We start from the raw sequence: 72,089 nt of genomic DNA on the forward strand, positions 1-72,089 counted from the left end.
CCATACGAAGCGTGGAATTGTGTGGCTGAAACCAGAAGCTCCCATGCCTATTTTAGAACACATTTAGACCCTGCAACACAAACCATACAACCAGCAGCAGCCTCCAAACACACCACGCCTCACTTCGACTACAATTTAACTACAACGACTTCAATTTAGATTGTTTCTTTTGCTGAGCATCCCCATAGTTTTTTTTCATACTTACAACAGTATAAAAGGTACATAATACACTCTATAACAATCCCATAAAGTCCAAATTTAAAGGAGAAACCTTACCTTACCCGAAATTAGCCAAAACTAGCCAAAATCGCACCTCGAAAACCTCTTTAGCGCGCGGAAACTGTGTGGACTGGTTGCTGTCCGTTTTGGCTGCACCAAGCTGTAATTTTATACTTCTAATAACTCCATATTATTTTGGTATACACTGAATAATTAATTTACGGAAAGAAATCGGAACGTACCAATTTTTTTTCCTCCTAGCCATTGCGATTTTCTCTCTTGTTCTAGGGTTTGTTTTCTGATTTTTACTGCAGTTTTAAGACCCAAAACTGAAGTATAGTCATAATATACATACATATATGTGGTCCTAAGGGGTGACATATGTCATCCCCTAAGGGGTACATATGTCCAGCCCCTATTGGCCCACTGTGCCCATGCAAGCAAGGTGGGGCTGCCACGTGGTAGTGTGGCCCACCTCCCCCAAGCAAGTGGGTCACCTACTTGACCAAAAGCAGGTGGGTCACCTGCTTTCTTGAGGTGCTGCCACATGTCACCCCCTTATTGGCTGCCACGTGTCGTCTTTTCCCCTTCCTCGTGGGTTTGTAATCTCGTCCTATTTTAAGAGCCTATGTAATCCATGCTACGCAAGCTTGGTATGTACTCAAATAGATTACGTATATAAGGCCTCTAAATTAGTGGCCTATGTAGGTAATTCAAGTCCTACGACTCACTACTCGGCCTCCAATTCCTTCCGGATTCTTGTGACTCTATTTCCAACCTTCTCTACTATGGGGTATCACATTTTCCCTTGTTTAGAATCGTTTGATAGTGTCGTAGCTTATTCGGCTCTCATGATAGTATCTCAGGAACTTAAGAGACATTCCAAGTTTAAAAGTGTGGGTTGTAACATCCTTCCCCCCTTTAGAACATTCATCCCTAAATATTACATAAAACTTCTCTTAAAAGTTCATACATATTGTAAGGAGATTCCTTTCTATTGCGATAACATATATTTTCATCCATGTAATTAATATACGAGTTCCAAGAGTGGGGGTTATCTGTAGACATCGAGAATAGGTACGAATACATGTATTTCATGTCCTTAATATTGATTATATCTTACTAGTTCTCCCTCGAACCATCTTACATTTTTCCTTAATCGATTCTAAATGTGGCCATCACATTGCTATTACCGACTTTTTTTTTATCAAGTAATCCCTTGATCTTACTCTTAATATGCCAACGTTCATAGGCCGCACAACTATTCTTATGCAATTTGCATGAAATGCGTTCCATTTTAGTCATAATCTTTTCTACTCTTGGCTTACTCTATTCTATATGTGCCATTGCACTAACACGCACTTACAATCTCGTTTTGTCATTCTTGTTTCGTTGCCTTTTTCACTTCCCAAGGGGTCACCCATCCCAGTACTACTATTACACCCCATACTTTGGTACCTTAGAATGCTTCTTAAGCTTCTCAAGTTTCTGGAAAGGCTCTTAAGTTTCTTAAAAATCATTATGTGAGTCGTATAGTTTATAATGCTATCAAATAACTCCAAGGAAAGGAGAACAAAATGCTTTATAATAAGGAAGATTGGAAATAAGGTTATAAAAAATTCGAAAGGTGTTGGAGGCCAAGAAATAAGTCGTAGGACTCGATTGACTCACGTAAACTACCAACTTGGAGGTCTTACGTACTTAAGCTACTCGAGTGCGTGTTGAGACTAAGTAGCAAGAAATACATAGGCTCTTAAAGTGCGACATTACGAACCCACGGAAGAAAAATAAGGAAATGACGCACCTACTTGAAGCAAGTAGGTGACTCACCTACTTGACACATGGCAGCACGTGATAGGTACACATGGCATCACATGAAAGTGACATGTGGCAGCAGGTGACACACCATGGGGTGGACTCCACCTGCCACGTGGTAACCATGGATTGGTTGCATAATTGAGGTGGCTGCCTAAGGGTGTGACACATGTCACCCTTAAGGGATGACATGTGTCACTCTCCAAAAAGATATATATCTATGTATGGATGACTATTAAGTCATTTTTAGCCAAAAACTTGAACAAAAATAGAGAGAAAAACGTGGAGAAGAAAGCAAAGGCAGCCATGATTTGGAGAAACACTAAGTTGGTAATACGAGTATAACTCCTTGTGTAAGGCTTCTTTTTGAGTAATTCAAGATGTTTTGGAAAGCTATTTTGTAGGGATACAACTTTCATTTAGCCACTAAAACCCAGTTTTGCTTTTCTCTGCTCGAAAAAGGGTGATGAAATATGGGGGAGGTGCTGCCCAGATTTTATTTTGGAAATCCTACACGGACAGCTGTGAGTATTTTAGGCATATATTTTTATACAAAATTGTTGTAGGGGTAATTCAAAATTTTTTGCGACCTTGATACACATGTCTATAACTTTCATTGAGGCCACAAATCCTGTTTCCCTCAATTACTCCTCCAAAACTAAGCGACAATATAAGACAGTGGGCTGTCCAGATTTTACGTTTTGGATAGTTTTGGCGAGTTTGACAAGTTTAACATAAGGTAAGGCCTTTCCTTATAAATTGGAGTTTATGGTGTTGTTATAGAGGGTATTGTACATTATGTAAGTGGATGGAAATGTGAAAATATGATAAATATGCTTGACGTCTGAAATAAACCAAATTGGAATCGCTATAGTTAAATTGTAGTCGAAATGAGGCGTTGTGCGTGTGGGGGCTGTTGCAGGTGTGTGATGGTTTGTTGCAGGTCCTAAAGGTATTCTAAAAGAGGTGTGGGAGCTGCTGGTTGCAGCTACATGGTCCTCCGCTTCATACGGTTAAAGGTTTTGCAAAACGGAAACTAGAAACCTTATTTTGGTATCGTCGTTTCGAGTGAGTCGTTTCGAGTTTATGTGGTATAAGATTGATGTGAATTGTATATATATATGCTGCAGGTTATTGTTGTTGGTTGGCTGTAGCTATTATGAGTATAATTGGAATTCGGATAGGGCACATTATAGGGGAGATGCTTCCCGATTTTTGTTAACTCTTTAACTAACTAAGAAACTAGTCGAGAAGGCGAGCAAGGAGATGAGTTCTATAAATATTTGTGTGTAACCTAAGGTGATGAAAAGACTAAGGTTGTTGATACTTGTATTGCTTCCATTTTACTTAGCTTTAAAAGACGACAAGACAAATGGGATAAGAAGTAACCCGTAACAGGTATGTAAAGCTAACATTTCCTTCTTTTGGCATGTTTTGGCATACGTATGTAAGGCTTATACTTTATTTTATTATTTCTTTGGCATAAGTATGTAAATCTTATTCCTTCTCTTAGCATGATTTGACATAATTATATAAAGCTAATCTCCCTTTTTGGCATGGTTTTTACGAAACAAGTATATGATTTCCATATGATTCCCAGAAGTTTTATTTTGATATAGTCCAATCGGGCTATAGTCGACAGTTATGTAAATAGGGGTCCAGGTCGGACCCCAGTCGTGGCCCACGGGGTTGGGTCGTGATAGCTACTCTCACCCAAGCATGCTTAACTTCAGAGTTTTGACAAAATCTGGTGCATTAGTGCGGGTATGATCGCGTCCATCCCGGGGTCTCATTTGAAATTTAAGCATTCCCATTTATATACGATAGCGTCAGTTGATTTTTTTTTACGCTTATACTTCTCTTGTCCACTTCCCCCCTTTTAGGGTGTACCCATGTCACCCTCTATTTATTTTCAGCTATTCACACATGAATGATTCTACTTCAACATATTTAACGTGCTGCACCATATCTATATTTTCTGTTAAATTATCCCCACGTTAGGTTGCCTTTATAGAAAACCCTAGCAAAACCATAGGGTGCTTTAATATTCATAATATATCATATAAAATCTCATCTAATGGTTGATACTCGAGTAATATCCGTAATGTAGAAGTGCATTCAAAGCCACATTTCATTCATCCTAATCAATAATTAGCTCGTTCTCATAATTTGTTCAAATTCTCCACTCGGGAGCACTTATACTTTGATGATCTGTGTTTCGAGCTTCATCATAACACTAGCCCGATTCTAGTGGATACCACTTATTCTTTTAATAACCTCATAATGCAACAGTTGTTCTGTAAATTGACATTTCCTCTCCTTGTAGGATCTCACTAATCTCCAAAATAGAATCACATATACCCAATACTTATTTATGCCTCATGAGCTTTCATCTTTGTCGTGTGCTTAAGGCTCACTTCTAATCCTGCTTAAACCATATCAACTTCGTTGTAGTAGTGGACTTATCTTGTCACTTTTTATCGTACTATACCTTCAGTTCGTAACTATCTATTTCCCTTGTCGTTCGATACTCATACTTAATTAATCACATTTATCTTGAGTGCCTCCCTTGGTAATCCTTTCACTCCCTCTTGTCTACGTCCATTTGTTTTTGTGTACAAGGCGTTCCATGTTACTCCTATATCCTCTAGAAAACATTAATTTTACATGACCTTCCTCTCTCGTTTTCAAAACATCTCTTGTTTATCTCTATCTGCTCTTAGTATACCTTTCATTTATGGTATTCATCCTGTCTTGTCACTCATTTTCACTTTCGCTACCCTTTGACCTTTTATTCTGAACTCTCCTTATAAAGTTGTGTAAGTCCTTCTTATTCATTCACTATTTGCCCTTCTATTCTTCCTAAATCACCTCGTATCCTTCAATTACTTCTTTACTAGGCTTTCCTTACTCTCATAACGATCTTTGTTATATTCACATAGTATCTTATTCGCATTCAATCCCATAGTATAACACTGTTTAACCTTCTTCACGATTCTTACTATGGGTTACTTACCCTTCTTGGTTAGTCTTATCCTTAATGTCTCACAAGCTGTCTTATTAATACTTCACATCCATCACCATTATTTGTCCCTTGTACTCTCGTCTTTATCATATTGTTACTTCTTTCAACTATAACTCGTCATAGTTTATCCCTATGTATCAATTCAGGCGATGCCTTAATATATCGTCTTATCCAGATCTATCAGTCTTTTCTAAATCATCTTCGTTGGATCAGAAGTCATTTTATCATACCAGTATCGACCTCCTAGTGTCTATTGCCACCAATTTAGCAATTAACTTATTTTTCGGGGTCAGCTGTACTCATAGTTTAATCAAACCTCATCATTGTTATGGGCACGACTTTCCAAGACATACTACAGTCCGATATCTCCTTCTCTTCTTATTTTTAGGGAATATTGGGTAGAGTTTCCTCTGTCTTTCTTACTATCTCAACACCTGCACGCAGAAAATGCCAACAGTGCCTCACAAGGCACGCATGTATATATTCAGATCATATCAGATTGCAGCCACACAAGGTGCACATATATAGTCATATTATATCATCTCGCAGCTACATAGGGCGCCCACAATTAACAGTATAGAAATGGACTTACCTCTTATGTCCACTCGAGCTGCACCTGTTACACTTTCTTGTTTACCTTTCCTTTCACTTTTCAATTGTATATGTCAATCACATTTTAAAACCTTACCTAATATATGCCTTTTGTGCTTTTGCTTACCTGCGTGCTGTGTAACTTTTGATATCGTTAGTTACTTGCTTCTATCGATGTGGTCCTCCTGCTAAAATCACAGGTTAGTATGAGGAATTTTATTCCCTATGACTCGGTTCTATCGCATGATCTTAGATATGAAAGAAAGTAACATCCTAAATGTCCTGTAGCCTCCTGTCTATAGATATGGTGCACAACACACCGATAAACAAGACTCTACTAGACACGGTCTGTAAACATTCCAAGGACGAACTACTCTGATACCACTTCTGTCATGACCCAACCCCATAGGCTGTGACTAGGGTCCGACCTGGACCGCTGTATACGTACCTATCAGCTACACTTAAGTTGAACCGTGTGTGATGTGACACTATACCCAAAAACCTCAATAGTTGAAAACTTTTACATGACATGTAGCCTCTTTCATTCGTATCATATCATGAAAGGGCACGCAAGTCGACGAGGCTGCCATAACATAAAAACATTTACAACCTGTCGTATAGGCACAGTCGAAATAAACTTATGAACAACCCACATATACATATGTCTACAGACCTCTAAGAATAGTAACAGCAATATATGGTGGGATAGGGCCCCCGCCGTACCCCTGGACAATTAAATACATACATATTACATAACTAGTATCAAAAGTTAGGCTCTGAAATAGTGGAGCGCTCCCAATATTGCTGAGTGGAAACCCTAAGCTGGCGGATCTCCAAACTGAACATTTGTACCTGCGGGCATGAAACGCAGCCCCCAAAAGAATGGGGGGTCAGTACGATATATGTACTGAGTATATAAAGCATAACAATACATAAATGAGCTGACAACTGAAGTAGGGATGCAGGAAACAAATATAACAGTTAACGAATTTATCTACCTGCATCTTATGACATGAGGGCATGTATACCTTCCTTACATACCATACCTGGCCCGTTATGGGACTTGGTGCTACAAGTGTGTCACTATATTTCCACATGCAAACCTACAGACTGTATCCGGACCTTCAGTGAGGGACTCAGTGAAGATGTCATTTCATTGTGTATCATGCCCGACCCTTCATGGGATGCGGTGAATAATCGTTTCATTATATATCATGCCCGGCCCTTCATGGGACGCGGTGAATAATCATTTCATCATATATTATGCCCGGCCCTTCATGAGACTCGGTGAATTATCATTTTATCGTTTATCATGCCCAGCCCTTCATGGGACGCGGTGAATTTATCATGGCCGGCCCTTCATGGGACGCGGTAAATTTATCATGATCGGACCTTCATGGGACGCGGTGAGTTTATCATGCCCGGCCCTTCATGGGATGCGGTGAGTTTATCATGCCCGGCCCTTCATGGGATGCGGTGAGTTTATCATGACCGGCCCTTCATGGGATGCAGTGAGTTTATCTTGCCCGGCCCGTCATGGGATGCGGTGAGTTATATATTAACAGCCTGCATGAGTTGAGTAACGAGGAACTATATGCAATTATCTCATCATCTAAGACTTGGTATAACAATCGTCATGGACTATCATTTGAGGATCAAAATGATTACCATCTTATGTATCCTCTAAATGCCATTAGGGGTCATATCGACGGAGTCTCAAGAGTCCTAGACTTTTATTGAGGTAATACCGAATGGCTTATGCAATTAGAGATACTTGTCATTATAGAGTTCTTAGGCACGTGAGCTCATACATTTAATTAGTGTTCATCATATAGGAACTCGAGGGTAGTAGTTCAACTACTTCAAGAACTTTGATATTAAGAAATGAATAGGAGTTATAGTTCATGCTTCTCATGCATCCAATTACTATTTCATGTATAGAAGGCTCAGGGGTGATAGCTCAGCTACCTTAAGCGCCTTAGCATTTAGAAGTGAACATTAGTCAAGAGGCTCTACATATATTACCTTTTATCCTATATAAGCCTTAAAAAGGCAATAGCTCAACTATTACAGAAGTTCTACCATCACGAAGTGGATAAGAATTATGAACTGTACTCGGAGCTTTACGAATGGAATTATTCCCATGTTTCATATACCAATCATTTATAATGTATTTCTAATACATGCCTAGAAGAAAAGAGAGACAGGCTGTACATACTTACGCCAAGAGAAAGCTTTACATACCGCTTACGGTTCTTTATCTCGTTCGTCTCATCGTCCTCTAAACCTAGGTAATATAAAAGCAACATTAATATTAATAACCCTTGGCTTTCCAGCATTTTAGGTTACATATGAGTATTCATAGAACTCAACTCTTCGCTCACCTCCTCGATTAGTTCCTTAACTAGTTAAGGCGTTAACGAAAATCGGACAACACCTCTCCTATAATGTACCCTATTCAAATTCCCAATCACATTCCTAATACCTACAGCCAACCAAAAACATAACAGCAACTCGTATATATAGAAAAATTTTCAACATTATACATTGCAACCTCCGTACGACTCGCTCGAAATTACGTTATCCAAAATAGGGTTTCTAGTTTCTATTTTGCGAAACCTTTAATGGTACGAAGCGTGGAATCGTGTGGATGCAACCAGAATCTCCCACACCTATTTTAGAACACATTTAGACCCTGCAACACAAACCACACAACCAGCAGCAGCCTCCAAACACACCACGCCTCACTTCGACTATAATTTAACTACGACGACTTTAATTTAGATTGTTTCTTTCGCTGAGCATCCCCACGATTTTTTTCATACTTACAGCAGTATAAAAGGTACATAATACACTCCATAACAATCCCATAAAGTCCAAATTTAAAGGAGAAACCTTACCTTATCCAAAATTGGCCAAAACTAGCCAAAATCGCGCCTCGGAAACCTCTTTAGCGCGCTGAAACTGTGTGGACTGGTTATTGTCCATTTTGGCTGCACCAAGCCGTGATTTTATAATTTTAATGCCTCTATATCATCATGGTATATGTTGTATAATTAATTTATGGAACAAAATCGGAACGTAACTATTTTTTTCCTTCTAGCCGTTGGGATTTTCTATCTTGTTCTAGGGTTTGTTTTCTGATTTTTGCTGCAGTTTTAAGACCCAAAGCTGAAGTATAGTCATAATATACATACATATATGTGGTTCCAAGGGGTGACACGTGTCATCCCCTAAGGGGGACATGTATCCAGCCCCTATTGAGCCATCGTGCTCATGCAAGCAAGGTGGGGCTGCCACGTGGTAGTTGGGCCCACCTCCCCCAAGCAGGTGGGTCACCTACTTGACCCCAAACTGGTGGGTCACCTGCTTGCTTGAGGTGCTGCCACGTGTCACCCCCTTATTGGCTGCCACGTATAGTTTTTTCCTTCTCGTAGGTTCGTAGTCTCATCCTATTTTAAGAGCCTATGTAATCCATGCTACGTAAGCTTGGTATGTACTCAAATAGCTTACATATATAAGGCCTCTAATTTAGTAGCTTATGTAGGAAAATCAAGTCCTACGACTCACTACTCGGCCTCCAATTCCTTCCGGATTCTTGTGACTCTATTTCAAACCTTCTCTACTATGGGGTATCACATTCTCCCTTCCTTAGAATTGTTTGATAGTGTCGTAGCGTATCCGGCTCTCATGATAATGTTTCAGGAACTTAAGAGACATTCCAAGTTTAAAAGTGTGGGGTGTAACATTAGTCAACCCAGAAAAAATCACCAAGAACTCATAGTGGCTATACCGAGTCCTAAATATGGTCTTGGGGATATCCGTTGCCCTAATCCTTAGCTGATGATAATCGGACCTCAAGTCAATCTTAGAAAATGTTGTGACATCCTAAAGTGGATCAAATAGGTCATTAATGTGAGGCATGGAGTAACGATTCTTCACCATCACCTTGTTAAGCTACCTGTAGTCAATGCGTATCTGCATAGTCCCGTCCTGTTTCTTCACAAACAAAATGGGAGCACCCCATGACGATACACTATATCGAATGAACCCTTTACCTAAAAAGTCCTTAAGTTTCACACTGAGCTCCTTGAGCTCTGCGGGGGCCATTCGATAAGGTGGAATAGAAATAGGATGGGTGACCAGCTTCAAGTCTATGGCAAAATCAATATCACACTTTGGGAGAAGGCCAGAAAGGTATACGGGAAACACATCTGCAAACTCTTGAACCATAGGAACTGAATCGAATGAATGGCTCTCTATGCTATAATCTTGCACATAGTCCAAGTAAGCTAAACAACTGGAAGCAACCAATCGCTAAGCCTAAATAAAGGAGATAATCCTAGTCCGTGTGCGACTATAATAACCTTGTTAAAACACCAAAGGGATACCAGGCATGGCTAAGGTAACATTCTTAGTATATCAATCATAGACCACATGGTTAGGGGTTAACGAGTCCATGCCCAGAATCATATTAAAGTCTAACATATCTAGCAATATAAGATCATCTCAAGCATCATATCCCTGGATAGTCACTAAGAAAGATTGAAACATATGATGCGATAGTAAGGACTCACCCACTAGGGTTTAAACACACAAAGGCTCTACCAAAGGCTCAAACTCATACCAAATTGGGAAGCATAATAGATGGATACATATGAAAATTAGAACCTCGGATCAAATAAAGCTGAGGTTGGCTAATGGAATAAAAAGAGCATACCTAGGGGCACATCTTTTGATGCCTCAACCTCTACCCTTGCTTGAGCTATATATAAATGGCCCTGGGCACCTCTACTCTATGCGTCTGATCTACTTCTTAACCTCCCTCCTCGAGATCCACTTCTAGCACCCTGTCGGCCGCACCGACGGTCTTGATACTGATCACTGCATCTAATTGGAAGGGGTACAACTGACACTGGTCTAGTTGTAAGAGTAGCTGGTATAACTATCCTATGACGGGGAAATCTCTGGACCAGTGATCAAGCTCACCACATTTATAACAACAAACATTTTTATTTTGCAGCCACGTAACTGTACCAATCACGGTATAATGAGGTTACTACCTGACTAATGTCTAGATAGATTTCAAAATATGCACAATAAAAAGAAAATATTGAGAACTCAATTTAAGCAAAGACACTATAAATGCTTAAGATAATATAAAACAATAACATTTTTAGAGTTCAAATAGAGTAGGTATGAGTTTAAAAGGAATGAACACATCTAACGATGGGGCACATCCATTTTCAGTCATGTGACTGTATCAACCACGGCGTAAGAAGGTTGATATTTGACTAATACATGATTACATTAAAGTTATACACTAAAATAGCAAGATAATTTTGAAACAATTTTTTGTAAAGACACGTCATATGGTTTATTTGAAAAAAATATGAAACTAAACAACTAAAAAAAAATAGTCAACATATCAATAATTTCTTATAGCACAAGACGGTACAAATCTAGCAATTGAATCTAGTGTAATAGAAGATACAAAAATCAAAATGGATCTATACCTAAAGAATAACACCATACACAGTAGAAACACACATAAAATAGAGACAGTATTTTATACACAGTTTATACATACTAATATTTATACAGAAAAGTGTGAAGAATCAACAAAGCAATAAGAAAGAGCTAAGGAAGGAAACAAAAGTTGATTCTTATTACTGTGCATCACTTTATATAGTACATGACGTTAAATTATTTTATTCTCATGTGTCTTCTCAGAGGTTTAATCTATTTTTTTAACTTTTATTTGATATTTTAAGATCACTTTTTTATCAGAGATAAGCATACACACAAATAGTAAAACGTTACCTGATAATTAGGAAATTATTACTGCAACTCTTAAGTTTTGTTACTCGTATTTCTCCCCATTTTAAGGATTAAGATTCAATGAAGTATTCACAAAATTTCTCCTGGGGCCTACTGGTCAACGAAGTGGGTTGAGAACTATTAGGTATCTCGGATTCAAATTTCAAAAGAATCGAAAACACTAGTTGATTTTTTCCCATTTATCATGTCCTTAATGGATAGAGTTTAATGTATCCCATGAAATTAATCAAGGTGAGCTAAATTGGATCGGATATCACGATTGTAAAAAAACTGATTTTAGATGGCCTAATTAGTAAGTTTAAAGGGATGTTATTCTCATTCCATACAAGTATTCAACTCATCATCGCAAATCTTTGTATGTGCATGACCTTACGACCCCTGTTTATGAGATCATCATATCATTCAAGTGGAATGTTTCAACCATCAGTTTATGTTAAAGCTGTTTGATCTTTTCAATTATTACTACATATATTTCTATTTGTCGTAGTAGTTACTTTGGTTTTGGGCTGCAGGTAGTAAATGAGGCTATGGAGTTGAACAAAGAACTAATGTTCAGATTACTATATGGTTCTTTGCACTCTACCAAGTAGTGAATTTCTGAATTCTTCTAACTTGAATAGCATCTCAACTAAATAGACATTTGCTCACTCCTGCTTGTTCCTCCTTCTTGCATATATGTATGTCAATCATTTGTAAGTTGGGGAATAATTGTTATACTCTTAATCCATCATATTTTGTCTGTGCGCTTTAGATAACTCTTACCTAAACTCTTTTTTCTTGGTAGGAGGGAGATAATTTCAATACTAAATCAAGTTATTTGCGAACTTTTACAAGAAGTTTTATTTATAAACAGAGTTTATATACCCTAATATTTATACAGAAAAGTAAGAAGAAACAGCAAAACAACAAAAAAGAGCTAAGGGAGGCAAACAAAACTTGATTTTTATCGATCAAAATTTTGGTAGAACTACCTAGTATAGAAGTTTTGCACTAACAACATTTAAGAGGACTGGGGAAAGAAGCAAATACTAACACACCCAAATGAAACTTAGCCAACGGATACAAAAAATTAAAGAGATAATATTAAAGAGTTTTACCTAGAATGAATACTGGAGAGGGAAGAAGATTTTTGGTGAGCAGGCGGTGAAATGAAAACTTGAAAGATAAAAGTAGATAGTGAAGAATGAGGTATTCGTTCAAGCCAAACCAAAAAGATACTTAACTATAACGAGAATGTAAAAAGACAAACATACCCTCAGATTTAAATGTAAAGCCATGAAGCACACATGAAATGTAGCCTTTTGTTATGACCCGCCACTTGATCTTGAAGAAGGTAGAAGAATCTAGAGTCTTGGAGAGGTTAGTGGAAGACTCTAGATCCTTATAGAAACTTGTAGAGAAGTCTTGAAAGACTTAGAATTCTCTAGAGTGTGTAGAGAATTCTAGAGAGGGACTTCTTTATAAATATGGAGGGACTTGTATAACAATTTTTATTTACACTTGAGCCCCTTAGGAGTAGTATAAATAGAGGGGGCATTCATTTGTAGAAAACCATCAAGCAATCAAGCATTCTTCCAAAGCAATACAAAAGCCTTCTTCATAAAAGCTCTCTTGTCTTTCTTACTATTTAGCATTCCCTTAGCGATCTAGTCTTAAAGGCTTACTTGAGCTTACAAGATCGTGAAAGATTCGTGAGTAAGTTGTCAAGTGCCGCACGGAAGTCTTAGTGGAAGTCTAAGTCCGTGACAATGTGGTATCAGAGCGAGGTTCTACTAAGGGATATGGCAAGTGAGGGAGACATCAACGCCACTACCGCCACCAACGTCAAGCAAGATGTTGGAAGGAAGCACCGCAAGGGAAAGAAAAACTCTAAGAGAAATGAGGAGGTGCCGCTTGAGCCTACACCAAGCGAGGCCCTAACATCCTACTCACCCTCGGCCACTGAGGTGAGTGACGATGAGCGAGGCGAGGAGCCCGTGGACGTCACACCCGGCATGGAGTGGATTGCAAGGGTGGATGCTGCCCTGCAAGCAGTGGAGATATTAGGCAAGCGCTTGAACAAGGTCGACGGCAAGTTCAAGTCTCTAGAGGAGTTCACCCTTGAGGAGAACGACAACATCCGGAAGGAGTTGGAGGTGCGCAAGGCTGCCGAGTACGAGGTGAAGGAGGTGATCACTTCCTTAGAGTGTCGGCTCATGGACGCGCTAAGCACGATGGAGACCATGAAGGCCGAGATAGCAGCACTCAAAGGAGACATAGATGCCGGGAGATGCATGACGTCCAGTGCGGACCGGGAGGCTAAGATTGAGGCTCCCAAGCCACCAATGTTCAAAGGTGCCCGTGATGCACAAGAGGTGGAGAACTTCCTTTGGCACTTGGAGAATTACTTCAAGTGTAACAAAGTGAAGAGCGACGAGACAAGGATCAACACGACCGTGCTATACCTCTCGGAGATGGCCATGTTATGGTGGAAACGCAAGGAGTCCGAGATCGGGAAGGGTCTATGCACCATCAACACCTGGGAGCAGTTCCGGGATGAGTTCAAGAAGGCCTTCTTCCCCAACAATGTCATCTATGAGGCCAAACGCAAGTTTCGGGAGCTAAAGCATACGGGTAGCATACGTGCCTATGTGAAGGAGTTCACTACCCTTACGCTTCAAATCCCCAACCTTACAGATGAAGATATGCTCTTCCACTTCATGGATGGGCTGCAGAGTTGGGCCAAGATGGAGTTGGAGCGCCGTCAAGTCAGCACCATCGATGAGGCCATCACCCAAGCCAAAGCCTTGACGGACTTTAAGCATGACTGGCATGACAGAGGCAAGGGCAAAGAAATAAGGAGTAGTCATGCCAAAGGTGGGGGAGATCGTGGCAAAGGCAAAGAGCAACATCCTCCACCCAAGAGCCATGATTCCAACAAGTCCGACGGTAGGAGGTTCGGGCGACAGGGCTACGCCGAGAGAAAAGAGCAGACCACGAAGGGCAGCGGCTGCTACATATGTGGAGGTCCTCACGGCTATGCTAGGTGTCCGGAGATGAAGAACCTTGGTGCCATACTGCGGGAGCGAAAGGACAAGGAAGTGGACCAAGGACAGGGCTCGGACACGACTCAGCTAGGCATGATCGGGCTATGTGGAGCCATCGCGAAGCAAGCTGAGAAGGCAGGAGACTACTCTGCCCAATATGTTGACATATCCATCAACGGACGACCAGCTCGTGCCATGGTGGATTCTGGAGCAGAAGCCAACATCATGACCAAGACGGCGGCAGCAAGGTTGGGGCTAAGTTATGGGCCAAGCAACTCCCGTGTGCGGAGTCGCTCATGGAGTGGACATCACGTTGGGCAAGTGGCAAGGTAAGACAAGCTTCACTGTCGCCCCCTTAGATATCTTTGATATCATCCTTGGACAGGAGTTCTTCCAACGGTACCACACGATGATCGATCCCTACCTCCAACAACTCTTGGTGATGGAGCGAGAGGGACCCTGCATGGTACCTCTAGTCAAGATGCCAAAGAAGGAAGGACAAGCCCACCTGTCGGCCATGCAGCTTGTGAAGGGCCTAAAGAAAGGGGAGCCGACGTTCGTAGCCACCATTGCGAGCTTGGATGAAGGCAATAGTGCTAAGGAGACATTACCACCTTGCATAGAGAAGGTGCTTGAAGAAAACAAAGACGTGATGCCCGAAGAGTTGCCAAGACACCTACTTCCAAGGCGCGAGGTAGACCACAGGATCGAGCTGGAACCAAGAGCAAGGCCGCCCGCATACCCACCATACCGCATGGCTCCACCCGAGTTAGAGGAGCTGAGGAAGCAGTTAAAGGAGCTCCTCGAGGCCGGTCATATCCGTCCATCCAAGGCACCTTATGGCGCGCCGGTATTGTTTCAGAAGAAGAAGGATGGCTCGTTGCGCCTATGCATAGACTATCGGGCGCTCAATAAGGTGACCGTGAAGAACAAGTATCCCATCCCGCTCATTGCCGACTTGTTTGATAGACTTGGACAAGCCAAGTACTTCACCAAGGTGGATTTAAGGAAAGGCTACTACCAGGTACGCATAGCTGAGGGAGATGAACCGAAGACCACATGTGTAACGAGGTACGGAGCTTACGAGTGGTTGGTGATGCCCTTCGGCCTAACCAACGCACCCGCCACCTTTTGCACATTAATGAAAAAAATCTTCCACCCCTACTTAGATCAGTTCGTGGTAGTCTACTTGGATGACATAGTCATCTATAGCAACACCTTGGATGAGCACGTGGAGCATCTAAAGAAAGTATTCTAAGTCTTGCGCGAGAATGAGCTTTTCATCAAGTGGGAGAAGTGCGAGTTCGCCCAACATGAGGTGCACTTCTTGGGACATGTTATCAGCCAGGGAGAGCTACGGATGGACGAAGTAAAAGTTTGGGCAATCAAAGAGTGGGAGGCGTCCACAAAGGTAACCGAACTTAGATCTTTTCTTGGACTTGCTAACTATTACCGCAGGTTCATAAGCTCCTACTCCGCTAAAGTCGCTCCACTTACTGAGCTATTGAAGAAGAATAGGTCGTGGGTTTGGAGCGAGGAGTGCAAGGAGGCCTTTGAAGACCTCAAGGCTGCCGTGACAGAGGAGCCGGTCCTAGCGTTGCCTGACTTCTCCAAGACATTCGAAGTGCATACGGACGCCTCTGACTATGCCATTGGAGGAGTATTGATGAAGAGAGGCACCCTATCGCCTTCGAGAGCCGCAAGCTGAACGAGACAGAACGGCGGTACACCGTGCAGGAGAAGGAGATGACAGCCATCGTCCATTGCCTACGCACGTGGAGACACTACTTACTTGGCTCCAAGTTCTTAGTCAAGACCGACAACGTGGCCACTAGCTACTTCCAATCACAATAGAAACTCACCCCAAAGCAAGCTAGGTGGCAAGATTTCTTAGCCGAATTTGACTACGAGCTGGAGTACAAGCCGGGCAAAGGCAATGTTGTGGCCGATGCTCTTAGCAGGAAGTTCGAACTAACAGCCATCACCACAGCACATTGTGACATCCAGGATGCAATCAAGGACGGTCTGCAGCATGATCCAGAGGCAAAGCGACTTATGGAGTTAGCCGCCCAAGGCAAGACGAGACGCTTCTGGGTAGAAGATGGACTCCTGCTTACCGCCGGACGAAGGGTCTATGTGTCGAAATTCGGAACTATCAGGCGACGGATCATGAAGGAAAGCCATGACACCTTGTGGGCCGGACACCCAGGGCAGCGTCGCACGAGGGCATTGATTGAGGCGATTTACTACTGGCCACACATGCGGGACGATATTGAATGCTATGTGCAGACTTGTCTTGTATGCCAGCAAGACAAAGTAGAGCAGCGTCAACCAGGAGGACTCTTGGAGCCCCTGCCTGTAGCAGAGCGTCCATGGGAGAGCGTGACCATGGACTTCATCACATGCTTACCGAAGTCCGACGGGTACGGAACGATTATGGTCGTGGTGGACAGGTTTTCCAAGTATGCCAGCTTCATGCCCGCCACGGCAGGTTGCACTGCTAAGGAGGCTGCCAGGCTATTCTTCAAGAATGTGGTGAAGTATTGGGGATTGCCAAGACATATCATCAGCGACAGAGACCCACGCTTCACCGGGAACTTTTGGAGAGAATTGTTCGAAATTCTTGGCACGAAATTACATTTCTCCACTAGTTTTCACCCTCAGACAGACGGCCAGATGGAGCGAGTCAATGCCTTACTGGAGTGCTACTTGAGGCACTTTGTGAGTTCACATCAGAGAGATTGGGCGAGACTACTGGACGTAGCCCAATTCTCTTACAACCTACAGCGGAGTGAGGCCACAGGGCGAATACCATTCGAGCTAGCCACAGGCCAACAGCCACAAACTCCACATTCACTACCGGCCGCGTTCGAGGGCAAGAGTTTGGGGGCCTATCACATGGCCAAGGGCTTTGAGGAGCAGCTCGACACTGCCAAGTCTTATTTGGACAAGGCAGCGAAGAAGATGAAGAAGTTTGCCGACCGCAAGCGTCGTCCCACGGATTACCAAGTTGGAGACATGGTCTTGGTCAAGTTCAACCCCAGGCAATTCAAGGCGTTGTGAGGCATGCATCAAAACTTGGTGCGAAAGTATGAGGGCCCGTTCAGGATCGTTGCCAAGGTTGGCAAGATCTCTTACAGGTTGGAGCTACCACCGCATATTAAGGTTCATCCAGTCTTCCATGCCAGCGTCCTCAAGCCGTACCATGAGGACAAGGATGATCCTAGCCGAGGAGAATCAAGTCGGGCGCCACTCACAATCACCGCCTCCCATGATCGAGACATCGAGGCTATTGTGGACTACCAAGCCAAGCGAAAACAGGGACAACAGGCCACTGCTATGTTCTTAGTCCATTGGAAGGGACAATCTCCGGAGGAGGCCACCTGGGAGAGATATGAAGACCTGTGGCAGTTCAGGGACAAAATCCGGGAGTTCTTGCAGCAGCAGTGCGCCGCGGTCGTCGCCACATCAGGTGGGGGAGAGTGTTATGACCCGCCACTTGATCTTGAAGAAGGTAGAAGAATCTAGAGTCTTGGAGAGGTTAGTGGAAGACTCTAGATCCTTATAGAAACTTGTAGAGAAGTCTTGAAAGACTTATAATTCTCTAGAGTGTGTAGAGAATTCTAGAGATGGACTTCTTTGTAAATATGGAGGGACTTGTATAATAATTTTTATTTACACTTGAGCCCCTTAGGAGTAGTATAAATAGAGGGGGCATTCATTTGTAGAAAACCATCAAGCAATCAAGCATTCTTCCAAAGCAATACAAAAGCCTTCTTCATAAAAGCTCTCTTGTCTTTCTTACTATTTAGCATTCCCTTAGCGATCTAGTCTTAAAGGCTTACTTGAGCTTACAAGATCGTGAAAGATTCGTGAGTAAGTTGTCAAGTGCCGCATGGAAGTCTTAGTGGAAGTGTAAGTCCGTGACACTTTTCTATAATAATAGCTAAGAAAATTTTTCTATAATAATAGCGAAGAAAAATGAAAATAATGTGACGAAACCTGCTGGAAACGCAAGATAAATAAATGCAAGGAGCCGCCATTTCTGCTAGTCAGTAATATTCACAGGCTTCAACTCTCTCTCCAAAACAGTAGTAGATTCTGGTATGCTCATGCTCCATATCTCACACTTCCAACGCATTTACTCTCTATTGTTTTCCTTGTGCTCTCACACATTATTGCGAGGGCTTCATCTTTTAGTTTTCCCCAAAAAAAACCCCCCCCCCCCCCCCCCCCCCTTTTTTTTTTTCTTCTTCTGAAAATCTCCATTTTATGTATTTCGGATTCACTCTATTTCTTTTTTCTAGATGGAAAGTGAGAACCCAGCTCCAAACCCTGTCGCAGATCAGCTTCCAGAGGCAGAATCATTGCCAGATGGTTTCGTCGGGGACAGCTCAACCACTGACCCACTGCCTCCAAAAACACCACAACCTGACCAGGAGGTGACTGATTATAAAGAGGAAAAGTTAATTTATCCCCAGTTAAATGCATATGATGAATGTGACGATACCAATTGTAAAAGTTCACATGCCAATGTGGGAGAGGATCACATTAGAGTGAAATGTCACAACATGGAGGACTGTAAGTATCTTTCTCAGTGGGTTTCTCTTACGCCTCTTTCATTCTTAAATCTCTTATGCCTAGGACTGGGGATTTTATTTCCACGGATACAAGTATTAGTGTCTGGGATTAGGAATTGTTATTTCTGTGTTTACACTTAGATTATCAGTTATTAGAGTGTTACATGAAAAGAATAACTTAGATTATCAGTTATTAGAGTGTTACGTGAAAAGAATAAATCCATTCTGGTTTACATTGACTTTAAAACGGATCATGTTAGTCAAATGAATGGTTATGGGGATGGAAATTTTTTCAGATAAAGGAAAAAAATTACAGAGATTGGAGAATTAAAAGGAAACATTTTGAAATCTTCAAGCAGTTCAAAAGCATTGGAAGCTGTGACCATTTGCTGTTCCGTTTGCTTGAATAATAAAACGCTGGAGCTTCAAAAGCATGTTATGTTTTTCAGAAATTATCCTATGAAATGAGAAATAAACTGACCTTCATATGATCATATTAATGTTAGGTTAAGTGGTAAATTCTAAGTTCCAAAGAGATAACCATTAGAAAAGAAAAATGGCTGATAATATTTTAAATGATGATGTTCATTGCTTCAAAGAAATGTCTGATACAGTTTCTTTTGTGGTCGTATGTCTGAATGGATATAGGCTTGCATGTAGCTCTTTGCTTCTTCATGATGTTTCTACTTGCAGCATTGTTTCATCTTAGGTCATTTCAATCTTAAATCAGCCTACTCTAAGTGATACTTTTGTTCCCGCAGCTGGAGGAGACCCGAGCCAAAATATTTCACCTGTCAAGGAGACATCATTACCAGACAGTGTTGAAAACAAAAAAGTAGTCAGTAAACATCAACATCAATTTCCTTATGTTGTTATATGTGTTTGTTAGCTATCAATTTTCCTGCTTTTTGATCCATTCTAGTCATGTTTCTGCGTAAACACTCTACTTTTCATTTCTCGAATTGGATCCTCTGGTTTTCTACCACATGGAGTAAAATGGCTATTTCTCTTGTTTTGGGATATGTGCACCACCAGTTCTATCCTTTTTTGTGATCACCTTTGTGACAAATTGGTTCTCCTGCTATAGTAATCGTCTTCCCCATATTACAGCTTAATCTTTTGTATGCCTCTTAGTTTCCTATGGTACACCAGTTCCAATAGTTCTTTCTGTCCCACTCTCTACAGGTCCGTTGTTCTTTCTTTTATTTTCGTCATAATCTGCGCCGACAGACTCTGGGAACCACAATTTGATTTACATAGTAACTTAAGCTTAGGTTATGGCAATGAGCGGAAAACCGTGTCAGTAAATTTTTTGATCAGTTAACCATGTTATAAAATTTTATTATGTGATCAACACAAAATGGAAATGAGAGAAAAACCTACTCTTGGCAAAAACCAAAGCATATGAATTAAGGGATGGGTAGTAATGTTTCAGGGAAGTATGTGTTATTTTTTTTGATGAAGTAAAAAGAAATTTCATTGCTGGCTAGGAAGATGACAAAACTTCATCTGCTTAATTACAAAAAAAGACTAAACTAGTACCAGGGAGCTAACAAAGTTCAAAAAGTTCTCAGGGGAGTCTATGGGTGAAAGATTATGCCAACTATATAGATACAAAAGATATCTAGCCTTAAGGGAGTGATTTGGAGTTGATAAACCTTCAAAACATCTGCTGTTCTTTCTAACCATGTGTTGCATCCAAACGCACACGCAAGTGTACGTGGTCGTGCAAGTAATAGAGTGACTCTTTTTAGGAGTCGGTTGTCGAACCCACATGGACTTGTTGATTAACTATATTACTAAATTATACTAAGTCTAACTATTTATTAAAGCGCCTAAAGAGTGCGATTGGTATTTATACGCTAAAAGTTGCAAGAAGTAAATAATGAGATTTACTTACAATGATTGGGAAAATTCCATGGCTGCAGCTTAAGCATGAGTTCAAGCGAAATATTGTTCACTTTAGAATCTGATAGCTTATCAAGCTGTTGATTTACAAGGTTATTATTACGATCATGATCTCTCGACCTCTAATCGCCTACCACAATTGATAATCTACCTACATCGTTGAGCAGGGATAGATTCAACCAATCGTAGAGCATTAAACTGTCATATTGTTTCGTAACCAAATACGGTATACTAGGTATATCTCTATTCTAGATACGAATCACTCTAAATTCTAACCTATAATGAACACGTTCCTTGCATTCCATGTTCTATCCCTCTATTCTTCTCTCGAGTTCAAGAGTAGACAAGAGATGTTGTATTCTAATGATGATCAGGCATTAAAATAGTAAAAACAATAACACAAGAACATATTTAAACCGTAACCAATCTTCATCTAAAGAATGGATATTACACCATCACTCGTAGCCACAGCCCTAGAACAAAGGTTTAGCAGCTAATGATTCCAATAATACTTGTATGGATTGAAGAATTCATACACTAAATAAGGTAATGAAAAGAGGCAAGAGAGAACCCTAAAAAGAACCTCCCAAGTCGTCCAAGAAGTATTCCCCCAAAAATTAGAAAAAGAATAATGAAAATAATAATAGCCGGTCTATTTATAGTGCTGGAAAAAACGCGACCAAAATTCCAGATGCAGGTCCACGACGCAGAGCTGCTGCGTCCATGCATATTTTGCCAATAAGCCTTCTCCGCGACGTGGCTCCATTATAGACTTCACTGGTTCAAAATTTCTTCTTGTGCCAATTTTATCTTCCCAGCTCCGCGACGCGGAGCCATTATGGAGCTGGGTTTCTTCACAATATCCAGGTTCAGTCCTTAGCTTTAGCTCCCGCTTCATCTCTAATTCCATTTTCTCCCTTTTTGTGCTCATTTTACACGGTTTCCAACCTACAAACACCTAATCACATTGGTTAATTTAAAAACATAAATATGACTTAAATACTATCAACAAATGGGATTTGCTCTCAAAATTAGCTCAAAACATGGGTTCCACTTGGCTTTTAGGTGTTTAAATACACCTAAGATCACCATACACACCAAAAGATGCTAGCAGATATCAGCTTCCAGATTGGCTTGATGGCCTTACCAACTCTCCAATTGCACCAGCATTCAAAGGCCTCTTTGGTGCTATGTGGCATTACCCAATTAACACCAAATATAGACAAAAACATACTCCATAAGTCAGCAGCGACTGTACAATGTAAAAAATAGATGGTTGTTGGGTCCTAGCGATTCGGAACACTTCTACTTTACCCTATGAAGAAATAAAGAAGCTATTGCTATTGTTAAAAATACTAGGCTTACTAACAACACAAAGAAAGAGGAAATATTCAAATTTGTTATAGGTTTATCTGGATTTAAATATTGACAAACTTGATTCGCTTTTAGCTTCAGTTGTGGTTCAGTTAAAAACAGAAAATCACCCAATTGGAGAAAATTTCAACTTTTAGATTTCTAGGATCAACAATGTAATAGAGAGTTTATTGTTATATAAATGATATTAAAAGAAACAATGGTAAATAATAAATACAAGGAGAAGGAATGGGAAGAAATGCGAAACTATAGAAGAGAAAAGTCAATAGTAATCATGTGTTTAGTGCAGTACCAGGGGTGTAGAGGTTGCTCGCTGAGTTTTCTAATAAGAAAGAAAAGAACTTAATTTTGTTGGGAAGTACACAGTCGAATTACTCTCAAAAGCTGAAATTGAAGGGAAAAAGAGAAGGGTCATCAAAGTATTATAAGCTCGCAGCAAAGGGTGTAGCCTAGCGGTCAATAAAGTCGAGCATAACCATGAGATCTTAAGTTCAAAATTTCAGCGGAAACAAAAAAACACTCGGCAATTTCTTCACATTGGTGTAAGTATTAGTGAATAGAGTTATTAGGTATCTGTGTTGGTGGCAGGTAGCAAGTATCCAGTGAAATAATTGAGCTGTGCACAAACTTACCTGGACACCACCGTCAAACTAAAAAGTATTGCAAACTCTCACTTTGGTGTTGCTATCAACACATTCCACCAAGAAAAAAAGAAAAGAAAACCAAAGCATGTTTGAATCAAGCTACTACTGCTGCCTTGCTTATATTCGAGTAGAAGAATATCTTCAAAGGAGTAAAAACATTGTAGAATCACTTTGAAGATCCAATATTCTTAAGTGTCTTGCAAGTGCCTTAGACTTGCATCTGAAAGGGAAAAGATGCGGAAGATGGAGGAATGTAGAACATACATACTCCTATCATATTTTTCATAACGTGAACATTCAGACGTATGTTAGGGTTGTTTCTATCAAAGGTAAGAAGGATGTCATGATCATTCCTAAAATCACCGAGGATGTGGGATGGGTTGATATTGCAAATAAAATTAAGAAATTCATTGACAAAGCAAACTCAAATATTATCTGTCGTAGTACTGATCAAAGAATATGTAGCAATTCTCAAGTGAAGGAAATCAAGAGATGGTTCTTGGAGAATGTAGAAATGCTGTCGAAAGAGATGCTATAAATGAGATCTTAGTATACAAATAATCCTTCAAAAATCCAGAGTTCACTACTTACACATGCATAATTAGTGTCACTATAAATAGTAATCATGTCAGCTACTCATATATTACATACTTACTATTTCAATATGTTGCAAGTATCGGTTACTCATGTTATTGCTTGTAACTAACTTTCCATCTTAGTAATTACCATCATGTGGTTTATGTGCTTCAGTTCCACCAACTCCCTGAGCTGGTCTTAAAATGAACTGCAAAATTCCTCCTTTATTAATAGGGTTCACCCATCTAGTCATTTGGCTGGAAATTAGTATGAAGAACAGTCTAGCTTGCCTAGGGTGCTTCTATTCTGCTTTTTCTTTTTCATTTCCCCCATTACTAACAAAAAATGAGTTTTATGTTTCTGTTTCTTTTTCTTTTCTTGCTATCAAATTTTAGGATGTTTCTTATATCAAGCTATATGGAGGTTCCCTTCTATTCCAAATGTTTTGTAACTTCACTCTTTTGGTTATATTCATGTGTTAGGAAGCCTCTGAAACCAAACGGAAGACTGTAAAACGTACCTATAAGTCTGAAAAAGAGTTTCTGGAATTCACTTTGAAGTATCAGCAGGTTCTTGCAGAAAGAGATGCAGGTGTCCTGTTATATTCCTAATTGTGCTATTTTTTCAGTTTCAGGCTTTGTTCTTTTCATAATTTGTTTTCCCTACTTCCTCTGGATATGGATAATTTATATATTTTTTTCACAAGCAATGATAATTTGTCGGGTTAGATGTCACATGCTGAGGTCAAATGCACTCACAAGTAAACGTGGTCGACAATGATAAATTATCGTCCCACAAAGACTTGTGAACAACTATTGTCTAAATTAAACTAATGCTAATTATTATTTCAAGCGACTTCCTGAAATTGATGTTGATTAACTGAAAAGACTAGAAAACTAGAAGGGAAAAGGGTCAAATATGCCCATGTACTATTAGAAATAGTTTCAATATACCCATCATTATACTTTCGGGCCAAATGTACCCCTCCCGTTATAACTTTAGGTCCAAATATACCCTCAAATTATACTTTTATACTGATTTACCCTTATTTAGTTATTTTTAACAGAGACACATGTCGAGTTTAGAAACAAATGACCCATCCCCAATTTTAAATACCCAATTCACTTTACAAACCCACCTTTTAACTCATCCCCGACTCATTCAGTTTACAAAGAAATTTGATAGTAACAAAGGTATGAACGAAAGTATATATGTGAATTTAATTAAGCACATCACTAGGAGTAGTTATTAAGGTTGCAGCACACTTTTAATAAGAAGCAGCATTGCAATATATCAAAGCATAAAAAAAGCTCCCAGGCACATCCCCCGAGACATTTCTCTCTCCTACTTCCTAGGAGGGAGGAATCATCCTTCTCCAGTGAACTTTGCCGGAGACTGTACCCATCTTTCTTTTTCTTCACCTAGCTGTCACCTTCTGTTACAGCCACCTTTCCTATTCTTAACCAGTTTTTGTGAAGTACCATCTCAGACCAAGAATGGAGGAGAATATAATATATTTCAGTGCTGGCTTTAAGTCATTCGATATCACTAGATGGGCATCTTGGAATTCTGGGTGGTATGAATGGGTAGAAAGAATCATAGGATGATGAGAAGATCGACTATGCCCAAAAAGGTGATGGAATGGATCTGCTTTACAATGAAAGAAGCTTGGAAAGATCTGAAAAAAGGTGATAAGGAGGTAGAAGTTAGCTGATGGGAAGGATGTACACTTCAGTACCAGAAAGCATAATGAATATGGGAGGTATTTAAGGCTCATTTGTTTTCGTTAAGATTCAGACGTTTGAATCTGAATGCACATCTGAATGATTAAGATGTTGGGGAAAATTTGAACTAGGTATGTGAAGGACATGTGAGCCAGTTAAATGAATTCCCTTTTCTGGGCTTCCTACACAAGCCCAATACCAATAAACCTCATAAAAAAGAAACTTGGGCCAGGTATGGCCAATCTAGTCATCTTTAATGACTTACAAGGCCATTCTTTTCAGAATTCTGACAAATACGATCATCTCTATGAGACCATGGAGTCTCAAAAATACCATGGCGATGGCGCATGCAATTGCTCAGGTCAAAGAAGTAACATCTCTAATAGTATGGAAGGGGAGGTTGATGGAGGCGAGAAGATTGGGGAACTGCTGATAGCAATTGAAGTAGCAGTTTTACAGGGCAATAATGAGGAAATCAATAGAAAATCTTTTGAAGCAAGAATTGATCCTACCAATTCAATAGTTAATAGGGAAATTGATGAAGCAAAACCTCTTCTTTCTCAATCACAGTTAATGATACAAGATAAAGAAAAGGAAACTTCAGAGTGGGTACCACACAATATGGTGAAGCTAGGGTTATTGGGGGTTGACTTCTATGGGGATGAAGAGGAAGCATTGTAATTGTTGCTGCAAGTAGATAGCAGCAGACTAGCTAGAAAGATGGAGTCCAACTCTGTTAGTAGGAAGACAAGATTCTAAGGGGCACAAGAACTCAGAAGTCTGGTGGCCTTTGATGTTAAATTTAAAAGTGGTGGACACAGAGGTCAGGGGAGATACAACCGGTCTAGATCCAAATGAAGTTCAAATTGGTATCATGAAATGTGAGGGGATTGAATAACAGGGTAAAAAGAAGATCGGTGAAGAGTATGGTAGTGGATTGGAATGCAGACATTTACTGCTTCCAAGAAACTAAATTGGAGGGGAATATGACAACGATTATGAACAATTTTTTTTTTGGTGTGTGTATGTTGTGGGGTGGGGTGGGGTGGGGGGGAATGGGTCAGAACTTCAAGTTTGAAAATTGGTGTCTGGGCTCTGAGGGTTTCCTGAACAGAGTGAGGGAATGATGGAACAGAACTTCTTGGGAAAACCTGGCCTATAAATTAAAAGCCTTGAAATGCAAACTCAAGGAATGGAGCAAAGAGGTCCAGGGAAACTTAGGTTCTTAGAGGAAGCTCTTACTTGAAAATCTAGTTGGAACAGATGCAGTAATAGAAGTAAGAACTCTAAGTGAAGAATGAGAGAAAATAAGCACTACTCCTTGAACATGAAGAATTGCTTAAAATAGAAGAAATTGCCTGGAGGCAAAGATCTAGAACCTTATGGTTGAAGGAGGGGGTAGGAATACAAAGTTCTTCCACAAAATGGCCAATGCTCACTGGAGATATAACAACATTTATCAACTCTGCATCAAAGTTCATCTGCTTGACTGTGTATTCCCAAACTGTTCAATGCTGACAAAAGATGAAAGAGACAACATGCAAAGGAATTTTGAGGAAGAAATGTTGAGGTGTTTGAAGTCATGTGCAACTGACAAAGCCCTTGGTCAGGATGGTTTTACCATGGGTTTCTTCATCAAGTGCTGGGAGGCATTGAGACATGGCATTATGAATGCTTTTCAATCTATGAACAAGAGATGTTTGAGAAGAGCTTTAATGCTACTTCCATTGCCCTTATCCCAAAGAAAAAAGGTGCTAATCAACTTAGGTATTTCAGGTCTATCAGTCTAATAGGCAACATTTACAAGATCTTTTCCAAAGTTCTTACAAAGAGGCTTAAAGGGGTTATGACTAAGTTGGTGGATTCACAACAAATCACTTTTATTCAGAGCAGGTAGATCATGTATGAGTGTCAATAGCCAATGAAGTTGTGGGTTCTAGACAGAATCAGTGGAAGCCAGGAATACTATGCAAGTTAGACATTGAGAAGGCATATGATAATGTCAACTGGGTTTACATGATGAATACACTACAAAGGATGGGTTTTGGGTAGATATGGATCTGATGGGTCAAGCATTGCATTTTCACAGTTAGTTTCTCGGTCTTAATCAATGGGACACGAACAGGTTTCCTCAAAGCCCAAAAGGGTCTCAGGCAAGGGGCCTTTTTGTCTCCTTTCCTGTTTTTACTAGCTATGAAGGGTGTCAACAATGTGGTGAAAACAACCAACATAAATGGTTGGCTCTGAGAGTTTGATGTGGCTAGAGAAGGTTAGGAAAGCTTGGATGTGACTCATCTGCAATATGCAGATGGTACACTCATTTTTTGTGATGAGAGGAAGAGGAACTCAGATATTTGAGGATCATCCTAGTCCTCTTTGAAGGAATATCAGGGCTACACATCAATTGGAGGAAAAGCTTCTAATACCCCATTAATGAGGTCCCGAACTTGGAGGTTCTGAATGCAATCCTAGAAGGTGAGTTTGGCTCTTCACTAACTACTTATCTAGGTATGCCTTTGGGAGCTAAATCCAAGTCCTCAAAGATCTGGTACCCAATGGTTGAAAAATGTGAGGAAACTAAAATGTGAGGAAACTAGCTAGATGGAAGATTCAGTATCTGTCCCTGGGGTTGCCTCACTCTTATCAGTTTAGTCCTTGATGCAATGCCCACTTAAATGATGTTACTTTTCTCAATTCCAAAAGGAGTAACTAAAAGATTGAGTAGTCCTGTGGCAGGGAAATAAAGAAGGAAAGGGCTTCCATGTAGTTAAGTGTTAAGTGGAAGGACCTGTTTGTGGACAAGAAGTATGGGGAACTTGCAATTACGAACCTAAACAATCACAGTAAGGCTTGAGGATGAAGTGGCTGTGGACATATGCTATTCATAAACAGTCTCTATGGGGGAGAGTAATTGAAGCCAAATATGAAGAGGAAGACAAATGGATGACCAAGGAAGTCATCAGTCCTTATTAGGTCAATCTATGGAGATCTATCAGAGCTTTGTGGAGTGAGTTTAAGGAAAACACCAAGGTGATAGTGGAAAATGGGAACAAGACAACCTTCTGGTATGATGACTGGCATGTGGCGGGCAAGTTGGCAACAATTTTCCCAGATATTTACAATCTGGTGTTGCAGCAACGGAAAAACATAGCAGAACTGTGGACTGATGAGGGATGGAGCTTTACCTTCAGAAGACATCCCAATGACTGGGAAATCCAAAGAGTGGCAGAATTTCTGCGAACAATTGAGCACTTCAGTGGACTTCAAGAGGCTGAAAATGAGCTCAGGTGGTAGGGTAATGACATAGGCAGGTGTATAGTGGGCAAAGCTAAAAGGAAGCTTAACCTTCCTACTCAAAAACAACACAATTGACCATGGAAGAACATTTGGAAGACCAAAATTCCCCACAAAGTTGCTTGCTTTGTTTGGTTGCTAGCCAAAGGGGCAGTGCTCACACAAGACAATTTGATGAAGAGAGGGATAACTTTATGCTCTAGGGTGCTTCTTCTTTGGTGGGAAAGCACAAATAAAGAATCATCTGTTCCTTCACTGCAGATTCGCAGGGCATTTATGGATATTATTCCTAAACCTTGAAAGGCACCTCATGGTCTATGCCAGGGAGGGTGCACTGCAAAGCTGGGAAGAAGTAGCGGTGTTGGCAAAAAATAGAAGCAGATGGAGAATCATACCTGCTTGTATATGGTGGACTAACTGGAAAGAAAGGAACTCTAGGTGTTTTGAGAACATAGAGAACAGTATACAACAAAATCAAGTTGAATTGTATCTTGATTCTGTGTTTTTGGTGTAATCAGTTTTATTCTTATGATCCCGTTTCTATTATTGTTGTATTAGACTCATTATAGACATAGGATTATATAGTTTGGAATTCCTGTTGTAATATGATTTCAGTACCCCCTTAGTACTGATCTTCTCCTGGAAATATATACTAAAGTTACCAGTTTTAAAAAGAAACACTTTAATAAGACAAGGTAAGTATGTGACACTAGAATACATTCTTATAACTAGCAAATAGTAGGAATTAATAAGAGCTTCAAAGCATCGAACTATAGACAGATGAAATCTTAAACGTCCAGTACTTGAAGTTTCCATTATCATCCATTCTTACAAAACATATGGCTTATTTTCTGGGATTTAAGTTAGATATGCATCACTAGGTTCAAAAAAAATATAGGACTCAATTTCGTCTCTCATTGGAGGAAATATTGAACCCAAAGATGCAACTCAAGAGAGAAGACAAAGACTCTTAGTTTTAGCCTCTACATACGATATGAAGAATGACTTGTATCTTTCTATTCATCAAGACAAGATATTTATACAAATACGTATGTTTCTATGAAAGGAAACTAATCAAACTAAATCAAGGAAATCAACTAAGAATCTGCTCCTATAATCAAGTTACCTATATATGGAAGATATAATATTTACAACTATCTAGTATATTCTGTAACACTCCCCCTCAAGCTAGAGCATAGATGTTGATCATGCCCAGCTTGTTACAAAGGTAATTAACCCGAGCTCCATTTAACGCCTTTGTGAACAAATCCGCTAGTTGCTCACCTGCCTTTACATAACCAGTGGAAATCAAGTTATCTTGGATCTTCTCACGAATAAAGTGACAGTCTACCTCGATATGTTTTTTTCTTTCATGATACACGGGATTTGAGGCAATATAAAGGGCAGCTTGATTATCACACCAGAGTTTTGCTGGTGTAGATTGTCTCAATCCAATTTTTGTCAATATGTGAAGTATCCACATGATCTCACATGTGGACCGTGCCATAGCTCTATATTCGGATTCTGTACTGGATCGGGATACAACACCTTGTTTCTTACTTCTCCATGACACCAAATTACCACCAACAAAAACACAATAACCGGTAGTAGATAGTCTATTGGTTTTACATCCAGCCCAATCAGCATTAGCAAAGCACTGAATGTGAGTATGTCCGTGGTTACCATATAAAATGCCAAGTCCAGGGGCTCTTTTCAAGTAACATAAGATCTGTTCCAAGGCTTCCCAATGTTTGACTATAGGTGCAGACATGAATTGGCTCACAACACACTGCAAAAGCAATATCTGGATGAATTACAGTGAGATAGTTTAATTTCCATACTAACCTCCTATATCTCTCTGGATCATCAAAGGGGCTGCCATCATCTCTAGTCAGATGCACATTAGGGACCATTGGAGTACTACAAGGTTTGGCTGCTGACTTTTCAGTTTCCGTGAGTAGGTCAAGGACATACTTTCTCTGAGATAAAAAGATTCCCTTCTTGCTTCTAGTTACTTCTACTCTCAAGAAATATTTTAGATGTCCCAAGTCTTTTGTGTGGAATTTAGTATGCAAGAATGACTTGAGTGGAGATATGCTCGTATAATCACTTCTTGTAATAACAATGTCATCAACATATACTACAAGAAGAATAATGCCAATAGCTAGTTGTCTATAAAAGGCTGAGTGGTCACACATGCTCTTTTTCAGCCCAAATTCCTGAACTACTTCACTAAATTTTCCAAACCAAGCATGAGGGCTTTGTTTCAAACCATACAAGGATTTCTTCAGGTAACAAACTTTCCCATACTCCCCCGAGCAACAAATCTAGGTGGTTGCTCCATATACACTTCTTCTTAAAGATCACCATGAAGAAATGCATTCTTGATATCTAGCTGGTGCAACGACCAATTCTTAGACACAACTAAGGAAATAAATAAGCAAATAGAAATGAGTTTAGCCACCGAAGAAAATGTGTCTGAATAATCCACTCCATAAGTTTGAGCATATCCTTTAGCCACTAGCTACAGATCCATCTAGATTATCTTTGACCGCAAAGACCCATTTGCATCCCATTGCCTTTTTTCCTTTTGGTAAATCGACCAAGTCCCAAGTGTGATTCTCATCTAGTGCATGTATCTCCTCAAGCATTACATTATACCATCCAGTGTGACTCAAGGCTTCCTTAACTATCTTAGGAACGACAAGTCTAGAGAAACAATCAAAGATCTGGACTAGAGGATAAATGACCGTAGGAAACAAAATTAGTAATGGAATATGTGGATTTGCACCTATGTGTACCTTTGCGAACAACAATAGGGAGGTCAAGATCTTCTGGAGGATCAGACGGATGTGGATCTGATGACAAAGGGACTGGTGTAGGACATGTATCATTGGCTTCTCGCCTCTTCGAATAAACTTGTACAACTGGTGGTCTTGCTACTGTAGATGGGGCAAGAGCTGACGGTACAATAATCGATTGGTCCTCAATAGAAGAACTGAGAGATGGTGGGACAATATTTGATTCTTCTGTCAAAACACGGGTGACCTCATAGGCTAACCACTCATTCCCCCCCTCCCCCCCGACTTGTAGAAATGGGTGGTGCATAAAAGAATGGTATAGTCTCTGAAAATACCACATCATTTGATACCAAATATTTGCCAAGTTCAGCAGAATAACATTGATACCCTTTCTGAAGATGAAAATATCATAGAAAAATGCACTTCAATGCCTTTGGATCCAACTTGGTAACAGATGGTCGAACATCTCAAACATAACATGTGCTTCCAATCACCTTAGGTTCCATCAGAAATAGCGACTTGTTTGGAAAAAGAACACTGTAAGGCACATTACCAGCAAGAAAAGTAAATGGCATACGATTAATCAGAAAACAAGCCGTAGAGACCGCATTCACCCAAAATTGTTTAGGAACCTTCATTTGGAACAAAAGTGCTCGAGTTGTCTCAAGCATATGTCTATTCTTCCTCTTAGCAACTCTATTTTGAGGTGTACAAACACATGAAGATTGGTGGAGAATACCGTGTTGTCTCATATATGATTGAAATGATTTTGACATATACTCTTTAGCATTGTCACTCCTTAGAATACGTACCGAAGAATTGAATTGTGTTTTCACTTCAGCATAGAAGGCACAAAAGTGAGTAAACACTTCTGAGCGACTCTTCATAAAATAACAAAATACTTATGCCCGATTTTGGAAACGACAGGACACGGTCTCCAAACATCAGAATGAACCAACTCAAAGGCCGACTCAGCCCGCTTATTAACCCTTGGACTTAATGAGGTGCGATGATGTTTTGTAAATCGACATGACTCACATTCTAATGAAGAAATATTTTGGAATTGAGGATAGAGCTTCTTTAACAGTGGTTGGGAAGGATGTCCCAATCGACAATATGCTTCAAATGGAGACACAACACTAGAGCAAGCAACAAATCGAGGCTCCCATTCATCAAGGTGTAGAGATCATCAGATACATGTCCTTTACCAATAACTTGATTCGTCTTAAGATCACGAAACAAACAATGATTGGAAAAGAACGAAATATAACAATTAAGGTCTCTGGTAACTTTGTTAACAGAAATCAAATTAAAGGCCAACTTAGGTAGACTTAATACAGATGACAAGGTAATAGTGGAGGTTGGTTTAACAGTCCCATATCCAACACTGTTACAAGTTGATCCATCAGCTACAGAAACCGGAGATGGTGCTTTGTGTGACTGAAGGCTAGTAAAAATGTTAGGATTACCTGTCATGTAATTTGAGGCATCTGAATTAATCACCCATTTATTTGAAGAGGTGATAAGACATGTTTTAGTTGATTCAGTAAAGGCATTAACTAAAGTGGATTCCTTCAACAATTTCTGATATAGAGAGAATTCAGCAAACTCCTTCGCGAAAATCAAAACATTTTGTCAGACCTTTGAGTTCCTTTATTACAGTCAGTCTATTCCCAACAAAAAACTCACGGTACCAAAATGAATTGATGGGAGAAACCAACAAGTCCCAAACAGACTATATCTCCCAAAAAGAAAAAATCAGACATTACAATCACCAAAATAAGATGACTAACCAGATCTGATCGAGAGTCTCCAAGGTCACTATGGCCGGAAAATCAAAAAACGAAGAGGATGTTGACTGGAAAAGACAAAGCAATGTCAGAGAAACCAATAGTTTTTCTGGAAAGCAACCCAAAAATTGAAGGATGGACAGGTCCTCTTCTTTGATACTCTGTTTGAAAGTTCCGAGTTCCGACAAAGTAGCCTTATCGAAACAGCTTCAGAATGACTCAAACTTCAAATTTAAGTTCACAATCAGATGACCAACAAAAATCTTAGCACCCTTTCAAATTTCCAGAATTTTGGAGCACCAGCTTCACTCGAGAATGGCAGACAATCAAGCTTCAGATTTCAGAATTTCAATCCGGATCAAGTGCAACGAAATGGATTCAACTCACTTAGACAATCAATTTCTCAATCACAGAATTATTGTCTAGATTCAAAGTTGAGGCAGAAAGATAGAACTCTCAACTACTTCCCCCTGAAGCCACAGTAACTTCCGGCGAAGTCACAGTGACTTCCGGCAAAGCCACAATCCCGGCTTAGACGTTTGCTCTGATACCATGTAATTCATACGATATGGAGAATGAATGGTATCTTTCTATTCATCAAGACAAGATATTTATACAAATACATATGTTTCATAGCTATGAAAGGAAACTAATCAAACTAAATCTAGGAAATCAACTAAGAATCGGCTCCTATAGTTAAGTTAGCTATATATGGAAGGTATAATATCTACAACTATCTATTATATTCTGTAACAGATTCAAACAAAGAAGACAAGACACTTTTATAGGCGCCTGCTTATGAACTGACATAAGAATTACTCACTTCTTTTTTTCGTTTAATTCAGCTATTGCTGTTCGGGATAAACTGGAGTCATTGTGCCGTGAGTTGCAGCGTCAAAACAAAGTATTAATGGTAAGATCTATTGCAAATTTAATAAAGGTTCTGTATATGCTTAGGTGAGAAATTGCTGCACCAAAACCTCACTTCCAGCCTTAGTAACAGTTGAATCTCTTCTTAGGTGTCTATAAACCATTTGATAGGTGGATCTTAGTTCTGGTAGTTTAGTAATTGCCTAGAGTATCAATGACTTGCTCTTTTACATAGCATATACAATTCCTTTGGCACATACTATGACATTAATCCGTCTTTTTAAAGTCTGTTACTTTTTTCTCCTTAACCACTAGCTATCTGGAAGCCCAAGTCGAAAGAGATTTTCTGAGTTGTTATTGTAACAGTGAATACTAGTAACTATAAAGCCCAACGTCAGACTGCTTTCCTGAATTAGGTTGAGATGATAAATATAGTTCAACAGGGTTATTGTCATTAATTGGTCGTCTCTCTTCTTGTCATAGTTAGTGTCCCCAATTTTCGCTAAACAGTAAGTGCTCTAATCGACAGTTATCTAGATTATTATCTCTTAATTTGATGACATTAGAGATGACCATAGTCCTTTTTTTCATATTTTTTTCCCATAGTTAGTAACTCGTTTGATTTCCAGCTCCCAAGGTTGTTATCATTTACATTTTGAAATTCTTAATTGCTCATTATAACTTCCTTTTTCCATAAGAATGGCCTTTTTCTCAATTTTCATATTTTGATGGATAAAATCTGTGTCAAGTGGAGTGGCAGTTGTATTATTGTGCCATTTATTATGGGATAAAGTCATGGCTTTTCATGAGGCTTGCTTATTGGTTGTTTATATGTTTCATTGCGATGCCTCCTACTTTACCTAGCAAGCTGTTGCTAGATTGTCGCTTTACACTTTTTAGCTTCGATATAGGTGATCAAGTAATAATATTTTGTTACTCTCCAGTTTATGTTGTTTTTGTGTTTGGCCCTTGATTATAAGTTTCTATGACTTGAAGTTGTCTGTTTTCTGTAATTTGCAGGAAGAATGCAAATGGGTATCATCCGAAGGTCAAAATCTGAGGCTAGATTTATCAAACAAGTTTCAAGATGCAATTAAGGTCTGAAATTTATTCTGTTCTAAGAAGATCTATATTCTGAAGGGTTGGCATGTATTTGTAGATGTGTCCTTCACTTTCAAGTTGCCAGTGCTCATTTGCTCTAAGCCTTATCCTATGCATCATATTATTTTGTGTAATTTGTGGACACCAATGAAGAAAATCTGAGTAAATTTTGTATGTTTTAAGGACTTCCCTAGAAAAACACACAGTAAAAGGTTGAAAAGACCTTGTCTTTTATCGATCATCATCAGGCAATTCCCTCTAACTTTCTGTTCTTGGCTTGTTAAGATATGTTAGGTCTCTCTTACAGAGTCTTCCTGTATTGTTTGATGAAGGTTCTAGCATTCTGCTTGTCACATAGTTTCTCTTCTAATGTGCTTCATCTGCCTCCAGCTGGCTTAACTACTAGGTATCATCATAGCTTTTCTTACATGTGAAGAAGATAATTATGATAGGATAAGCTGAAAATGCGACTAGATCTTTGACATAAAGTCAAATATTCATGCAGAATTTTGCATTTAACATCTCGTAGTGTATCTCTAAGTTGAATAGATGCAGATACAGATACAGGAGTTGTGTTAGACACGTATATGGGAACACATATATTAATCTTTCAAGGTTAGGTTGACATTACGAATGGGACACAATTGTAAAAGATAACTTTAATCCAAAAACACACATTCCACAAACCATAAGTACTAATAAAACATCCAAGATACTGTCAGATATCAAATGTCAACATAACACCACCTAAGCCAATATAATTTCAAACACCAAAATTTCTGCAAATCGTAACTAATTACATATTTTTTTGATAACGTAAATAATTTTATTAATGAAGGGGAAACCCCGCATACAAGCTGTATGCCAAAAAGTGGAGAACCTACACCAAAATATGGTTCTCCAACAAGGAAACCCAATCTTCTACATATGAATGGGGACCTCATGGGTACACCAAAAGGCAACTAAAAACGAGAGGCTACTTTGCCAAATTACAAAATCCTAGACTCCTCGTTCAAATGCTCCCCCATTTCTTTCTTTCCATCTCACTCACATGATAACTAATGAAGCAACGCCCCATTCCCTTCTGACTTTACTTCCCTCTCCTTAAGTTCCAACTATGGCCTCCTTCACTGTCGACTTCAAACAAATTAAAGACCACCGACCACAATCGTGTAGCCACTTGACAATGTAGTAGGATCCACATCTTCTCCCAAACATACATGAAGCACCGAGTAGCATAGGTGATCCTCCTCCTCAAATTCTCTGCTGTTAATACTACTCCCCTAGCTGCCAATCATGCAAATGAACACACCTTCTTGGGCTCTCTAGGAACCCAAATAGAGCAATGTGGAAATATAAGTTCTTCTCTCCCTAACAAACTCTGGTTATAAGATTTGACTGTTACCATCCCTATTCTCTCACCATTTCCATATGTCAGAATTCGGATATAGTTAGCCTTTAAAAACAGTTAAATGTTTCAACTGGAAAAATGTTTTAAGTTAATGTTTACGTCTGAACTTTCCCCCCTTCAGATAAGGCACAATGTACTTTATGTTGGATCTGGCACAAAACTGTCCCTTTGTTATCTGAAAATGGGGCACCTGTATCCAAAAATTAAAAAACGTATCAGACGTGTGTTAGGTTACACAGAGGCCAGACTCCAATTGAGTACTTAGGATTTGGTGTGTGCTGTGCTTCCTAGCATGTATTGGACATGTTTCCATGTCCTCATACTGGACACACTAGTTTTATGAGTGTCCATGCCCCCAGAATTTCCAACTCCATTACAGTAATGTAGCAGATGCTCTCTCTTAATGCTGATATTCTCCATGTGGAGTTGGGTTTTCTGCCTGACTTCAGGTGCATCAAGGAAACCATTGTCCAAGTATTTAAGGCTGTTAAAAGGTTTCATTTAGCATAAGGTCATCATTCTGAATAGTTTACTGACCTTGCCTAGCAAATAGTTTGAGGCTGATGCTTGACTTTCACTTTCGCCAGATCCATCTTATTCAGAGTTTAGAATGGTGACATGCCCAGTCCAATAGATTGCCTTGATTAAGTTGTGCATGTGTTTATTGACATCCTATGCTTGATCTGATTGAACAACTTTTTGGGATCATGTGGGATAAAAGGTGTGTTGATGTAGCTTGCATACCTCCCTGGGAAAGTGATAAGCAGATTCTACCTTCTTGCACCTGGATTTTGGCTATTGACATGTGTTGACTAGCAAATAGTGATGAACTATCATTATTAAGAAGGTTAAACTTTTTATCTTTTGAAAAAATGTAATGAAGGGTTACAACTTCTTAGATAGTAGCATCACTAACCTAGTTATGAATTCCTGCTGAGTTTTCTGTAAGAGTATGAATCTAATTTTTTTTTTTGATGACCGAAGAGTGCTAATCTAATTGTAGAACTGTGTTCTTTAAAGCCTTAAAGGCGTTTTGTGGCTCACTTAAGCAGCAAAGTTAAGTGCAGCATAGGTTGGTAGCCTTACTTTGCTTACTCAGCATTTAAGTGCACGCACAAGAAGCTAATGCATGCACCTAACTACTGTTTAAAAGAACATTGATTAAATTATGAAGCCAGCACTCTATCTGAATTTGGTGGCATCATATATGAAATATAGTTGGGAAACACTACATTAATCGTTAAAAAGATGTCATGGATGAATCTGTTAGTGTAGGAATTGATTAGATGGTATATGAAAGCTAGTCACTAAATCTGAAATGAAATATGAAATTATGTTTTTGTTTATGAATCAGAAATCTTTAATGTTTGTTTTAACTTGATCAACATGGTTTTTACTTTATAAATTAAATTAGTTGTTCTGGCAGTTTAAAGTGTTTTCTCCTTGATGACACTGTTTAGAATGGCTTGGGTGTCATCTTCTTTTCTACTAAGTCTTGCTGAACAGTTTGAGGTCACAAGCCCTCCACTTTGGTGTTCTATTTCATTGTTTTTTTGGGGGGTTGGGGGAGACGGGGAGCGGTGAGCAGTGGTTGTATATATAAAATCTGATAGACAAAAGTAGTCGAAAGATGATTTTATTCATTCAGTAGCCAAACTTTAAGTACAACAGATAATAACAACCTACAGCTAAACTTAAGGAAACTAACTGCTACCTATACTCCTAAACAATATGAGGAGTCTTCTACATATACTCTAAAACAGCAACTAATGCTTAATACACCTTCTCAAGTTAGGTGTGGTGCAACAATGCCTAGCTTGGAACGACACCTTGCAAAGGCTGGTTTTGGCAAGGGCTTGGTAACTGTATTAGCAAGTTGATCACAAGCATGAGTGTGTCTGACAAGAACCTGATGCGCTTGAACTTGGTTCCTAATATAACAGAAGTCTACAACAATATTTTTCATATGACTATTAAACACTGATTATGATAGGGATAAGTGACGCCAATATTGTCATAAAAGATTGTGGGTGTATTTGGAATGGTGATACGCAATTCATTGAGCAAGTTGTGCACCAATATGAGTTCTGCAAGCGCATTTGCAACTGATTTGTGCTCTGCTTCAGTGGATGAGCGAGCTACAACTTATTGCTTTTTTGACGACCAACTCATTGGATTGGACCCAAAGAAAAGAACATAACCTGATGTGGAGTTTTTGAGTGGTAACAGACGTTGGAGTTTCCTCCTTGGAGTCAACTTCTTTCCAGATCAGTTGAGAAAATCTTTTCCTTACATCTAGAAAAATCGTTTTAAAAGGAAAAATATTTTCAATAAAAAGAACATCACGACTTGAATATTTTGGACTTGACTGGGTCAAAGTAGAGGTGTGCATGATGGCTCTGAGAAACATCTAAATACACACACGAGGTGGACTTAGGCTCCAACTTATTTTTGGTATAGGGGTTAAATCACGGATAACAGAGACAACCAAAAATTTTAAGATTGGCATAGTTGGGTGGTTTACCAAATAATTTTTGGTATGGTGACTCATTATTTAAGATGGGTGTGGGTAGCCGATCAATGAGATAAGCAGCATGGTGGCAAGCAAAAGACCATAGTTCTGGTGGTAGGTGCTTAATGGAGAAGGGTTTTGGCTATTTCAACAATATGACGATGATGACGTTCAGCTATGGCTACACGTTGTGGTGTGTAGGGAGGTGAAACTAAATGTTGAATGCCGTTCTGTTGAAGATAGGACTGAAGCCTTTTGTGTATTCACTCCCTCCATCCGTATAAAGAGATTTAACTTTTGTTTTGAAAATTTTTTCTAGTAGAGGATGAAATTTTTGGAATAAAGATGCGACCTCACTTTTATTTTTGATTATATACAACCAAGTATATTTGGTTTATTGGTCAACAAAAATACATTAATATAACTTTTTGTCTAGTGATAAAACATGTGATGATCCCCATAAATCGCTAAACATAATCTGAAGAGGCATATTACTGGATAAAGTGTGTCGTTGGAATGGCAAAAAATGTGCTTTATTAGAAGAACAAGCATTACAAAATTCAAATTTGTCCTTAGTAGCAACAAATAAGGAAAACCTCAAAACAAGTTTAAAGTCGTCGAATGTGGATGACCCAAGCGACAATGCCATAGCTAAAAGGGAACTTTTGTGGAAGCAAGATTGATAAATGGTGGTTTGGGTGCTAGATGCGGCCACTCATAGAGTCAATTCTTATTCCGGTCTTGTACCATCGGCTTCTGGGTATGCAGGTCCTTCACAAGAAAAGTAAAAGTAAAAAATTCAACAAATGTTGGATTGTCTTGACAAAACTTGGCTACAGAAATTAAGTTCTTTTTAATTAATGGTGCACATAGTGATACAAAGCCTGAAAGCAGAATTAGATGCTTGTATAAGAGTTGAACCAGTATGAGTAATGGGAATGGTTTTACCGTCACCCATGGATATTCCCTCATTGCCTGTAGACTCCTCAAGATTGTGAGGTTCAGTGGTGAGATGATGAGTAGCTCCAGAATCCAGAATCCAAGAACTAGAGGCAAAGTTGGCCTTAGCTTCAAAATGGTTGTGCGATTTGGAACGACATACATCTGCAGTGTGACCAAATTTTTGGCACAGTTGGCATTGAACATATTGTCTCGAATTTGATCTGTAGTTTTGTTCACTGGTGGAGCTAGACTGTTGAGTCACAGGTTGTTCCATTGTTGATTGTTGAAGCGACAATTGTTCCCGTTTGACTGAGATGGCATGTTTGTCTTCTGTGCTACAACAACCGTGATAATCGAAGATGACTTCTTAAGATCGTGGTGCTTGAGAAAAAGCTCATGATCTGTGAGCTTGTGAAACAACTATTCAAAACTCAAGGAAGAATCTCTTGCTCTTATCGCAGTAGAGATTTCACGGTACTCGGGGTCCTGTCTGCTTAAAATCTTAACAATAAGTTCATCATCTGTTACTTCTAATCCAACAACTTTGAGGGCATCAGAGAGAGAGAGAGAGAGAGAGAGAGAGAGAGAGAGAGAGAGAGAGATCCTCTTGTAAGTATTCCGTAACGGATTTAGAGGCTTTCTTAATATTTTCCGTTTGGTGTTGCAAGCTAAAAATGCGAGTCTGGCTCTTATTTGCGTAAGCCGTGTGAAGAAGTTCCAGGCTTTTTGAGCAGATGGAGCTGTGGCGACAGTTAGCGCAATGGTAGGATCAACAGATGTTGTCATGGCTTGTTGGATCAGTTCGTCTTGAGAGCACCAGACTTGATATCTGGGATTTGGCATCATAAGGTTATCTTGGGTAACATTCACTGGTGGTGCTGGTTTTGATCCGTCAATATGTCCCATGAGTTGATGGCCATTGAGTAGCATCACAAGTTGTGCTTTCCAAGTTGAGAAGTTGAGGTTAGCTTGCAGTTTGATAGGTAACTGAGATGCAGGATTGAATTGTACCACATGAATGATAGGTGAAGCAACAGAAGCTCTGCTGTTGGTAGCAGTAACATCACCAGAAATAACAACTGAACGGATTGTTTCTCCAGATGCAGCCATAGATGGGAAAATAAAAAAAGATCCGACTTGTGAGAGGTTATGATGGCTCTGATACCATATAAAATCAAATAGACAAAATTTGTCGAAAGATGATTTTATACATTCAGTAGCCAAGCTTTAAATACAACAGATAATAACAACCTACAACTAAACTTAAGGAAACTAACTGCTACCTATACTCCTAAACAATAGGAATTGTCTTCTACAGATTCTCTAAAACAGTAACTATTAAAGTAACTAACTATTACAGTAACTAATGCTTAATAGTATAGGCTAGGTTTCTGTTTTTGATTGATGTGATACCTAGACTACTAATAAGCTCAGCTCCTTTAACTAACTACCTTGGCCTCTCTTAAATGCTTTTCCCCAAATTGCCTTCATGATCCCACTATTTTTTCAAGAATAAGGTTGTATTGGTCTTTTTCCTGACTGTATTCTTGACTTCTTACCCATTATCTCACTTATTATAAATTTAGTCAAAAGTATTCTTTGGACTTCTCCCTCCGTTTCAATTTGTTTGTCTTACTTACTTTGTAGTCATTTATAAGGAATGTCTCTTTTTTGACAACTCTTTAATTCTAACTTTTCATGTGGCATGTTTAAGACCTCAAGATTAGAGGGCATTTTAGTGCATTCTACATATCTTTAGCTTAAGACCACAAGATGCAAAAGTCTTCTTTAATTTTTTAAACTCTAAGGCTGAGCCAAGTCAAAACCAAACAAACAAATCAAAGGGAGTACTAGTTTGCCAATATCTTAGTAATTATATTTTAAAATAATAATCATCTTCAAAAGAATATGCAAACGTGCCACCACTGCTTGTCTGAAGGAAATTATTGCTTAGATTTGTGGAAACACTTTGTTTTTCTTTTAGATGTTTATGTCAATTTAAGTTCGATGTTTGTCATAGTATTTCTCTCTTCATTGTTGTTATGCTGGCTAATTAAGAAGTGACATCATGAATCCTTTTTGCTAAGCAACTACTTTTGTAACTATTATGCATCTCCTTGATGCTAGCAATGAACCAATTACTTCATAAAAAAAGAAAAAGGTGACATCATGAGCATTGTGCAATCATCTGAATTTTTGTTATCTTTGTGCAGAGAGCGTCACTATCTTCGTTACTTTATTCTTATCTTCCTTGGAGTTAGGTTGTGCTGCATATGTCTTGTATTGTTTATCCCTCCATGAATAAAAAAACATTTTTTTCTTTACCAACGCCATGCTTCCTACCCATACATTGAATCCTAAAACAAGGAAGAAAAAGAAAATAGGGAACACAAAGATAAAGGCTGTTAGCTCATCTCATTAACAAGGATTGTCCTTTGTGGGCTTAGCATGTCTTTGGAAAAATACACTTCTTGAAACTGAAATTCGTAATTATGTTTGTTCGCCTCTTAAGGGTTGGTCAGCTTGAATTGTAGCATAACAATTTCTTCCCTCATTTTTCTCCCTACTTAGGACGTAAGCAACAAGCTGGAAGAGCAAAAAGATGAATGTCTATTGCAATTGAAGGAGAATGAGATGTAAGATTTCAGTATTTATTTATCATATTGTAGTAACCCTTTAATGGCATGTTTTTGGTATATCCTGCAACAAGGTTTTGTTCCGCCATGAATTTATTAGGAAATTCGAAGAGGAACATATTACCATATAGTTCATAGACATCGACTCCAAATGTCTTCTTCCATTCAGAGGATGACCATCTTCTAATCTTGGATAAGGAAGATGATTCTTTGCTAGCCTTTTCCAAATTCCTACGAGGCACCTGCTCAATAGCACATCCTCTTGCTTGTCTGAGTTGCTTGCCATCTCTGTTTCTCTATGACTTTTAGTAAGCCATTTGCTGTCTCTCACAGCCTTTGCGTAAGGATATTTGAAATCTTTAGCTCTTGATAGGATTGTTGGTACCTGTCCTTTATGGCATTTAATGAAGTTTTCGATCTTAAATGCTAAACCGTACCCTCCAGGATTTAAGACTGGTTCTGGAATGATGATTACAGATCTTCCCCCAGCATGCAAAGCAATAATGCTCATATATTTCCCGTATTCATTATGTTTTCTAGTACACAAAAAAATCCTCTTTTCTGTCAGTAAACCTCATATCTCCTTGTATTCTTCTTATTATCAATCAATGGGTGCTTCTGTAAGCAGTGAGCAAATCCAGTCCATTGCCTTGCTGCTTATAGTTGTTCTCCTCATCATTCTTTGACTTCTCTCCACCCACTTGTACCAAACAGAACCCTCAGCATTCCATTTGGTTATGTCGAAGGATTTGAAACCAGCATTAAATATATCCTATTTTCCCCCATAGCTGCAGAAAAAGAGTGGAGAGTACAAGAAAGAAAAAGGTAGCTTTAGGAAGAAAATTGTACAGAAAGAGGATTCTCTCTCTCCTAGAAAGTAGGAGAGAGTTTTTGGGGAATGTGCCTGAGAGCATTCTTTCCTGTGGAGAAAAAAGTAGAGACAATCAGCCATCTATTCCTGCATTGCAAGTTAACTAATTAGCTCTGGAGAATATTCATAAATCTTGGAAGCATATAGCTCCAGAGAATCTTCATAAATTTTGGAGGCATATCCTGGTATAATGGCCGGAAAGGAAAAATCACAGAAGTTATAATAAGCTGTGAGGAAGCAGGAGTTCAGGCAAAGGACAGAGGTTGATGGAGAACTGTCCCAATATACATTTATTGGACAATCTGGAAAGAGAAATTCCAGATGTTTTGAGGATATAGGCAACTCAATGCAAAAGATTAAGTTGAACCGTCTTTTGAATCTTTGTTTTTTGGGTACACAGACTTACTCAAAAGATACTGTTTCTATTGTTGATGTTTTAGATTCTATCTAGGATTTCGGAACAATTTATTTTCTTAGAAGCGTACTTGTAAATTTGATTTCAGTACAACCTATGTACTGTTTTGTCTATTTATATATACATACATGATACCAATTCAATAAAAATAACCTAAAAACCGGACCGGACCTGACCGAACCGAATTAATTCGGTTCTATGGTCGGTTTTGATTTTTAAAAAGTTCAGTTTTGGGTTTTTAAGAAATCGTGTTTTTTTTGAGAAGGTAATAATTTGTATTATAAACCAGTACTTAGGTAGTACTGAAAACCCCTTTACAAAAAAGTACGAAAATGTAAGAACAAAAACAGCAAACCTAGCATGATTCTAATACTTCTAGGATTGCTTCTCCATCTATAGGGGAACTCTTTGTACACCAAAAACATAATAACAGAATACAATCTGTTTTGATCATTTGTAGGGATCTACTTCTATCCTCAAAGCTTCTAGCATTCCTTTTTCTCCAAATGGTCCACCAGATGCATACTGGAATGGTCCTCCAATAACTTCTGTTCTTTGCCCCAATTCCTACTTCCTCCCAACTTGAGAGAGTGTCAACAATCTTGCTAGGCATTGTCTATTGAATGCCTCTGAGATTGATGAAAATCTTCCACAGTTGATCAGTGATTTTGCAATGTAAGAACAAATGTCTAACTGTCTCAGCTGCTTCCCCACAAACAACAGTGTGTCACCAGAATGTTGTCTCTTTTCCTTAGATTCTCATGTGTTAGTACTGCCTCCTTTGCTAGCAGCCAAGTGAAACGTGCCACCTTGAGTGGAACTTTGGCTTTCCAGATTTGTCTTCAAGGTCAATTGAGGGTTAGTGGAGCCCTGTTTATGACCTTGTAACCGGAGATCACTTTGTATCTTCCTTTGTTGTGCTCTGTCCACCATAGGCAATCCTCCCCTTCCTTGAAACCTTGAACTGATTCCAACCTTTTAAAGAACTCAACTAATCTATAGACTTCCCAGTCATTTAAATTCCTTCTGAGAGATAGATCCCATCCTTGGGTCGACCACATTTCAGTCACTGTTCTGTCTTTATGTAGTGCTAAGTCAAAGATGTCTGGGAAGATCTCTGACAAACTACTATTACCAAGCCATCTATTTTTCCAGAATCCTTTCCTGATACCATTGTGTACTGTTATCGTCGTATGATTCCTTAGGAAAGGCCACCAGTTCCTAATTGATCTCCAAACAGTAACACCATAGGGGTTGGTTGCTTCCTTGGTGACCCATGAACCTATCTCTCCATACTTCAGTTTAATCACCCTGCTCCTCCACACTGAGTGCGGTTCATGAGCATATCCCACAACCATTTCAGCTTTATAGCCTTGCTTCGGTTCTTCAAGTTTTGAATGCCTAAAATCGATGTTTTGGTTTACCGAAATACTGAACTTTTTAAATATATATTTAGCTGCTGTTTTGGTTTACTTTCATGTGAAAAAAATGTTCGATCTTTGTATTTGATGCACTACCGACTCAAAGACATCAAAAAATCACTAATCATTCAATTTTATTAAAATGGCTTACATATATTTTTCTTGGTTATTTATTTATTATTTATATTTTGTATTTTTAAAATTATGTGTGCTTTATTGGGAGAAATAAAGAAGAATACAAGAGGAAAAATATGTGAAAGCAATGACGTATGTTCAGGTCCAATGTGAGTGAAGACGCTTCTGCTAACTTATTTTGTCTTTTCTTATTTCTTTGGGGAGGTGAGCTTCTACGGAACTTTCAAAATATATTCTTGTTACTAGCTTTCCTGGAAAAAAAAAAGGAAAAAAACTAACCTCACGAAGAAGTTGCGAGCTTTATGCCATAACTTCTGAAATAAGAAATTCTTTACCATGAAGTTTTCTTTTCTTTTGAGCAATTGGTCCATGGCAGAAACAGTATGCTAGAGATAAACCTTCCTCATCAGATATGAAGTAGAACCAGTATATCACATACATACTGAAGAACTGAACCGAACAAGAAAAATTGAAACCGAACCAAACTAATTTCTGTCTGGTATCTGGATATACAAGTGAAAAACCAAAATACTGAATGCCCTCCGCTAGTTCCATCAAGTGAACTCGAAGATGGTTGCATCCCGAATGAAGTATGAAAAGAGTGAAAGGTTTGAGGGTATTCAATCAAGCACTCTTAGGAAAGTGGCTCTGGAAGTTCAGCAACGAGGTACAAGCTTTGTGGAGGACATTTATCACAGCCAAGTACAGTTCACAAAAAGGGATAGCGAATTAAGAATATCACACCATAATGTGAAGCTGGACTGTAAAGATATAGCATATAAAGTGATACAAAGAGTTAGCAGTGAGATGACTTTAAAATTGGAAGCAGAAATAGAGTTAGTATTCAAAAGCACATGTGGTGTGGTGATGATATCTTCAGAGTTTCTTTTCCAACTATCTGCAACATGTTTAAGAACAATATGACGATATTTCATGTCTATAGAACACGATATCACTGCTTATTTGAATTAAGGCTCAAGAAGAAATCTACAAGTTGTATAGATGCAGTCCAAAATTTATTGAAATTTTAGTTGGACTTCGAGAGTGACATGGGTCTGTTTGTTCCCATGGTTGACAATAAGGGGACTGATTCTAACAGCTGAGTTTTTATTCTTTTTTGAAAGGAAGGCAACATATGTCAATTGGTGTTTCATGCGAAATGGTTGGATAAGAATGTCGATTACTTACTAGTGAATTGCTAGGTTGCAAGCCAGTTCTGCTCAACGATATTGAATTTGTTTGGAGTTTAGTGGTCGATGTTGGCTATAGTTAAAGATGTGATGCAGGTGGGTAGATGTAAAGCATGGGATGTAGCCCCTTTGGCACCTATGTGAGAATTTTTGAGGGGAAGTTATGGAAGAGCATTTGAAGGGATGAAAAATGATTTTACTTTCTTGAGAGCTTTTATTAGGTAAATTATTGGTGCTCAAGAGTCTCAATTAGTGCATTCGATTGGGTGTTATTTGTAGTAAATCACATCTTGTTATAAGTTTTCTTCTCTTTTGTATACCACTTGTATACTGGGTATTCTGACAACATCAACAATATTATTACTTTATAACAAAAGGACTGGGTTTGTCAATGTTCACAGCAAGATTTCTTTTTTCTTAAAAGAATGGAAGCTCTGTCATGAGTTGGCTTCTCAAGTCTAATGAGCAGTGTTTTGGACGGTGAAAGGCGACCAAAGGCGACAAGGGTCTGCCTTGCCACAAGGTGAGCCGCTCGCCTTTTTGAAGTGCGGCACTATTAATACCAAAAAATTAAAATATTTAATTGCATGTATAAATAATCAAAATCTCAATATCAATAGCATATTAGCAAATATTTCAATTCAAAAATTGAAAATAAATAGTAGATACTAAAAGTTTAGAACTTGAATGAGAAAAAAACTGAACAAAAGTCAAAACAATGAGAAAAAAAAACATAGGTAGAAGTAACTCTGAGGTCTGAAAAAGAAGAAGGAAAAAGAAACACAGGAAGAAGAAATCTGAAGAGGAAAAGAAGAAATACGTATTGGTTGGACTTTGGAGTCGCCGGAAAAGTCGAGTCGAGTCTACTGGTTGGAGTTGCAGTCTAAGTCTAAGAGTGCGACTGTGCAAATTTGGAAAGAAAACCCTAAAATTATCTTTTAACTTTTTAAAACCCTATATTGGTCGCCTTTTTTTAAGAAAATACAAAAGACGACGCTTGTCTCGCTTCTTGCCTTTTTCACCATTTTCGCCATGGCGTCGCCTTTTGAAGATCGCCTCGCCACAAAGTTAAAAGGCGATGAAGGGTCGCTTCGCCTCGCCTCTCGCCATTGGCGACAAGGCGATCGCCTTTCACAACACTGATGAGATTTCCCTGTCAAAGCAAGGTGCTTTTATCATGCTTTATTCCTATATCTTCCATTGCCACCCTCCTTTTGCACTGGCATGTGATATTTTCTGGCAAGAATTTTGCTATTAATTAGGGTTAGTTGTGGAAATTAACCAATTTTATGAATTGCTTGAACTTAAAATGGGGTTCATTTTAGTGTAAGTTCATTTTAAGATTAGCTTTTGAATACTTCTGTTTTCCTTTGATAACTGCAGGTTAAAGAGTAAGTTGAAGCAACTTGCAGATCAGTATACTCTCTCTGAACAGCAATTTGCAAACAAGGTGATTCACATTTGCTCTTATTGAATTTCCTAGTATTATTGAGATTATAAAACATCTTTGCGGATTTTAATATTTTTCTCCACGTCTTTTCATTTTTGATCTAGGGTCTGATGAATATCTTTCTCTTTGCAGTTAAAGCAAAAGAGTCTTGAACTTCAGCTCGCTGATTTGAAAACTAAGCAACACGAGGAGAAATTACAGCAGGAACAGTCCCAAATGAAAATTTATGCTGACCAAGTGTCACAATTACTGGCAACGGAGAAGAACTTGCGGTTACAATTGACAGCCGATGGAGAAAAGTTCCAGCAATTCCAGGTTAGCCTGTTAGTCTTACAATAATATGATGTGTCAAACTGAAAGTCACTACACCAAACATACTTGGTAAAGATGTCTAACAGTTGTGAGATCACTTTCAGGAAGTTTGTGCTTGTGGTACTGGTTTACAGTTTCTATTGGTATAGGCATTCTTCAGGATGATTTGTACTGCCTCAAATTGTTTTCCTATAAAGAAGTTTTTGATAAGGCGAATGACCACATATCTCTGATTAAATTGCTTAGATCATTAGCTTTAGATATTGATCTTGGTGAATTGTATAGGTGACAAAATTTAAAGAAGTTCAAGTTTTCATTCCCAGTTATATTACCTCTAAAGTCGATTTTCACAACCTTTTAGTAAAAGAGTAGATATGATACTAGAGAACTTCACACGTTAGTGAATAATACTTCTGATATTTGGATCAAAGAAGTGTTCCTTTATTTTGTCTAATGTGATTGGATGGTATGTCAGGAATATTGCTTCCTTTGTTTTGGTGGAGTCGAAAGTTAAGGATTTTAGGGTAGCTCTCACTTCGGGACTTTTTCCTTTCTGTTTTGTTTAGTACTCTCTCTGTCCTATTTGTTGGAGACTCTTCCTCTTTTAAATGTTGGAGAAAGATCTGTACCTTTCTCTACCTTGAGACTAGATAATTTTTACATTCCCATTGCCATTGATATGGCTTCTTGTTGGTCCCACAGGATACAAAACAAATTGTTCAGTATAATGCTTGGTAGTTCTGGCATTTAATAAATATGTAGCTTATGTGTTTGAAGTCTTCCTTCTTCTTAAGACATTGTTTCCATCAAACTATGCCAAATAAATTGGGACAGAGGGAGCAGCTTATTGGGAAATGGTTTTGTTATTTTCTATCAAGCTTTTTAGAATCTTGTTTAGAAGAGTTGAAATGCATGAAAAAACTAACCCGCTTTGGTAATATTATTATAGACAAAAAAATAATAGAAAATTTTGAATGAAATGCTTTTTTGACTTCTGATAGCCAATTGATCATCGGTGTGATAAACCTGAAGAATAAACGAGGTTACCGTCTCGACATTCATCTTGAAGCCGCTTAAACGAGGTTAGGTGGTGGCACAATAGGCTGTTCCTTTGCCACAAATCTCAAGGATCTCCATGCTGTCCCTTTCCCATCCTTATGCCTTCCTCTCTGCTAAATTCTTTTTTTCTGTTGGATTTGCTCATGGATTTTTACTCTTCCCTCATAAAACTGTGCATCTACTGAATGGATGTTGGCGGTTTACTATGGCTTAGCATGGACTGAAAGTAGTGGTATGGTTCCTGTCTGTCACAGTGTATGACTGTAGAATTCTGCTGTCTGTCCTTTGAACTGATGACGTGTCAAAGCAAAAGCAAGTAGAATCTAGGAATGACATCCAACTTTGGGAATTAAAGCCATTTGCTCTTTGTTTATTTTAGGAGAAAACTTGTGTGAGGATTGCATTTTAAATTTTTTCCCTGTACTCTTCCTTTTTAATCCTGAATCCTGTTGTGTGCATTCGTCGAGTCTTCCATTCACAAGATATCCAAAAAAAAGGAGAGAGCAGGGATGTGAAGAGAAGTCTTGGTGCACAGTAAAACATAGCCCCACCAGTTTCATTGACCTGCCATTTTACTTATCAACCAAATTATGGTGGAACACCATCATCACCCCCCCGCCGCTACCCACCCAAAGGAAAAAACACTTGTTTAGTTCCAGTCCTTTTAGACTTTCTCTTTTCACCATTTCAAACACTATGTCAGAGCAAGATAATATGCACTGCAATAAGGATGGGAAGGATCTTTTCTTCTATCTCAAGTTATATTTCTAAACTAGCTGCTTGTGGTGTTTGTGTCATGAAAAGTTGGAACATAAAACTTAAAAAACAATTCTTCTGTGCTATTCTTGCAGGAAGCTTTGCTGAAGAGCAATGAGGTTTTTGAAACATTTAAGCAAGATATTGAGAAGGTTTGCTTCCATTTATCTGTTAAACTTCTTTTCTCAATTTCCCAGAGTATTACACTCTGTCCTGGTAAACTAGATCTAGTTTAGCATGCACAATTAGAATACTGTTTGAATAGATAAGTAGTGTTCAAGTTCCGTAGTGAAGTGATCAAAATATTGGTTAAAAATGAAAAAGTGGAATCATCAGGTATGATGTTAAATCAAAGTTGAGTTTATATGAAGTAGTATTAGTTTGTATTAGTTTATATTAGTCTGAATTGTTAAAGGGAGAGAAGTTTTCCATTTTAGAAAAGAGATCAAAGATTTTGAGATGGACCAAAGGGGAAAGGGAGTTAGGTTTATTGGGGCAGAAGGAATAGTTTGCCTTCATGTTGTGGTTATTCTAACAAGTCAGCTACTATTTCTTTTAGAACTGCACTCACAATGTTGTCCTTTTTGATGTTACATGGTTCTGATTTTAGATGGCAAAATCAATAAAAGAACTCAAGAAGGAGAATGCTTTCTTGAAGGGAAAATGTGACAAGTCAGATGTTACTCTTATAGAACTCGCTGAGGAGGTAATCCTGTCTCTAATCAATTTAACTCTCTTTGATGGAAGGAAATTATTCAATTTCTCTGTTGTTGCATATTCTCTTCTTAATTGTTTGCTAGTATGCCGCAAATTGCAAAGAGCATAAGACACGCAGGATAGACTAGATTTCCCATGAATATTAAGTTTTATACCAACTTAAGAAAATAAACTGTTTTTCTCTTTCTTTGTCACAATTCCGGTTACGAAACTCAATATTCCTTAACTTTAATGCTCCAAGTAAAGCAATCTATGATAAGTTTTCTAAAATGCTTTAAGAACCCTGAAAGTAACATTCTGAAACATGGGTAAGTTTTATAGGAAAATCATGATCAGGAAAGCGAACCAAAAGTAAAGACGACAGGGAGTCATTAAGGTCTGAATTGTTGCTCTGCATATCTCTGATTTTACTCCATATGAACCATTTGAAATTAAGGTCCGAAATTGATGTTCTGTAGATTGCTAATTTAATCCTTCTATGGATAAGTACTTTTAACTCACTGCCTCTTTGGGTTGTGTGCCCCCCCCCCCCCCTCTCAAAGTACTTAAAGACTCCAATCAGTTGTATTGCCTTATTAATTTTTTTTATTTTATAAAGTAACATTTGTACATTGACCAAAATAGCACATAGGTTTTGCTGAAACCATATTTACAAGGCATAAAGAAGAAAAACTGATCAAAACTTAACAGAATCCTAGGATATCTATGATCGACACAGTATCTTCTATGTAGATTTGTCTACACCAAAAATAGAAAAGTCCAATGCAATTCAATTTGATTTCTGTACTGAACTGCTAGTGTCTTCAAACCATCTGGAATTCCCTTCTTTCCAGATTGTCCACCATATACAAGCTGGGACAATCCCCCATCTATCCTTGTCTGCAACTCCTGCTCCTGCCTCCTCCCAGTTAAAAGAACCTCAGTTATCTTCTGGGGCATTGTCCATGATATGACTCTGAGGTTGGTAAACATCCTCCATAGCTGATCTGTAACCTTGCAATGTAAGAATAGATGGCTGACTGTCTCAAGTTTTTTCCCACAAAGAAAGCATCTTGAACAAAGGGGGATCCCTCTCCTGCTAGATTATCTTGGGTCAAAACAGCTTCATGTGGTAATAACCATGTGAAAACAAGAGACCTTGAAGGGCATCTTCACTTTCCAAAGAGCTATCTGTTGATTGTCTTGATTCAATAGCTTGTAAGCTAAGCTAACTTCAAAGAGTTCTCTACTGTCTTCTTTCCAGCATAGACAATCTGCACCCTCCTGTAAACCTTTGAAATCTTCAAGCACTTTTAAAAACTGAGTCAATTTATCCACTTTCCAGTCAATTATATTCCTTCTGAGTTGTATGTTCCACGCTTGTGAGGACCATGCATATGCTACTGTCATCTGATGTTGCATAGTACATAAATACCAGGATATATATCTTTCAGACACCCGCTACCCAGCCAGTTATATCCCCAAATTGATATTTTGTACCCATTGTTCACCATTATAGAGGCGTGATTCCTCATAAAAGGCGACAATACCCTTATAGACCACCACAGACCAACTCCATAAGGAGAGTGCACTTCATTAGTCATCCATCTGTTGTCTTCCCCATATTTTGCCACGATAATATCACTCAAATAGGATGAGGTCTTTTGTGATCTCTGTTAGAATCCTGTGAATATTCTATAGCATATGTAAATATAATAGGTAAATTGATTTGCTCCTATTATAATTAGGTATTGATTTGTATTGATTTCCTTCCCATTTTTTTTGGACATGTAAACTTAGCTATTTAAACCCCAGTAGCTTGAGGGGATAATCAAGTTGAGTTTCTCTTCCAGTACACATGGTATTAGAGCCACGTTAAGGCCCCAACTATTTTTCTTGGCTGTCCGAATAGATCTCTATTTTCAGAGTTGTTGATCAAACCAACACCACCACGAGACTCGGACCACCTGCCCGAGCAAAGCCCAGTCAGCTCCGCCAGCACCAGCCAGCCAGCCCATGCGCATATCATCATAAAATAATAGTAACAAATATCATGACCTTTTTCTCTTTTGTAATATGCTTCTGACATATATCTTCTGTCCATTTTATGTGAGTTGCTTGGCATTGAAACCATGAAGCTTGTTAGTCCTTGTTGCCCAGGTCGATATTCCTTGTAGCGCTTTGTGCATTAGATAACCTGAATGATACTTCTGCTTCTCCAAAGCTTCTTATAAATAAAGATTGTCTGTTGTTTTATTGCTTGAGCGGCACAGCGTATTTTTCGTATTTTTTGGTTTTTCCTTTGATCTGCTTATTCCTGTGAAGTTAGTTTGAATGGTTCCTTTTCAAGTTTGAATTTGTTCATTTGGAGTCTGGGTTAGCAATCGTCAATATGCTCATATTGGTGACGTTATTGATGCTCAATTTATGTCTGCATAATAGAGCTTGTTTTTCTCAGTAGGAACATTAAAATATCTTGTTTTCTCTGCAGCGTGAATTCTTGAAGAAACAGTTGGAGAAAACAAGGAACCAGAAAGAGAAGCTTGAAGCATTGTGTAGATCACTTCAAGCAGAAAGGAAAGCACATTCAGTAGCTTCCAGTAACTCAGATTCAGTTCAAGCTTGAAGATTTCTGTAAACTAAATCATACCATGAGGTTTTGGCTGCACATATTGAATCAAGAAAGATCTGTCTGATTCACTCTTTTGTCTGTGCTGCAGTTCTATTCTTGCTACCATTTCTATTTTTCTCGCATGGGAGGAAGCATTTTGAATTTGTTACCATTAACTTGGTGCCAAGTGACAGTAGATTACCCGGGACCATCTTGTAGGAGAATGTTGTTTTCCTTGATTTACTGAGTGAGGCCTGCGCAGCGTATGATGAATGAATCAGTTTCTTTTCTTCGCTCATTTCTTTTAATTTTCAAGTTTGAGCAATTCTGCCTTCTTTCCATTGTTCAATGCTCATACGCCCCCCTTCTCCTGCTCTGTTAAAGCTTTCAATAAAGCATTCTTAGCTGTGAAAGCAACAATCCGTTTGTTGGAAAGTTCGTACAAGAGTTGTTAGATCCTTAAAAAAAAAGCTTTTCTTGGGATGCGATGTTCAACTCGAGTGTCCTTATTGTCCCTTCCTAGACATCCCTTTTAACTCCCCGATTTCCAAAGGAAGAAAGAGAAGTCGAATGTTCTTTCGAGAGCTTACTTTTGTTGGGTTTGACATTCTCAATCGCAAAGCTAGATCTAGATTCCCCATAGCCTGTTTCAACATGAAGAATAGTTGTCGGAGCATTAGGATTTCCTTGATCCATCCTCAAGATCAAAGCTTACCAACTCGCTCCCACATTAGGTAGTGCCTCATTTGGATTGGAAATAATGTAACTACATAAAACGAGGCATTACTGTGTTTTTGGTTGTGTTGAATAAAATTTAAACAAAATGACTTACTAGCCCAATATATCATTGACACAACCTACGCAATTCTATATTGGTTGATTGAATAAACGTGTGAAAAACTTGGCATGAATTCTCTACTATTACACTGGAACAAGTGAAGGGATGTGGCGCAACGCTTCAAGTTGGACACTCATTATTTTTTCTTATAAATGTTATTCTAGTAAAATCGAGGCTAAAAGATTCTATTTGGAGAAGACATCCGGATGAGAATGTCTTTATATAAGTTCACGAGATTTGTTATAACTTGTGTGCGGAAATTAACATGTCATCTGTGATTTACTAGCGGGATATTTGGTGGGCCCATAAATTCGAACAAAAAAATCTCATTTTGTTTTAATAGAAGTTAGGATTTAATTAAAGAAAAGAATGTTATATGTGATGCGTGAAGTGTGCATTCTGCACCCAAAGCAGGATCCTACTAATCATCTTTACAGATTGTATATTTAAATTGGCAATACTGTTTTGCTCAACCTTCCACCATCTTGTCATACTAAAATTCTCATGTGATTAAATTATTTTTTATTGTGAATTTTCATGAATATATATATATATATATATGTATATATATGTATGTATATGTATATATATGTATGTATATGTATATATATGTATGTATATGTATATATATGTATATACTAATGTAAGAATCCGGAAGTTGAAAAGTCGGAGCAAAGGAAAAGTTGTAATAAAATCCATTGATGTCAATTGTACAAGCCTACCTACGGCCCATAGGAGGTAGTCGTAGGTAAGGTTCTGAGGTTGGGGAAAATTGACTAAGTGTTGATCGATCTACGAGTTGAACCTACGGATTGTATGAGGTCCTACGGTCCGTAGGTGGGGGCCGTAGAAGGGTCCTGAAGATTGGGGAAAATCAGAGTTTCAGGATCTCTCCTACGAATTAACAAGACGGCTTGTAGATGGTCCTATGGCCCGTAGGAGGGTTCGTAGATGAAGAATCAGAAAATCAAAAAGTTGAAGTTTGGGAGGTTAGCAGGACCAGAAGGATCTACGATCTGTAGGCCATTTGATGACCCGCAGCCCATGCTCATGGATCGATTCCAGTAGCTTTAGGTTTTGGGCATAGTTTCTACGAACGGATTGGACGATTTGTCCCTCGACCTACGACCCGTAGGTCCCCACTCCTACGTCATTCCGACAGTTTTAAATGAAGGGTATTTTGGACATATCCCACTCTTTTAACATTAAAGCTATGCTATTTTGGGCTATTTTCTAAGCCTATAACTATCAAAATTCTTCAAATTCCCCTCATTCCCTCTCAAACTCCCCCACAAAATAATCCTCTCTCTAGAATCATCTCCCAAGGCTAATCTTCCGGAACCAAGCCTTCTGAAAGAAAGCTCATTAGAAAACTCTTCTTCTCCAAGCTTGGGTTTCAAGATCAAGTTGAAGTCTCCATTGCTAGAGCTTTCTTTAGGATTTTGATTTTCAAGGTATGTGGGAATTCACCAATGGAGTCATTTCATCCATTAGGTCCCAAAAGATCTCAATCTTTCAAGTTCAATTTCACCCAATTCAATTAGGATTTTATGTCAAATCTCATGAGTCCTTTTTATTATGATTCAATTAATGTTATTTTTCTTTATTATGCATAAATTTACCAAGATACATGGTTCACAATTGATTTCATATGGACCCATGCATTATGCTATGATTTTCACTTATGAACTATGTATTATGATCATGTATATGATGAAAGATTTATGTATGTTTTATAAAAATGATGAAGTATGTTTAAAAGATGTTTTAAGTAAGTATCAATGATTTGTGAAAGGTTTTCTCACAATATGAAAGGAATCATTATTTAGATGCTTAGAAAGGTAAGTGTCTATATGAATTATGGTATGAAATCATGATTTGCAAGGAGCTATTCTTATACTATTTTATGATGTGGATTGGTAGTTGATTATTTCCTTTCCTATTGGTTATGTTTTGATAATTGATTTTATCTATTCCTTTGGGATTTGACTTACCACCGAGAGGACTTTGTGGTGGAGACTTGGTAAGGGAGTCTCTAGTAGCAACCCCTAGTTTCAAACTACATTCCCTCATAGGTTGTCTTAAATGACTTAGCTAGTAGATCCACAAATAGCACATGATGAAATGATACGGAGTCTACCTTGACAAGTGGCCTCTCTCTTTCGGTGTGGGAGTTATATCAGATTTCATGTCATAGCTCACATGATCTTATTGTCCATTAAGGTTAATATCCCACAAAATGAACTATCTTTTCCTTTAAAGATTTTACTGTCTTTAAATGAGGCATTGACCTCAGCATCTCATGTTTATGCCCTTTTGACATCATGCTTTACATTATACATATTTCTCACATACTTAGTACATTCCATGTACTAATGCATACTTTTATCTATATTATCTCATAATGTAGGGTCCCACGCTTCTCCTCATCCCGCTCGTGGCTAGTATCGGATTCCCTCTTGCATTCCTTTTCATGTGAGTCTTTATGATTCGAGGTCGCAATACTTATGATGCCTTTCATTTCACGTCTTTTAGTTTTATTTATTGGGTGAGGTAGGGTTTGTCCTATGCCCTCGTCTAAAGTAGTAGAGGCTTGTCAGACTAGTATGGTTTCCCATTTTCTTCAGATAATATGTTGAGTTTCTCTTTTATTGAGATTTTATATGTTGAGACTTATTTCCGCATTTTGTTCACTTATGATTTATCTTGCATCTTACATCATGCTTATGCTCAGAGGCTTGTTTAGGATCCTTCAGGGTTCTATTCATCGTGTCACATCTTGTGTCACGACCCAAACTAGGGATAAGCTGCGACACGACAATCGAGATGTGAGGGACCCCAAATAAGCCATCTTAGCATACATCGAATACATAAGGTAAAGAAACATAATAAAATAAGCGGAAGTAACAACTCAAGGGAATGGGTCTAAGGGATGATAGTGTTGGAATTATCAGTTTCACTCGTTTGAGTTATGTTTTTAAAATATTGAGTGTTATTATTATATATATTTTTTGATCATTAAGACTTCAATTGAGAAAGTTAAGTGCTTATACTTTGATTAGGCCCATCTGAGTACTTTGTGAGTAAAAGTCTTTCACTTAGTGAGTCAGCTAGGCCAAGGGTTTGCTTAGGAACCAATAATTATTTTTAAGTTCCGGCTATGCCTCGGGTGTAGACTCGGGGCATGACAAATTTTAATGGGCCTGGGGTGTCTATGAAGACAAGTCTAGTAGAGTCTTTCTTATCTGTGTGAAGCACTCCACATATATAATGGGGAGGCTACAGGACTTTTAGGAATTGTCTCATATCTTTCATACTCCTATTTGTGCTATAGATATTAACTCTATGAAATCTCCTTCTAATTCATGCATTTTGTGATTTCAAATCATGCCTTCTAAGGGAACATTAAGCAAGAGGAACATCATCGAGAATGAGATTCCACCACAATTCAAACTGCAGACTGGGAACTGAGCCTGAGCAGTAAAAAATGAGAATGATAATGGAACTCAAGAGGTTCCACAGATTGCTCAGCCTACCTTGACCTCGAACATAAAATTTAGGGGAGCTATCTCTATGGTCACCTAGTTGATGGCTACTTAGTCTGGCTGCCAAAGCACACTTGTCCCTAGCTCTAGTTCTCAAGGGCCATTTGCTACAAGGATTAGACACTTCTTGAGGATGGACCCACCAGTCTTCACAGGGTCCAAGGTTGAATAGGGTCCTCAAAATTTTATTAATGAGATATGGAAAATCTTGAAAGTTATGCATGCTACTGAGGTTGAGGGAGTTGAGCTTATTTCCTATCAGCTCAAAGATATTGCTTATGTCTGGTACAACTAGTAGGAGGAGAGTCGAGGTGAGGATGTTGAGCCTACATAGTACGATGAGTTTGAAAGTGTATTCCTAGACCACTTCTTTCTGTGAGAGATGAGAGAAGCAAATGTAGAGGAGTTTGTGAATCTGAAACAGGAGGCGATGAATGTCAATGAGTATGGCCTCAAATTCTGTAAGAACCCATAAACTTGGAAAGTCCTAAACCAAGGATCAAAGGAGGAAATCTCAGAAAGTTGCAGAAACTGGCACTAAGGGTTGACCACGGAAGCCATCACGGGCTGTGGTGAGAACCACGAACAGTGGTGAGCAACCGTGTTAGAGATTCAGAGGTTCATACTTGCAGGGAGAAGACCACGACAAAGAACCACAGACCATGGTGAGCACCACGGGCCATGAAACCCTCTGTGGTGAGATCTCCCCAAAGTCCTCAAAATTTTTTCGAAGGCAGGGTCCACGAACGACCACCACGAGTTGTGGAGATGTTCACAGACCGTGAAGTGGTTCGTGGAAGCCACTTTTACAGGCCTCCTACAGGACCTGCACCATGGCCGCACTTCACAAGCCGTGATGCGTTTCACGGATCGTCAAGGTGTATGTGAAGAAACTTCAAAGACTACCCTGCAAGTCTTTTTTCCAAATCTTTCAAAGTTCCATACCATGGGACCCTACCACATACCGTGGTTGTAACACCCCCTAAAGATGTTGTATATGGTGTTCTAATTCTCGATGAAAATGACACAATTTTTGTATTTTGGGTATAACTTTTCATAAGATGGTTCAAATTAGGTGATTCAAATTTTTGAATAACTCCAACATCATTACCTACAACTTTTATGAGACCATATTTTAAGTTTCGAAGGTTAAGTAGGTCAAATAAATTAATTTTTACAAGACATGGTGCTATGACAAAATGGAATATTCATAGAAGAAACATCATATCTAACTGTAGGCTACTCCAAATTGGTTGATTCTTAAATTACATGAAATTAAACTTCTAGAGCAACAATTCATATGAAGACACCAAATCCTAGTGACAAAGTTATTTTTTTCAAACACAACTCCGAAAAAGGGTATTCCGTTAAAAGAAGGTTCATCTCACCAACCATGAAAAGATCTAGATCCATTTGACATCACCCATGATACAATAGTCCTCCATTTGACATCACCCATTACATCACAATCTTCCATTAAATTTTCAATTTTTTTTATAATTATTTTAATTATTGTTAGGTCCCTCCTTCACATCTATAAATACCGATCTTATTTCCTCATTTTATTCATCAAGCTTTCTCAAAAAACTCTTCTCTCTATACACTTCTTTACTCTTTCTCAAAATATAATTTTAGTTCTTACTAGTATAAAATACTATTTCGGTGATTCATATAATCCAGTAGTACACGAAATGCTTCGACGAGGAGAAAAGACTAGGATTCAAGAGTGTTCATTAAGTCCTTCAATTTTGAGTAAGTTTCGGATTCCAGGTATGTAAGGATTCAATGAGAGTATTCCTCCACCCTCATGCCAGATGTATTTTGATTATATGATAAATTATGTTTATTTACTCAATTCTTTTCAAGCTTCACTCAAAGGTATGTGGGTGTTTATCCATGGGTTTTTCCAGCCATGTAGTTCAAAACTCTTTCAACTAAATATTTTGATTTCAAGTAAGATTTTCTTATGGATAATTCTTATTTCTACCTAATAGCATGAATCATGGTTAAACTAATAATTATTGGTCTATTTTGATGCAAAATGATTTCATATATATGAATTGATGGCTTGCAAGTAGTTTCTCTATTTATCACTTTAAAGGTTCTTGAAATTCATGGTGGGTTGTTTAAAACATGATATTTAATTAATGGATTTCAAAGTATTTATGCATAATTTCATTTACATACATGTTTGAAAGTTGAAGTGATTTAAACCCACCTAGTTTTACTATATTTTCAATGAAGTTTGACTTGAAAGCTTTGACTCCAAATAAATGTTTATGAAAGCAATGTCTATGATAAAAAAGAAGTCTTGTAAAATAAGAGAATGATGAAATGCTATGAATGATGGATTCTTTATGCAATAAGGACAATTCTTGCATATTTAAAACACCAAATGTTTTAATGAGTTATTCCACCGATATGATGTTTTTAATTCTCAAGCTATTATATGCTATGGATATTTTGAAGTATTAAACTATTCTGTGGGATTGACTTAGCACCGAATGGGGTATTGAGGTGGGATTTGATAAGGGAATCCTAGTAGCAACCCATTGTCTCATTAACTATGTGCCAACACAGGAGCCCTATGTAGTCTTAGGCTAATAGATCCGCGAAAGCCCTTAAAGTTAAAGTTAAAGAATGAATGTAAAATTGATGGAGTTCTACCCTAGGCAAGTAGACTCCCCGACCAACGTAGGGGGTTATGTAGGATTCAATATAATAGCTCACATGGTCTTAATGTCAGTTATAGTCAACTTCCCATAAATGAAAGTTTCAAATGCTATTTACATGATTACTAATGTATATATCCACATATGTATGATTTAAATGATATCTACTTGATTACTCATGTATGCACTCATTTATGTACTTTACTTTATAAATATCCTAAATGATTTACTTTGTAATGAATGCCTACATACTTAGTACATTCAAAGTACTAACGCATACTCTTTTGCCTACATGATATCACCATGTAGGGACCGATGCTCTTCCTCATTTCTCCTCCACGTGGCTAGTTGAAATTTCGTTTGAAGGTTACTTTTGGTGAGTTCTCATGTTCCGAGAACAATACTTCTTTACTTTCTAGCTTATGATATGTTGAGATCTTTATACACTTACTATGGTTTTTCTTTCTATTATGAATAAGGGTGAGCTAGGGACTTGTCTTGGCCCCGTTAAATCTAAAAGTTAGAGGTATTGTTGGACTTATGTAAGTTGAAGATTTACTATTGTGATTTATGCTTGTTTATTTATCATCATTACCTATGAAAGGCTAAAAGAATGCTACGAGGCTTCTTTGAGGTACTTTTGGGTTCCTCATTCGCCATGTCACATATAGGCCCTAGGCTTGGGTCATGAAAAACTTGGTATCAGAGCCTGAGGTTTTGAATAGTCCTCGGTGTCCAACATACCGCGTCAAATAGGATCTTATTCATGGTTGTGAAGTGCGCCATAACTATGAATAGGAGACTATGGAACGTTTAGAAAAGTTTTCACTTCTTTCAAATTCATGTCGTGCTTTAGAGTGTCCTAAAATTTTCTCTAACTAATGACCCATTTTGTGTTCTCTATATAATGACTCGTGGAAGAGCACCTCCAAGAGCAAGAGTTGATGATAAGGACCAAGCTCCTCCGATTCCCAATGCCCCACATCATGAGAAAAGGGTAACCCATGCCGAGTTTTGCAATATCATTATGTTGTTGGCTCAAGTCGTAGCCAACCAAGGGCATCAAGGTGTTCCTCCTCCCCAAATGCAAAATTCGGCCTCTAGGTTTTTGGATTTCCAAAGGATGAATCCGCCCGAGTTTGATGGTTCTAAACTAGATGAGGACCCTATGGAGTTCATTGATGAGGTGTACTGGATTGTGGCTATCATGGATGTTCCATCGAATGAGAAGGCCGAGCTAGTGGCCTATCAACTCAAAGGTGAGGCTCGAGTGTGGTACGAATAATAAGTTGTTGAAAGGGATGAAGAAATGGGGCTGATAGGATCAGAAAAGTTCAAAGGTACCTTCCTAGACCACTTCTTTCTATTGGAGATAAGGGAGGCCAATACCACGACCCATCCCCGTAAGCTGTGACTAGTGCCCAAGCTGGACACTCGTGTACATAGCTGTTAGACATCATCAAACTGAAACTAAACATAATATGGAGGCTTCGTGAAAATATAACGTCATCTCAAAATATTACATACATGTATCATGGTAACCTATCTCTTGAGAACTCACAATCAACCAAAATTTCATAATACAGGAGCCGACAAGGCTTCCACTACATACAACATCTCAAAATATACATATACATACAAGCTGACAAGGCTACCACTACATATGGGAACATTCCAAAATAAGTTATGCTAACACAACCGAACAACATCTATACACAACCCACACATATATCTATAAACCTCTAAAAGTATCAACAGTAATATATGATGGGATAGGGCCCCACCGTACCCCTAGATAAACATATATATATATATATATATACATCAAAAGGATCTGTACAAAAAGTCTAGGCTCTGGGATAATGGAGCACTCTAATACAGTTGAATAGGGGCCCTAAGATGGCGGATCACCAAAGCGAGTATCTATACCTGCGGTATGAAATGCAACCCCCTCGAAGAAAGAGGGTCAGTACGAGATATGTACTGAGTATGTAAAGCATGAAATACAATAATAATGATCATACTGAAGTAGAGATTTCAGGAGACAAGTATGATAATCAAGAAGTCACTGTACTCGCGTCTTATGAAATGAAAGCATGCATATCATTATCATATACCGTACCCAACCCATTATGGGACTCGATGCCACAATCATATCATCATATCACCATATACATATTCCGTACCCGGCCTTCTAGTAAGGGACTCGGTGAATAAAGTCATAACACTGTGTACAATAACATATCCGACCCAGGACTCGGTGAAAGACATATTAAGGCATGCACGAGTAGAATATCATGAGCAACCACACACAATCAGATCATCATCTGAGACTCAATAGAATCAGTAGAATAACTAACAATAGAATATCAAGGCAATACTCATGTTAATCACTCTTTGCATATCAATATGAACTATATCAAATAGAGCCTCAGGAATCATATGTCATGTATCAAGATAATGAAAAACAACTATTGAAAGTTAAGGACATTAATCATTATAGAGTCTGTAAGAATAGGAACTCTATACTAGCTACTATCCAACGTATAGAGGACTCGAGGGGCAATTGCTCAAACACCTTAGGAGTTCTAACATCAAGAAGTGAATAAGGATCATGAATCACACTCTGAACTTATGAATAAAATTACCCCAAGCTCATATCATTCATCACTTAAATCTAAGACATACCAAAAGAAAGAAGGGACAACTTTACATATCTTTGATGCTTAATTCGTGATTCGATGAGTATACATTGTCCAAAATATCTCAACCTATATTAAGACGTCAGGACTATAGTTAAGCTACGAAAAGGCATAAAGCATACTTTAACATTAGTAGCTTATTTTTAGATAGTTGGGCAGCACCTCCTCTATATCACTCACTCAACTAGCCATACAACAACCAATAACATCAATAACCACACATTCAAATGCCATATTAAGACTAGCCAAGACAAGATTTTCGAATACTCCAAACAACCCACAACCACCATGCTTTATCAAAATAATTTATAACAATCCAACAATTACAATCATACAATGTATATTTGTAACTATACTTAATCCTTCAATTCAACACAACAACATCACATTATAACCAACCTTTAAAACAATTACAATTCCAACTTGAAATATCATATTCTTCCATTCTCATTATATAATCAGCCACAATAATAACATCAACATTAATTATAATTAACTCCATCATTTCTGGATTAAGGCAGCCCATTAATTACCATCAACACAATACATGTCTTAACTCTTAATTCCTCAAATCAACAAGAACAACAAAACACTCAAAACAACCCCTCCCCCTACACGGCTCAAACCATACCTCAACATCAACATGCATAGTTTCTTATATCCAATTCACATCTACCAAATTATAACAAGTCCAAACCACTTCTAAAATATATAGAAAAGGATTAGATTTTATCATAACAAATTGGATCCTTAAGTTGGCTGAAACTTATGAATTGAAGTGATAATTATTCTTGCTGCCTCAATAACTAATTCAAATCACCTCTAATTGATTGAAAAATACCTTAGAGAATTAATGTAGGGATTAAAATTTGGGATTTTAATTTGCTCAGCCATAGCCATGATTTCCATGGCTTAGACCCTGTCTCTTTACCTCTATGTTATGTTGAAGAAGAATGAAGTGAATGACTAACTAATTAGTCATCAACTAAGCTCTTATACATGCATCCTTGAAGTTACACGTGCCCCACTCATAGCATGGGCCAATCAGATTTGGCTATGCTATAATGGGGTCCATTTAGCCCACTCATGCTTTAATTAGTATTAGTTTAATGACTAATCCCACTTAATAATCTAACTATGGTTAATTAATCCCTAATTCCCACTAATATTCTATATCAATTAAAATTTGTAAGCAATTTGTACACTTAATTAATATCAGGCATTAAAAGTCTTTATCTCATATCTCAAAATGATTTATCCTTAAATTTATTTCAATTAGCGTAGAATATTTCAACGTTCAAAAATATGGGGTATAACATCTTTCCCCCCTTTAGAACATTCGTCCTCAAATGTTAAACAAATCTCATAAGATCTTATAAAGATATCGGGGAAATCTGTTTTATTGCTACAACATATAGTTTCACCTATCAGTCCATGTAATCAATTTAGAAGTTTAGATTACCTGTAGGCGTAGGAAAAAAGTACAGATATTTATTTTTCATCTCTTCTTTAGCTTCCCTGGTCATCTCTTCTCGATTATTATTTTGTCACAATACCTTAACGGAAGCCACATCCTTAGTACGCAACTTTCTCACTTGATGATCCAGTATAGCTATAGGTTTCTCCCCATAGGATAACTCCTCCGTCATTTGGATATCATCCACGAGAAATACTCTAGAAGGGTCACCTATACATTTGAGAAGCATCGATACGTGGAAGACTGGATGTACTGCCTCCAAATCAGATGGTAGGTCCAACTCATAGGCAACCTTGCCTACCCTATGAATGATCTAATAAAGGCCAATGTACCTCGGGGTAAGCTTTTCTTTCTTTCCAAATCTCATTACACCCTTCATGGGTGACACCTTCAAGAACACCCAATCATCAACCTAAAACTCTAAGGGTCGACGTCGATTATATGCATATGATTTTTGTCGACTCTGGGCTGCTAATAGTCTCTCCTGAATGAGCTTCACTTTATCAATAGCTTGCTGAATCATGTCTAGGCCTATTACTTCTGTCTCACCAACATCAAACCAATTAATAGGTGACCTACATTTCCTGCCATACAAAGCCTCGTACGGTGCCATCTGGATACTAGATAACTATTATTATAAGCAAACTCAATAAGTGGCAAATGATCATCCCAGCTACTTTTAAAGTCAATAATATAGGCTCACAACATATTTTCTAGTATCTGAATAGTATGCTCAACATGTCCGTCAGTTTGAGAATGAAATATTGTACTAAGATTCACCTGTGTTCTCAATCCCTTCTGGAATGAACTCCAGAAGTTAGCTGTAAATTGAGCTCCTCTGTCTGAGATAATAGATACGGGAACCCCATGAAGTCTTACTATCTCCTTGATATATAACCTCGCATAGTCCTCACCTGAATATATAGTCCTAACTGAAAGAAAATCGGCTGATTTTGTCAGCCTATCTACAATAACCCATATGGAATCATACTTCCGTAGAGTGTGAGGTAAGCCTGTAATAAAGTCCATATTAATTGCTTCCCATTTCCAAGTCGGAATTTCCATCTCCTGTAATAGTCCACTAGGCTTCTGATGCGCGATCTTAACCTGTTGTCAATTCGGGCATTGGGCTACTAACTTTGCTATATCCTTTTTCAGGCCATCCCACCAATATAAGGTCATGATACATCTTTTTTGACCTTGGATGAACAGAATAACGGGCATAGTGTGCCTCTTCCATAGCCTGTTGTCGTAGCCCTACAATCTCAAGCACACATAATCTACCCCTATATCTTAGCCCTCCGTCAGGTGTGATCTCGAATGGGGTCTTCTCTTTTTGAGGGGCGGCATCCCTATATTATGCCAGAATAGGGTCCTCGTACTGGTGTCTCTTTACCTTTTCCATGATATAGGTTTCAACAACTCCTCGAATAGAAACTTCACCATCACCAGAATCAGTCAAACAGACTCCAAAGTTAGCTAATTGGCAAATTTCACGGACTATCTTCTTCCATTCTGGTTGTACATCTGCCAAGCTACCCATAGATTTATGGCTGAGTGCATCTGCTACAACATTTGTTTTTCCTGGGTGGTACAAAATGTCAACATCATAATCCTTTAGTAACTCTAGCCACCTTCTCTACCGCAAATTCATCTCCTTCTGCTTAAAGATATATTAGAGACTTTTGTGATCCATGTAAATATAAACATACACGCCATATAGATAATTCCTCTTTATTTTCAAAGTATGAATTACTGCTGCTAACTCCAGATCATGAGTAGGATAATTTTTTTCGTGCTTTCTGAGTTACCGGGATGCATAGGCTATGACTGCCATGTTGCATCAATACACAACCTAGCCCAACACTAGAAGCATCACAATAAATGACATAGCCTTCTGGTCCCTCAGGAAGAGTTAGAACGATGGCCGTAATCAACTTCTCTTTCAGTAACTGAAAACTTCGTTCACAAGCATCGGTCCATTGGAACTTAGCCCCCTTCTGAGTTAGCCTTGTTGCTAAAATCAAAGCAAACTTCTCTACAAATGTCCTATAATATCTTGCTAGCCCTAGAAAACCACGTACCTCAGTAGGTGTCGTAGGTCTAGGCCAAGTCTTTATGGCCTTAATCTTCTGTGTATCTCCTCGAATACCATCAGCTTCAATGATATTCCCCAAGAATGCTACTGAATTCAACTATAATTCACATTTAGAGAACTTAGCATACAACTTTTGGTGCTGGAGCACCCCAAGTATCGTCCTAAAATAATCTGCATGCTACCTCTTCCGATCATGAGTAGACCAGAATATTATCAATAAATACAATCACGAAAAGGTCTAAGAATGGTTTGAACACTCGGTTTATTAGATCCATAAACACTGCTGGAGCATTGGTCAGCCCAAAAAACATTACCTTAAATTCATAATGCCCATATCGAGTCCTAAACGCAGTCTTTGAAATATCTGCTTCGTTTACCTGTACCTGATGATAGCTTGACCGTAGGTCTATCTTCGAGAAACACTTAGCACCCTGCAACTGGTCAAATAAATCATCAATTATGGGGAGGGGATATCTATTCTTTATTGTCTCCTTGTTCAGCTGCCTATAATCAATACATATTCGCAGCGACCCATTTTCTTTCTCACGAATAGTACCAGTGTTCCCTAAGGTGATGTGCTAGGTCTAATGAAGCCCTTTACTAATAATTCTCTCAGTTGCCCTTTCAACTCTTTTAGCTCTGCGGGTGACATTCTCTAGGGATGAATAGATATTGGCTCAATACATGGCAATACATCTATAGTGAACTCTATTTCTTGCTTAGGAGGAAGACCTGGAAGTTCATCTGAGAATACATCTGGAAATTCATTAACTACCAGAATTAACTGAAGATTCAGTACCTCTGCTTTCAAATTATGCACACGAACCAGATGATAAATATAACCCTTTCTAACCATCTTCCTTGCCTTGAGGTATGAAATGAACTTAACCCTCGGGAATGCCGTATTCCCCAGCCACTCTATAATTAACTTCCCTGGAAACTAAAATTGAACTATTTTGTCTGTACAATCAATGTTAGCATAACAAAAAGCTAACCAATCCATATCAATAATATCATGAAACTCAGTCACATCTAATTCTATCAAATCTACCAAGGTATGATGACTATATATGTTCACCGAATAATTTTTATATACTTGCTTTGCTATAACAGAATCTCCTATCGGTGTAGCTACCTTAAATAATTCTATCAACTCAGACTCTATTCCGATTCTACTAGCAATAAAAAGAGATATATATGATAAGGTGGAGCCTGGATCTATCAATGCATATACATCCCAAGAGAAAATCGATAATATAGTTGTAACCGCATTTGGTGATGTCTTCTGATCCTGTCTATTGGCCAAAGCATATATGCGGTTCGAGGGACCCGCTAGAACTGGAAGCTCCACAACAACCTCTACCATGGCCTGCTGATGTATAAATACCCTGCTCCGTGGTGTACATAGCCACCAAAGAAGAAAAACCAACAACTGACCCACAAGGCTGAGTTGTACCACCTAGGTTACCCCAGAATGGACACTCTCTCATAATATGACCTTGATGGCCATACGTAAAGCACACACTTGTGGAAAATTGGTATTCCTCATAATGGGGCATACCACAACGGGAACACTGAGGCAAAAGTGGCCTCGACTGGTACAAACCCTTATTTAACTGTGAACCTAAAACCCTACAGCTCTGACTATAATGACCTGACCTAGGGCCTAGTCATAACACGACGATCAAATACATGCCTCTAAACATGAGTATGGGCGGGGGGATAAGACATGTCCTTAGATCACCCTCAACAAACAACGCAAACAAAAGCCTTTTGAAAAGGAAATAGTAACCAACTTGAAACTAGTCCCCGGTCAATGAGGACTCACCACAACACCTTCGGATAGGAAAACTTATTAATTACTTAGACGATTAGGATCTTCAACCTCAACCCCTATATTATGAGATAATATGGGCAAAAAGTATGCATTAGTATGTTTGAATGTACTATGTATGAGAGCGTGACATGCAACATAAATCATGGAATGCAAAGGTCAAGTAAAACACATGATAAGTTGGAATATGTAAAGTCATGAGAAAATCATAATTGACCAAAGCATTTAAAAGCATAAATTCAAAATCATAACATACTTAAAAAACCATACATATATGGGATAGGAACCATAAGTGACAATAAGACCATGTGAGCTATAACATAGAATCAGATGATACCCACATTGAGAAGGAGGAGGCTACTTTGCCAAGGTAAACTCCTACATACCTAAGTGGATCCACTAAGTGGTCGTGTGAACCGGGTACTCACCCCTAGTTCTTAGACTCGGGTACTCACCTCCAAGCCTTGATATTTCGGGTACTCACCTCATAGAGATTTGGGTATTAATATCCAATCTCTTTGTACCTACGGTGGCACGTAGTTATGCGACAAGAGACTTTATATAAGGAATCTTTAATTTGAGCCCCCACCTCAAGTCCACATTTGGTGCTAAGTCAAATCCCACGGAATACATACATAACATAGAAATCCTATTGACGTATATCATAGTCATGATCATAGGTTTGCAATCATAGAGTACCTCATTTTCATACCATACTTGTAATGTGAGAATTTACCCTTTCATCATTACAATCGTATTTGCATAATTCATATTATTAGGCCTTAGGTCGCCTTACTTTATAACTTGCATAAAAAACTATAATTTAAAACATATTAATAATTCAGTATCATAATGGAAATACATAGTCATAATTCATACTTTAAAAATTCATGACCATAGCTTGAACTTGAAATTAGGGTATGACATGAATGCATGATCAATTGACTTGAAAATCATGAAATTTACTTTAAGATATGCATGATCATAAACTTTATATCAGCTCATACATAATTCATATAGATAATATCCTTTAGAAGTATAAATCAAAATACTCATGATTTACAACATGAACCCTAGAAATCAAAATAGAAGAATTTATGGAAAAATTCTTCAATTTAATTCAATAACCATCAATTTATATTAAAATAGACTCATGATTATATTTTAAATCAAAATTCATGCAATTGGAATAGAGATCACAAAACCCATAAAATATTATACTTTAATTTGATAAAAAACCATGAGAAATTGATTGGACTTCATGGATGAAAGGATCCATGAATCTACCCACATACCTTGAGTGAGAACACCAATTAATTTAGAAGAACTTGAGAATTTTGATGAAGAAATTGAGTGAATTTGCTTGAAGTCTTCAATGGAAACCCTTGAGAGCCTTTTTGTAGAGAGAGAAATATTTGATAGATGAATTATAGAAGAATAAATAGAATTAGAGGTTTAAGTTAATTTATAGAGTTGAATTAGGTCCTAAAAACATCTAGGTTCGTTAACTAATACTTTGGAAAAAGTCTAAAACGCCCTTAAAAAAACTAAATTTTGCCAGGAAACCTTCCCATGTCCGCGATGCGGTCCTGTCGCTACCAACTCGGCCGGAACTGCTTCCCAGGTCCGTGATGCGGTCTTGTCGCAGACCACACTATTTTGTGGGTTCTTGGAAAATCGTTCTTCCGATCTACGGATTCTAAAGATCCACCGAGACTATTTTCCCGTAAGTTTTAACCCCCTGATCAATATTCTGAATTCGAATTTTCCAAAAAGATTAAGGATAATGCGTTACATGAGCGACCTATTTCCAAGGCATTCTTAAGGTATTTTGTGGGCATTTGTTTGAGGGATTTTATAATATCTCCCCTTTGGGAACATTCGTCCTCGAATGACATTCAACTAATATAGGAAAGACATGGAAAAAGGATTTAGGAGCCCAACATGGGCATGAGGACACTTTGAAAAATGCATAGAATGTGTAAAATTCATACTTAAAATAAAACATAATCCTTGAGAGAAATCATTTTCATGAATCATGCATGCATATGATTGACATATGGAACTGAAACGTAGAAGTTTAATTGATTTGATCATGAGCAACTTAGTACCTTTAGGCTTGAGTGAAAGGAAAGAGGTAAGGATATCGCATCATCATGTCTGATTCCGCTTCCCACATAGCACTCTCTACTTGTTGATTCCTTCATAACACTTTGATGGATACGTCTGTATTTCTTAACCTCTTTACTTGTCAGTCTAAAATCTCAATTGGGGTCTCCTCAGAATTCAAACTCTCTTCAATACTCACATTCTCTATTGGCATAATAGAATTTGGATCACCCACAAACTTTCTCAACATTGACATGTATACCTTAGGATACTACACCTCTATAGTAAAATAGAGTACTACTCCTTACTACCCGTATTCATCCAACCTCGAAACCTAATAAAGAAACAAACAATGCATCCTACATTCACTCATATTCCATCAACACTACATTCAAGCCTAGTTCTATAACAACTCTAATACACTTATTTGAAACCCTTAACAAGAAGTCATCAATAAACTACTACAATCTTTCACATATCTACAACCACCCATTCAAGCCTACCATTCTAACCACTTCATGGCTCCCTTGAAGTCAACATCACTAAATAATTTTCGTGTCTACCCTTAAATACTGAATCATGACCCTTCCATTATAGAATAGACTCATTTGGAAATTGAAACTTGACTCAATGAGTTCTACAATCTACAGAAGCATAAGATACCAATCCATACCAATCGTTACCATTTCAAAAAGGGAATCCATACTTACCGGATGAAGCACCACGCTAAGTTTAGGGACCCACAGAGGGGTAGGGCTGAGATCGCCGATGACTATCCTTATCATTCTTAGCAACCCTTGGACAATGCCTCAACTTGTGATCCTTAACATACATCCGAACTGGCTAGACAATCTCCCAGATAGTACCTTCCATACTTTTAGCATGCGAGAAAAGCTTAACCACTATAATTGTCACCTTGATATCTAGGGTTAGGCACCCTATCCTTGTGATTCTTAGGCACTGAAGTATCATTAATAGATGATCCATTCTAAATCCGGGCCTTCTTAGTCATCTTAGGAACCTCCTTAAGCTTTTCCTCTTCAATTTGCTCGGCATGAGTCATTAGTCTAGAGATATCCATTTCCTTTATTAACATGGCCGTCTTACATTCTTGAACAACCAAATTTGAAACCCCTGATATAAACTTACTCATTCGGGCTCGAGGGTTGGTAACCATTAAAGGAGCATACTTGGAGAACTTCGTAAAGTTGAGGGCAT

At 38.4% G+C, this 72,089-nt stretch overlaps 1 protein-coding gene across 2 annotated transcripts; it reads left to right on the forward strand.

Moving 5' to 3' along the window:
• The first annotated feature begins 18,486 nt into the window (after window positions 1–18,486).
• On the forward strand, window positions 18,487–53,894 carry LOC129903621 (uncharacterized). Of its 2 annotated transcripts, none has more exons than XM_055979174.1 (12): window positions 18,487–18,621; window positions 18,825–19,098; window positions 19,859–19,935; window positions 24,082–24,190; window positions 34,054–34,121; window positions 35,099–35,176; window positions 42,616–42,680; window positions 48,096–48,162; window positions 48,295–48,477; window positions 50,385–50,441; window positions 50,900–50,995; window positions 53,477–53,894. In XM_055979174.1, exons 2-12 carry the CDS (start codon window positions 18,825–18,827, stop codon window positions 53,609–53,611), a joined length of 1,209 nt encoding a protein of 402 aa, XP_055835149.1. In that variant the 5' UTR covers window positions 18,487–18,621; the 3' UTR covers window positions 53,612–53,894. The 2 variants fall into 2 exon arrangements, with proteins under 2 accessions (XP_055835149.1, XP_055835153.1); XM_055979178.1 differs by having other exon boundaries at window positions 19,859–19,932.
• The last annotated feature ends 18,195 nt before the right edge of the window (window positions 53,895–72,089 follow it).

The sequence above is a fragment of the Solanum dulcamara genome, chromosome 1 (assembly GCF_947179165.1).
Source record: "Solanum dulcamara chromosome 1, daSolDulc1.2, whole genome shotgun sequence".
Taxonomy (NCBI): domain Eukaryota; kingdom Viridiplantae; phylum Streptophyta; class Magnoliopsida; order Solanales; family Solanaceae; genus Solanum; species Solanum dulcamara.

Coding starts and splice junctions, on each gene's coding strand:
- LOC129903621 (XM_055979174.1), top strand. CDS start 18,825: ATGGAAAGTGAGAACCCAGCTCCAAACCCTGTCGCAGATCAGCTTCCA. Junction 48,163..48,294: donor AACAGCAATTTGCAAACAAG/GTGATTCACATT, acceptor TTCTCTTTGCAG/TTAAAGCAAAAGAGTCTTGA. Junction 48,478..50,384: donor AAAAGTTCCAGCAATTCCAG/GTTAGCCTGTTA, acceptor CTATTCTTGCAG/GAAGCTTTGCTGAAGAGCAA.